Source organism: Lithobates pipiens, unplaced genomic scaffold, assembly GCF_037356315.1.
Source record: "Lithobates pipiens isolate NorthernLeopardFrog02 unplaced genomic scaffold, aLitPip1_a1.2 Scaffold_18, whole genome shotgun sequence".
Taxonomy (NCBI): domain Eukaryota; kingdom Metazoa; phylum Chordata; class Amphibia; order Anura; family Ranidae; genus Lithobates; species Lithobates pipiens.
The window spans coordinates 340,024,669-340,096,757 of NW_027507758.1; the positions used below are offsets into that span (position 1 = coordinate 340,024,669).

General features: G+C 45.7%; 2 long non-coding RNA genes across 3 annotated transcripts; one reads left to right on the forward strand and one right to left on the reverse strand.

Moving 5' to 3' along the window:
• Window positions 1-6,536: 6,536 nt before the first annotated feature.
• Window positions 6,537-46,463, reverse strand: LOC143990160 (uncharacterized). Of its 2 annotated transcripts, none has more exons than XR_013277184.1 (3): window positions 46,280-46,463; window positions 42,847-42,909; window positions 6,537-7,069 (listed from the first exon to the last, which is right to left on the reverse strand). It is a non-coding gene; the product is annotated as an uncharacterized LOC143990160 (long non-coding RNA). The 2 variants fall into 2 exon arrangements; XR_013277185.1 differs by lacking the exon at window positions 46,280-46,463 and adding an exon at window positions 45,715-45,945.
• A 20,718-nt stretch (window positions 46,464-67,181) lies between these two features.
• Window positions 67,182-70,826, forward strand: LOC143990161 (uncharacterized). Its single transcript, XR_013277186.1, has 5 exons — window positions 67,182-67,397; window positions 69,469-69,599; window positions 69,706-69,823; window positions 69,988-70,083; window positions 70,372-70,826. It is a non-coding gene; the product is annotated as an uncharacterized LOC143990161 (long non-coding RNA).
• The last annotated feature ends 1,263 nt before the right edge of the window (window positions 70,827-72,089 follow it).

Here is a 72,089-nt window from a genome sequence, read left to right on the forward strand (position 1 = left end):
TAAGAAAACAAAGAAAATTGTTTTCTTCTTCCAGAAAAACTATACTGGAGCCCCTCACATATGTGAGACCCCGTGTTGAATCCCACTAGTCCAGTTGCAGAATACAAGATCAGTCAGAGCGGCAGGCAAATATCGTGGTCAAACAGTCCAAGGTCAGTTCCAGATCAGGCAGAGATATGTATAGAATCGTTAGGCAGAAGCATGGTCGAATAACAGTCCAGGGTCAGTTCCAGATCAGGCAGCGGTATGTACAGAATCGGCAGGCATAAGAGTGGTCAAATAACAAGCCAGGGTCAGTTACAGAGCAGGCAATGGCATAAGGGGTGTGAAGGTGTATGAAGGCAGGAACTGAGGATTATGTTTACCATACTTCACTCAAAATTTATTGAAGTATGGTAACGCCGAAAACAGTCGCCTATGCAGAGACCTGGTTGGGAAGGACATTGTGCACAATAATAAGATGTGTCTCTTCTGACTCCTGCTCTGGTACACACCTTACATCTTTTTTGACGTCTTTGGCCTGTTGGTTTGGGAGGAATTTTATCGGGAAAGTGGCGCTCGGAGAGTCGACTAATAACATCTGATCGGATATTTTCTGGTGGGCCATTTGGGAAAATAAGGGCAGTGAAAACTTCCTCCTGGTAGCCAAAGAAACGTTTGGGGTTTTGGGTGGAGTTGCGGTAAATTACATAGGAATTGTAAATGGCCAATTGAAAAAAATAAATTGCTACTTTTTTGTACCAATGGTATGTCCGTCTTGTGACAAGATATGGTTCAATAATTTGGTCGTTGAAGTCGACTCCCCCCCATGAACAAATTGTATTCGTAAATGCATTTTGGTTTCTTTACGGGGCCATTCCTTCTGGGGATTTCCACTAAGGTATCATTGTGGATAGAAGACAACATATACACATCCCTTCTGTCCCTCCACTTCACTGCCAGAACCTCCTTGTTTCTCAGACTTGCAGTTTCTCCTTTTCGCAGCTTCTTATTCACAAGACTTTGAGGAAAGCCCTTCCGATTCCTTTTTACGGTGCCACATGCTGGCGTCTTCTTCCGGTGAAGGTTGTGGAACAGGGGAAGAGATGTGTAGAAGTTATCTACATACAGGTGGTAGCCTTTATCCAATAGGGGGTATATGAGGTCCCAAACAACTTTTCCGCTGGATCCCAAGTAGTCCGGACAATTAGGGGGCTGCAGCTGGGTGTCCTTCCCTTCGTACACTATGAATGAATATGTGTACCCTGTGGCTCGGTCGCATAATTTGTAGATCTTCACCCCATAGCGGGCCCTTTTGCTGGGCATAAATTGCTTCATTTTAAGCCTGCCGCTAAATTTAATAAGGGACTCATCCACACATATGTGTTGGTCCGAGGTAAACAATTTGGGGAATGTTACTGAAAAATAATTAAGTATTGGTCGAATTTTGTAAAGCCTGTCGTAATTTGGATCATTTCGTGGAAGGCACTGGGAATTGTCGCTGAAATGTAAGAACCTCAGGATCATCTGATACCTGGTTCTGGGCATTACCACGGAGAAGAGCGGTGAGTGGTGGAGGGGGTGGGTTGACCAATAGGTACGCAATTGATTTTTTTTTGTTAAGTCCCATGTTAAATGTGAGGCCTAAAAAAACCTTGAACTCCTCCACCGTTGGGTCTCTCCATTCGTAGGGACGGGCATAATAAGAGGTCGGATTTTGCAAAATAAATTGTTGTGCATACAGGTTGCACTGGGCCACAATTGACGACAACATACCCTCCGTAAAAATTTAATTAAAAAAATCTATTGGGGTAAAATTCTCCGTGTCCACCTGGACTCCTGGCTGGGCAGTGAAAGGGGGAACATTGGCCTCTCCTGAATTAGGAGGAAGCCACAAGGGGTTCTGAAGGGCATAGGGAAGGCCGGCATGGCTCCTAACCCTTTGGGGCTGAGATGACACCCCACTGGTACTTGGCCTTTCTTGCCGGGGCACTGCGGTGCTGGTGGACGGCACTGCCTCACTATAACGCCTTCGTTTGATGGGCCGGATATCTTCCTCCTCGGATTCAGTCAGTGTTTCACTGCTGAGGACTGGCTCATAATTTATGTTGGCTTCAGAATCCGAATCTGAAAAGGAATCTGAAGAGGAGAGCTCCCCGTTGCTCTCGTCGGCCGTGGAAAGAATTTGGTACGCCTCCTCGGCGGAAAAGACTCGTTTAGCCATGGTTGCTGGTTAAGCCTGCACTGATGGGCACTGATGAGGTGGCACAGATGTGCACTGATGAGGTGGCACAGATGTGTACTGTTGAAGCAGCACAGAGGTGGCACAGATGGGCACTGATGAGTCTGCACAGATGTGCACTGATGAGTCGGCACAGATGTGCACTGATGAGTCGGCACAGATGTGCACTGATTATACAGATGGGCGCTTTTAAGGTGGCACAGATGGGCGCTTTTGAGGTGGCACAGATGGGCGCTTTTGAGGCGGCACAGATGGGCGCTTTTGAGGTGGCACAGATGGGCGCTGTTGAGGCGGCACAAATGGGCACTGATGGGTCGGCACAGATGTGCACTGATGTGCAGATTTATTGCACAGATGTGCACTGATAAGGCGGCAGATGGGCACTGCTGAGGCGGCACAGATGGGCACTGCTGAGTCGGCACAGATGGGCACTGGCGGTGCACAGATGGGCACTGGCGGTGCACAGATGGTGCACAGGTGGGCACAGGTGGGGTAGAGATGGGCACTGGCAGGGTAGATATGGGCACAGATGGCACAAAACACTTTTTTTTTCTCCACTCACGGTATCCCTCTCCTCACACGGTATCGCTGTGTGAGGAGACAGATTCGGCAATGGGTGATGATCTCATTTGTTTACATTTGAGATCACCCATTGGAGGCGGCGATCGCGCTGTAAATGGCCGCTGTGATTGGCCGTTTACAGCGATCTGTGATTGGCTGTGTCCAGGGGACACGGCCAACACAGATTTTCCCCAATGCGCGCTCCCGGGAGCGCACGGGGAGCCCTTAAAGGGGACGACGTCAATAGACGTAGTCCCAGAATTCGAGATCCGCGCTGTAGCCGTCATTTGACTATAGCGCGGATCTCAAGTGGTTAAATTGCTTTCAGAGAGCTGAACTTGGCCTTTAACCACTTGCTGATCGCGCTATAGCCGAAAGACAGCTACAATGCTGTCGTTCAGTCCCCCCCCCCTGCGGCGTGCATCTTTCGGATACAGCTGATCACTGATCAGGGTAAAGGGCCAACTGCAGCGACCATTTATAATTAGCTGTGTCCAATCAAATGTAAACATACTTCCTTGCACTGTCACAGCGTGAGGAGAGACGGTAACTAGCCAGTGTGAAAGGGGATATCTACACTGATAATCAGCCCCAACAGTACCCATGAGTGCCTTCACGTCAGTGTTGCCTATAAGTACAGCCATATCAGTGCATTGAGCCTCATCAGCGACCATCCGTGAAGAAGAAAAATTACCTTTTATAATGGCAACTAAGAAAAAATGTTTTGGTCTTCTTTCATTTGTTTAGCAAAATAATAATAATAATAATAAAAAAAAAAACCTGTGGTGATTAAATACCACCTAAAGAAAGCTCTTTGTGTGTGAAAAAAAGATAAAAATTTCATATGGGTACAGTGTTGACCACGCAATTGTCATTCAAAGTGTAACAGTACAGAAAGCTGAAAATTGGCCTGGGCAGGAAGGGGGGGAGTGCCCAGTAGGCAAGTGATTAAACGCCTGTTGGGAATATATAGTAGCTGCACTTTCCATTTGCTTGTTGATTTACACCATTGAGGATTACAAATGACTTCTGCTATAAAGTATCGGGGGTCCAGCTGTTCTGCTGAACACACTGAGTATTAACTACAAAAATGACATTGTTTCTACAAGGTCTGGGGTTGTCTACGGAGTCAGCTTGCAATATAATAAAGATATGTGCCAATGTTAGTACAGGCTATTCACATGTATACATTGAAAGACTTTACAGTTGCTCTACAGAATAAATAAATGTGAGGCAGCGTTCATATCTATATAAGTGGTTCACATGGAAAAGGACCCAGGATTGCTTACGTAGTTATTGAATTTTGCACTTATATTGCTTATAAAGTACATTGTAAAATGTAAACAATATATTGGTCTTATAGTAACTGATTTGGGTGTCTAAATCCTTCAGACATAATGGACTTATTATACAAAGTACATAGCATTGTCACCATATAAGCTAAAAGTGCCTGCACAAGGACCTTTATGGCAGGAACACCAGCTGGTATTTTAATAAAAGCTGCATGTTTAAAATTATAAAAATTTGCTTTAGAAATTATTTTTAACAATTCACTCTAGGTAGATAAAAAAGACAAACGAATGCAGCTCTGTAATTATTAATACATCGTTAAAGTGGTACTAAACCAAAAAATGGCATACATTGCAGCTTAATAATTCTTAACTGTGCTTGCTGTGTTTTTTTTGTTTTTGTTTTTTTAGGTTTGTTTCCTTTATTTTTCACCTGGTGATTTGGCCAGTAACATACTTCCTGCCTTAGAGTGTCTGCACTCTGGATGGAGAAGAAACAGACATCCTTGGTCAGCAGCTCTGCCAATCTGGGGAAACAGTAGTGTTAGAAGAAATAACAGATAAAGCTAAAAAATTTTGAATAATGTACACTAGGGGTCTCAAAACTTTCTAAATAAACAGCCAGTTTATTGTCCTTCAGACTTTAGGGGGGGGGGGGGGGGGGAGGCAGGCTGTGGCCATTGGGAGTAGAAAAGGTCCAAACAGTGGGAAAAAAAATAATTCCCCATTAATGGTGTCCATGAGAGGAATTGTGCCCTATCATTTGTGTCATTGGGAAAAAATTATACCCCATCATTAATGTCATTCAGCCCAATTGTTGGTATCATTGGGAGGAATTGTGGCCCATTGTTGGTATCATTGGAATGAATTGTGACCCATCATTGGTGTCATTTGGACCAATTGTTGGTGTCATTGGGAGGAATTGTGCCCCATTGTTGACGTCATTGGGAGGAATTGTGTCTTGTCAGTGGGGGTGAAATCATGCCCCATTGTTGGTATCACTGGATGAAACAGTACCAGAAAGCAAAAGCTGCACTAAAAGCCAATAGGTTCATGTGCTGACAAAAAAGAAAGTTATTGGAAGAAAAAGCAGAGACATAGATGAGCTCATTACTTCACTACTGTGCAGTAGCACAGACTAAGGACATCTAGCAGCAGAAAAAAGTACAGTGAGGAAATCTGTGGAAAAACGCTGATTATTGCAGCAAAAGCTTTTTTGTTTTATATTTAAAGCTTTTAGCTGTCATATCTGTGCACTAATATTTTTTTTACTAAATAAATTAGGATTATATTGTGCTTGCATGCATTAAAATAATTCACTAAAATAATCTAATTTAATCTAACTAATAATCATTTTTGGTGAAAAAAAATAAACATGCCTGCAGCTGGCAGCAAACCTGAAAAGTAGCACTGCAGTAGCTTGTAATAATGCACTTATTCAAATAAGAGACAAGCTCTAGCTCTCAGCCAATATGGCCCATGAAGTGAGAATGTGTAGCTCTGTTTAGATTTCTCGCACTCTACCAATGTGCCAGGATGCCCGTACTCCAGCGCATGTACAGTGGTGACTTCATCCCACACCAATCAAGATGGCTGAAGACTGGCACCCGGAAGAAGCCTGGGAGAAGGTGTCAGCAATGGACCTCATGGGCGTCAAACCATTGGAGAATAGGTAAGTATCAATGTCTTTAGTTCCTCTTTAAGGATCATTCTGACATGTGTGAAAGACCTATGACTTGAAAGCAGGTAAAACCCTAGTGGAGAGGGGGTTCAGATTTGCCCACCCCCCACTATAAAAAGCAGCCATTTGTCAGTGTATGCTGGAGCAGTAAAGGGATAGCTGACAATCTGTACAGGTAGCGTTATGCCGTGTACATACGACCAGACTTTGACAGTAAAGTTCAGACGGAACGAATCCGCCAGCCAATTCCATCGTGTGTGGGCTTCATCGGACCTTTGCTGTCTAAAAATCAGACTTTACAAATGGAACATGTTTTAAATCTCTCCGCCGGAACTCCACCAGAACCAGTTCCTATGGAGAAATCCACTCGTCTGTATGCTGTTCCAATGGACCAAAAACGATGCATGCTCTGAAGCAAGTACAAGACGGAAGCGCTCGGTCTGGTAAAATTAGAGTTCGTATTGGAGCTAGCACATTCCTCACGCTGCAAATTCTGTGATCGTTTAATGCAGCGCATTATTGTCTTTATAATCCTAGAAGAACTAAGTTGTTTTGTTGCTCATATTCACACAGAGTTCTCACAGACAGATTTCTGTATTTATCCTGATCTCATGAATGATATTGTATTTTTTAAAAGCCCGATCTCCATAATAATGTTTTCAAATATTATTTTGGATTTCATCAAGATCTTTTTTTATGATTATTTAAAAAATATTTTCTAGTGATCTCCATATTTATAAATTTTTTGTGTGTGTCAAGTTACCACAATAACATTAGTAATGTTTTATTTTTTTGTGTGTCACGTTACCACAATAACATTATTAATGTTTTATTTTTTTGTGTGTCCAGGAGTCCCAGAGATTAAGACCAGCAGCACCAGCCTGCGTCTTCAGTCAGACGAGTGAAGCCAGGTCATAACTTTCTTCTCTTCGCTGCAGCCTTCCTTTCAGGCTGTGGCTCTGGTGGTGGACTCGTGGCAGGAGGAGGAGGAGGGGCTTGCTAATATTTGGCTTTTGGCAGTTAACTCGCCCCTCGGCCCTTTGTGAGGGGCATCAGAAATAATTCCTTCACAGAGGAGGCGTTGGCCCTTCTCCAATTCGAGCAACCTGTTGGCTATATAGCAGCCATAGGCCTCTTCAGCTTCGGAGGGGGCTCCTTAGGACATTTGTAGCTTCTCTAATGAGGCGCAGTAATGCCTCCTCTGTCATCGTCCCCTTCCTGGGCCTTTTTGTATGAAGGCAGAGGGGAGGTACCTGTGATTGGATGAGGCTCCTCTTGCCTGCCACTTTCCAGAACTTCCTCACGGCTGAGTTCATCCTGTGTATAAAAAAGGGACATCGTTTTAGGTTCATCAATCACACACAATTTTCAGCTCATGACTTGCAAATTCAATGTTAATCAGGGCTCAAGTCCTGCAGGAACGCATGGGAATGGAGTTTATGTGGAAATATGTGAAGGTTTGGAATAGCAGCAAGAGTGTGTTGGAGCCCTGCAGAGTTTGCAGCCCACCAAGCTAACATACATCTCCTAAGCAGGAACACATCACTATCTACCCAAGCATTCTGTCCAGATAATGTGCAGTTAATTTATGACCGTTTAACCCTGTGTTATCCAAACTCTGTTCAATGAAAAGTGTAAACTTACCACATAAACACTATATACAAAATAACATTCCCCAATCAAGATCAGAACATGATGTTCACAATTGCATGGAAGCACAATTGAATGAATGCTGATTATTCAGAGAATTAACGTATTTATGTTTATTGAGGATTGTTTTTTTTTTGTATGTACTAACAGTTAAGTTTCATACACACAATACGAAAATTGGATGAAAAATACCACTTTTGAAGCGTTCGTGCATATGAGCGTATCATTTTTATTTATTTTTTGGTGGGGGAGTGGATCTTGGGTGGAAGTTCCCACACTTTTTTCCCCAAGACTTGACCCCTGATGGTAATACATATAAAAGAGTATCATTCTGACCCCAGCATTTTTTCTAGCTAGTGACAAACATTTTTGGCCACTACTGTCAATTGATATGTATACATCATTTTTTGTATAAAATCATTAATAGTTAATAAATTATAACATCATTAATATTAGGACACTAAATATGTCTAAAAATAATACACCTAGCTCAAGCTGGGCCCATCGGTTTCTTCCTGAATGGAAGGCCCAGGTTGTTCCTCATCAGCCTCTGCTGGGGTGGAGGGAAGGGTCGAAAGCGATTCGTCTGGTCATCAAGAAAATGCAGTTTTTTGAAGTACCACAGATTGGGTACATATACAGTACAGACCAAAAGTTTGGACACACCTTCTCATTCAAAGAGTTTTCTTTATTTTCATGAATATGAAAATTGTAGATTCACACTGAAGGCATCAGAACTATGAATTAACACATGTGGAATTATATACTGAACAAAAAAGTGTGAAACAACTGAAAATATGTCTTATATTCTAGGTTCTTCAAAGTAGCCACCTTTTGCTTTGATTACTGCTCCGAATACTCTTGGCATTCTGTTGATGATCTTCAATCAATGGCTTTCCAACAGTCTTGAAGGAGTTCCCAGAGATTCTTAGCACCTGTTGGCCCTTTTACCTTTACTCTGCGGTCCAGCTCACCCCAAACCATCTCGATTGGATTCAGGTCCGGTGACTGTGGAGGCCAGGTCATCTGGCGCAGCACCCCATCACTCTGCTTCTTGGTTAAATAGCCCTTACACAGCCTGGAGGTGTGTTTGGGGTCATTGTTCTGTTGAAAAATAAATGATGGTCCAACTAAACACAAACCGGATGGAATAGCATGCCACTGCAAGATGCTGTGGTAGCCATGCTGGTTCAGTATGCCTTCAATTTTGAATAAATCCCCAACAGTGTCACCAGCAAAGCACCCCCACACCATCACACCTCCTCCTCCATGCTTCACGGTAGGAACCAGGCATGCAGAGTCCATCCGTTCACCTCTTCTAAGTCGCACAAAGACACGGTGGTTGGAACCAAAGATCTCAAACTTGGACTCATCAGACCAAAGCACAGATTTCCACTGGTCTAATGTCCATTCCTTGTGTTCTTCAGCCCAAACAAGTCTCTTTTGCTTGTTTCCTGTCCTCAGCGGTGGTTTCCTAGCAGCTATTTTACCATGAAGGCCTGATTCACACAGTCTCCTCTTAACAGTTGTTCTAGAGATGTGTCTGCTGCTAGAACTCTGTGTGGTATTGACCTGTTCTCTAATCTGAGCTGCTGTTAACCTGCGATTTCTGAGGCTGGTGACTCGGATGAACTTATCGTCCGCAGCAGAGGTGACTCTTGGTCTTCCTTTCCTGGGGCAGTCCTCATGTGAGCCAGTTTCTTTGTAGTGCTTGATGGTTTTTGCCACTGCACTTGGGGACACTTTCAAAGTTTTCCCAATTGTTCGGACTGACTGACCTTCATTTCATAAAATAATGATGGCCACTCGTTTTTCTTTACTTGGCTGCTTTTTTCTTGCCATAATACAAATTCTAACAGTCTATTCAGTAGGACTATCAGCTGTGTACTGTATCCACCTCCTGCACAACGCAACTGATGGTCCCAACCCCATTTATAAGGCTTGAAATCCCACTTATTATACCTGACAGGGCACACCTATGAAGTGAAAACCATTTCAGGCGACTACCTCTTGAAGCTCATCAACAGAATGCCAATTCATAGTTTTGATGCCTTCAGTGTGAATCTACAATTTTCATAGTCATAAAAATAAAGAAAACTCTTTGAATGAGAAGGTGTGTCCAAACTTTTGGTCTGTAATGTACATCATCTGCTGATTCTCCTGATCTGAGGGAAACCACAATCTTTTTGTGCTCCTTTCTGTACATATTCCTCAAGATCCCAATTTTACGTTCCAAAATCTCCAAGGTTGCTTCTAGAATCCAAGTCTGAATAAATGCCAGAAGACTCCCAAGCATTGCCTTCCTTACTTGTTTGTTGTAATATGCACTGAGCTTGACCTCCCACAGATTCCTCATCTCCCTGTACTTGTCAATAAATTGTGACATGAATTCAGGGTCCTTAAACTTCTTATTATTCATTTTTTCTGTAAGACAATACACAAGACAAAAACGCTAATGTTAGCCCAAACTCTCATAATCTTATCCCAATATAGGCCTCAATCTATAAGCAGTATAGGCCACTGATGATCGAAAATTTGTATAAAAACTACCTTCGTTACGGTCACTCACAACTTCCGTTCCCATTTCCTCCGTGCACATAAGGCGTTTTAGCTTTATATACACTGCGAATGCGTGAAACTCTGCCTGCGTTTCCCGCCCCTGGCGTTCTTTTCACAAATATTCCCTGCCCCTTCTCTCTACGGTGCTCAGTAGGAGCAACATGGCGGAGACGCAGCTGGTTAATTCTTCCAGTAACGAGGAAAGCCCGGAGCCCGAAACATCCAGATCTGGGAAGAAGAGATTTAATGGTGTACATCTTGCGAATGAACAATTATGATGGGAACCATGGACTGTACACCCTGCCGAATTTGCGCATGGCCAAAATGATGTCCAAAGTTGTGAAGACCCTGCAGCAGAATTTTGGGGTACGACGCTCCCAGGGCCAGACTTACCATTGGGCTTGACTGGGCTCAAGCCAATGGGCCCCGCGGGCCCTGCCTGTTTACGTTTTAAACACTAGGCATCTGTGCTATAGCCGAAAGACGGCTGCAGTACAGACTCCAAATGCCGGGATGACGTCCTGTTCACTTTCCCAATGTGCGCCGCTGAAGGCGCGCATCGGGGAAGTTCTGTGTTGGCCGTGTCCCTTGGACATGGCCAATCACAGCGGCCATTTAGCACTCGATCGCAGTGTCCAATGGGAGATGATCTCATATGTAAACACATAAGATCATCTCTCATTTCCGGCTCTCCCTCCTCACACGCGGTCTCTGCAAACGGCTGCAGTGTCAAGGTAAAAAAAAAAAGAGTTAAAGTGCTCCAAGTGCCACCTGTCCCCAGTGCCACGTATAAGTGCCATCTGTCATCAGTGCCACGTGTCATCAGTGCAACCTATTAGTGTCACGTATTGGTGCCATCTGTCATCAGTGCCATGTATTAGTGTGATCAGTGTCACATATTAGTGCCACATATTCATGCCAACTGTCAGTGTCACATGTCATCAGTGCCATGTATTAGTGCCATCTGTCATCAGTGCCACGTGTCATTGTCCTGGTACTCCAGTGCCTTCAAAAGTGCAATAGGTAGTCAACAAGTTAGATGTGTAATTTATGCTCCAAGAACGCCTGATGGTGCTCCCTGCATGTTGTGCCTCTCTTACTGGCTAGGCTGTGAAAAAGTCCCACACATGTGGTATCGTAATACTCAGGAGGAGCAGCAGAATGTATTTTGGGGTGTCATTTGTGGTATACACATCATCTGAGAGCAATAACCTATTACAATGACAATTTTGTGAAAAAAAAAAAAAAATCTTAATTTTCAGATTAATTTACCATTTTTAATAGAATTCAGAAATTAACAAATTATGTAATTTTGTTTAGTTGTTTGTTCAGAATTGTGATCTCTATTTTTATTCTCAGTTTATCCTGAATTGTGTAGCTCTAAAACATAACTCGTGTATGTATAATTTTGTTCTATTTAGAGTAATGTATAGAAGGTAGGGTGGTGGGGGCCCCTGGGCTTGAGTCACTTTCGGGCCCTGCCCTGGACCCTCCAAAGACCAATTGAGGAAACACTGGTCCGACCTTAAACTGAGGGAGCCGAATCAGTACAGAAGAAAGAAAGTGCTTCAAAAAATTAAGTACTTGTTGCGCGTTCTTATTCTGATTATTAACTTGCATGCTGCTCCATGTGCTTTTCTTTACTGCTGTACAGTTTTAAATGGCTACTTTCATGTTCGTGGACACAGTAACCATTCATAGGAAACATTGTTTGAAAAATTATACGGTGTATTTAGTTGATACAGGGTTTAAACAACATTTTGGTCTTGGTAATTTGTCTTATTAACCACCTCAATACAGGGTACTTGCACCCTGGGCTTTTTATTTTTTGTGCTATAAATAAAAAGACTGTAAATTTTGTGAAAAAAAATGCTTTTTTCTTTATTTCTGTCATAAAATTTTGCTAATTAGTAATTTTTCTTCATACATTTTGGCCAAAATGTATACTGCTACATATCTTTGGTACAAATAGCCCAGATTAGTGTATATTATTTGGTCTTTATGAACGTTATAGAGTCTACAAACTATGGTGCCAATCACTGAAAATTGATCACATCTGATCAGGCCTTCAGTACATCAGGTGTATCTCATTTCTTGAGACACTAACAAGTCAGGAAAATACAAATACCCCCTTTTCAGAAAGTAGACATTCCAAGGTATTAAGTAGCATGGTGAGTTTTTTTTTCAAGTTGTAATTTTTTCCCACAATCCTTTGCAAAATGAAGATTATTTTTTTAAATTTTTTTACAAAATTGGCAAATTATCAGGTTATTTCTCACACACAGCATATGCATACAACAAATTACACCCCAAAATACATTCTGCTACTCTTCCCGAGTATGGCGATACCACATGTGTGAGACTTTTACAAAGCCTGGCCACAGACAAAGGCCCAACATTGAAGTGGCACTTTCAGGCGTTCTAGGAGCATAAATGACACATCTCATTTCTCAACCACCTATTACATTTTGAAGGCCATGGAGCACCAAAACAATGCTTTCTAAAATGTGGTCATTTTGTGGGCAATTCCAAACACCCCAACGTATAATCTATGAGGCATAATGAGTCTTGAATGGTTCATTTTTTTTCCAGACGTTTTTGGAAAACTTGGAACAAAAATGAAAACACATTTATTTTTTTATTTTTTTTTACACAAAGTTGTACATTTATAAGATATTTCCACATAGCATGTATATAGTAAAAAATGACACCCCAAAACACAGTCTGCTACTCTTCCCGAGTATGGCGATACCACATGTGCGAGACTTTTACACAGGCTGGCCACATACAGAGGACCAAAATTGAAGTAGTACCTTCAGGCATTCTAGGAGCATAAATTACACATCTCATTTCATTCCTACCCATCACACTTTTGAAGGTCCTTGAGCACCAGCCCAGTGGAATTACCCACTTTCCATTTTGGAAAACAAACACCCCAACGTATATTCTATGAGGCATGGGCTGCAGACAGGTACTCGGGTACTCTGATGGGCTGGTGACAGGTACTCTGTTACTCTGATGGGCTGGTGACAGCTACTGGGGTACTCTCTCTGATGGCCTTTTGACAGGTACTCGGGTACTCTGATGGGCTACAGATAGGTATTTGGGTACTCTGATGGGCTGGTGACTGGTATTCGGGGGGGTACTATGAAGGTCGGTGACAGGTACTCGGTACTGATATGGACTGTGACAGGTACTCGGATACTCTGATGGACTGTGACAGGTACTTTGATGGGTGGTGACAGGTCCTCTTTATTGGGGGGGGGGGGGGGAGAATCAGTGTGTGTTGGTGTACACTGTAGGCAGTAATGAGATGTTACCGAAATCTCCTTCTCACACACGATCAGTGTGTGAGGAGGAGAACCCGGTAACATCTCATTACCGCATTTAGTGATCAGCTGTCACAGCCAATCACGTGGTAAACAGCCACCAGTCAATGGCTGTTTACCACCGTCAGTGACGAGCGGTGCTCCTAGGAGCACACCACCAACATGCACGCGCATTATTGTCCCGCCGTCATATGACGATGGGCGGTAGGCTAGTGGTTGAAAGAAGTTTAGGACATTGTTGTCTAGATGTCTTTGAAACTAGAATGAATAGCAAACTTCATTCAGTGGAATGTAAGGAGAGGACACTTGGCAGCTGTTTACACATCTGGACTCAGGAGCACTAGTGTGGGACACCAAAGAACAATTTTTAGGGTAACCCACACAGGGGCTCCAGGGGCTACTTGGGGTGTCTCCATCTGTGAAACTTGGACCAAAAAAGCAAGTATTGCAGTTTGTTTAAAAGGGAATTTTAATCATGAATCATGTCTTCAACTTGGATCTCTTCCCAAACAGACAATTGTACACCACTTCTAAGCAATGTTTCATATTCCTATTTCTGGACTCAAATATCTGTGTGCTAAGTATACCCTTTGTTTAATTCTCATAGGGGAGAAAAGACTCAGACAGCAGGATCCCTGAGACCCCCAACCTCGCCGGCCTGAATGGGAAGTTACATGTATTTTTCATCAATTTTAGGTGATGTGCTGGTTTTGGAAGGGGAAGCGGCGGAACCATTTCCAAGTGCCAGCCCCCCCCCCGAGGTTGTGGAGGAAGGAGAGGTGGAGGAAGTGGGCGAGATGGGCACCCCACCAGGTGAGTGTCTGACACCCCAGCTTCAGATAATCTATGTATGCCTGCATATTTCTAAATACATGTTTTTTCATCAATTTTAGGTGATGTGCTGGTTGTGGAAGGGGAACCATTTACCAGCGACCGCGCCCAAAGACCGATTGGCCAGTTCATGGCCTGGAATGGGGAGATTGATGCCACGCGCAATAGCCTGGACAGCATGCGCAATTGGCTGGACAATATGCAGCAGGAAATGAAGAATATGATCGATTTTTTTTTGGGAGAATCAAATCCCTTTTTCCCTAAAACAAAATTGATCATGTTCTTCATTTCCTTTTTAGATGACTAGATTCTGTTTTTAAAATATTAACATTTTAAAAGCCAAATTTTGAAGATGCACACGGTGTGTCAACATGTGCCATCTGCCATCAGGGGATCTCAATGTACGTGTTTTGTGGGTGCAACCCCTTCCTCATAACACTAGTAGGCAAGAGGAAGGGATTGTACCCACAAAATACATCCATTGATCCCCCATGATGGGAGATAGCACATGTTGACATTACTCGTTTGGAATCCCAATTTGTGTACATCTTAAAAATTTGGCTTTTACAGGGATGAAATCCCCCCATCTGATGAAGGCAATATCGACACATTTTTGACACTATAATGTCTAATATTGCCTTCAGTTTTTCAATGTTGAACTTTGTAAGTTCCAGAGTTATGTACATGTTATGTTTGAAAAATGCCTGTCTATAAAAAATGTTAAAAAATATATATATTTTACAAACGCACATGTGAATGTGCACAGATTAAAAAGTTTGCTAATCAACAATGTGTGGCTTCTTCTTTCAATGCTCAATACCAGTTTTGTAAGTTATTTGGTGTTTACAGTGACAATGGGGCTTATTTACTAAAGGTAATTACACTTGGCACTATAAGTGCACTAGGAGAACCTAGGAGACAGAAGAAAAGAAAGCAATAAATACATTTCTAGATTTTATCTGATTTTTATTTATTTTTTTATTCATAAAAATTAGACATTGTCTGGCATTGTACATATTTATCCCGAACTTCACGGGCGCTTAGGGGGGCCAAACCAGTACGACCAGTATCCAGTCCCGTCAGAGGATTATCTGGAAGAACTCCGGCCTCAGGCCTAACTGATGCAAGATAATTTCTTGAATTTTTTCTTAACAAATTGTGCAGGATGCAGCATGCTAGGATGATTTGAAGTTAATATTCCGCCAGATGTATGGCTGTCAGAAACAGGCAGAACCGGCTGGCCATTATCCCAAAGGCATTCTCCACAACTCTTCTTGCTCTGGCCAGCTGGTAGTTAAAAACCCTCCTCTCCGGAGTGAGGGTCCTTTTGGGGGAATGGCCTCATCAGGTGCTCGTCCAGACCGAAGGCTTCATCCGCATTGAAGACAACGTCCTTCCAGGTTATCCTCATCAGGTGGCAATCCCAAGCCACCACTCTGGAGACGCTGGTAGAACTACGTCTGTGCGAAGCCTCCTCCATCTGACATCCGGCCATTCTTCCCTATGTCCACATACAGAAATTCATATTGTGCTGACACCACCGCCATTAACACGATATTATGAAACCCCTTATAGTTAAAATAGTATGACCCCGAATGGGGTGGTTAGGCTAACGCACTACAATGGAGTTGACAAAATACATTGCTAAGAGACTAGACAAGGTGGATATGAGCCCAGCATGCTGGGGAGGTTAGTGAAGGCAAATATGCATGAAGGACAAAAAAGGAGCCTTAAAAGATTACAGCATGCATGAGGACAAAGGGAACATTCACAGCATATTGCAATCATGGTAATTAGGGATTGAGGAAAGAAATACAATACAATACATTATCAAACATTAAATACAATAAAATGTGATGTTAAAGGATAACTCTTATCTTAATATAGTCCTTCTGCAGGGCCTGAATGATGGTAGAACAGGTCTCTGGGATAATGATCCCCAGAGCCTGGGGGGAGATTCCTGTCAAGAACTTGAGGTCCTGAAGGCTTCTCCCAGTCAACAAGTACCGCAACGAGGTGACTAGCCTCTGCTCCGGCGTTATGGCTTGCCTCATGCATGTAATCTACCTGCTGATATAAGGGGCCAGCAAAGCCAACAAACGGTGAAAAATGGGGTCCGTGATCCTGAGAAAGTTCCTGAAATTGTCGAAGCAAAAGCATGAGAGAATTGGTCTCGCTGGGGCAACCAATTCTTCATCCATTAACTCCTTCCCACCCTGTTCATAGACCGGGCTTGGGTTTAAAAATGAACTACAACACCAAGCCCCAGCAAAGCATGAATTCTACGACGAGTACGTACATGCAACATGGCTTCAAAGCGGTCGGCTGGTCAGAACGAACTTAGCAGAACACAATGAAGAACAGCAAGGCCTGTGAAGACACACTGAATAAACCAAGTCAAGCGGATACAAACCTCACAAGCACAAACTGAACAACAGTTAAACGATGTGAAAAACACGAGTCTGAAAAGCGTGAATCGTCCCTCACCAAACTTCTACTAACATGAGGTAAACACGGAATTAGCAGAAGGGGCCCAAAGGGTGGCGCACGAGCCACTGAACTTCCATTGGACCTGGTGTACGTCACCGCATACTAAACAGTCGGACTTTGGTGTGATCATGTGTAGCCATGTCCGTTTTGGCGAAACTCCATCGGAACTCTGAAGGACTTTTCAACAGAGTTCCGGTGGAGTTTCGCCAAAACGGACATGTGTGTCCGCGGCATTAGTTACTATACAGTAATAAATTACTGTGGATGCATTGTGGTGGGTTACATATTCTTACGTTATTCCCACCTCTCCTGTCTGTGTTATACCAAAACTAAAGGTTTGTATAAATGTTCTTTCATTTAGAAAAAAAAAGTGTTTTTTTTACAATCCTTAAAAGTATATCTGTAATCAATATGCTTTTAAGGATTGTGATAAAACATTTTTTTTAAAATAAAAGAACACATTTATGCAAGTCTTTAGAACATAGTATTGGTATATTGTCTATTTGTAAAGGATGGTGGCAGCCCCCAACACAACTGAGTTTGTTTTTAGTGATGGGCCAACCACCCCCCCCCCCCCCGTCCCCCCACCGGGTTCGGTTAACACTGGAACAGAGAAAAAGTTCTGACCCAAGCCACAAACTATATTGAAGTCTATTGGACCCAAAGTCCCCATTTTGAATGCTTATATGCAAGTTATTGCCCATAAAAAGGGTATGGGGGTCCGGATACTGCCCTGGGGGACAGTTATGAATGCAAAATTTAAAAAAGTTAACATTTTTAAAGGAGCAGTGATTTTAATGATGTTTAAGGTGAAATAATAAAAATGAAAAATTCCTTTAAATATAGTGCTTTCTGAGGGTCCTCTTATGCTGCTTACACACGACCCGGCTTTTCGACGGACTACGTCCGACGGACTTTCAGCGGAGGTCCGACGGACTTTCCGAACGAGCTGACCTGCGTACACAGGAATGGACTTTCCAGCAGACTAGGTCTAACGGACTTCCTGACAGACTTGCCCATCCGTTTATTTTGAACGTGACTCCAGGTACAACATAATTATAAAAGGAAGTCAAATCCCGCAGCTTTCATCGGTGAGATTGACACCTTGCGATCCCTGTCTGGTATGGATTTTAAGGGGAACCCCCTACGGCAAAAAAAAAATGGTGCGGGGGCCCAAATCCATACCAGACCCTTATCCGAGCACACAGCCCGGCCGGTCAGGAAAGGGGGTGGGGACAAGCGAGCGCCCCCCCCCCCGAACTATACCAGGCCGCATGACCTCAACATGGGAGGTGGGAGCTTTGGGGAAGGAGGGCGCCCTGTGCCCCCCCCCCACCCCAAAGCACATTGTCCCCATGTTGATCAAGACAAGGGCCTCTTCCCGACGGCCGTTGGGGCCCCCAGATCCCCACCCTATGTGAATGAGTATGGGGTACATTGTACCCCTACCCATTCACCTGGGGGAAAAAGTGTCAATAGAAAATAAAAACACACTACACAGCTTTTTAAAGTAGTTTATTAAGCAGCTCCAGGGGTCTGCTTCCGAGTTCGGGGGATTTCTTCCGACTGCTCCACGCTTTCCGGTTCTTCCCCCGGGCTCCTCCGCTATCTTCTGCTAGTGGTGGCCCGGCTTTCTCCTTCGTCGTTGCCTTCTTCCTTCTTCTGTTCTTCCGATGTTGACACAAGGCTCTCTCCCTCTGTAATGCCGTGGACATGGTGCATGGCTACTTATATAGGCATAAGGGGCGGGGTGACATGTACAAGCTGTACACTCACTACTTTACGTTGTAGCAAAGTGTAATTTCTTCAGTCTTGTCACATGAAAAGATAGAATAAAATATTTACAAAAATGTTAGGGGTGTGATACGGTGTACACACACACACACACACTATATATATATATATATATATATATATATATATATATATATATATATATATATATATATATATATATATATATAATCTATCTATATATCTATATCATGTACATGAAATAAATGGAATATATATATATATATATATATATATAGCAGATAAAGGAGATCGCTTGAGAGATGCAGTAACGTTGGAAACAATATGTATACTAATATATTTTCCATAAATATCGGTAGCTAGAGCAAGCGGATAGATTGAGAGGATATCTATATAGATAGAAGGATATTTTTTTGTGGAATCATGTTGTATGATAGAGACCGCACTATGGACAAGGGGTGTCTGGTATGGGGCAGTTTGAGCTCTACAACAGATGATAACGGGTTGGTTATATCAGAGGATGGTGGCAATTTCGATACACTCGTTGATTCCCCCTGGGGAGAGTGCGTCGAGAGTGTAGATCCAGAAGGTTTCGCGGGAGCATAATTTTTTAAACCTTTCCGCTGGAGGGAGATGGTTGGGGATCTGCTCGATAACCCAGACCTTGAGACCTGATGTGGACCCCTTATGACAGAGGGCGAAGTGTCTGGGCACACTATGGGGGTCTGTGCCTCCTTCTATTAGTCTACGATGCTCACCGAAACGTTGTCTGAGAGTCCTAATGGTTCTCCCTACATATATGAGACCACAGGGACAACTCAGACCATATATTACGAAATCGGATGAGCAGTTGTAAAATTCTTTTAGTTCATAGGTTTTGCCTTTGGTGGTAAATTCTTTTTGTCCGTGTTTGACAAATTTGCATGTTTTGCAAAGTGCTTTGTGGCATTGATACATCCCAGTTAGAGGTATAAGTTGGAGGGTTTTGGGAAAAATGGATTGAGTTTTTAATTTGCTGGGTGCGATTTTGTTCCTCAAGTTTGGGGCCCTGCGGTAAGTGACAGATGGTCGGGCTGGGAGTTCAGTTTTTAGGTGGGGGTCCTGCTGTAGGATATTCCAGTGTTTTTTTAAAATTCTTTCATGCTTACTTTTTGCCTACTAAATGTGAGTGCAAAATTTTATGTTTTTTACACTGAAAAATAAAACCTTTTAAAAAAATCTGCACCCAGAGGCGCCCCTTTCTCTCCTTTTTCTCCTTTATCTACAGCAATCCAGGAGCTCAAGTTTCAGCTCTTTTAAGGTGGCAGCCCTGCATGCGGATCCATCCCCCCCCTCCCCATCCCTTTTCCCCTCCCCCTCTCCATGAACTAAAGAACATTTATTCCCTCCTTTTTTTGGTCTGGACAAAGTAGTGCATTCCCTGCACTCACCATATGTAACCTTATAGACTCCTTTTTTTCAAGTGGGAACCTAATATCTTTGATTTGCGCCAAATACTTGTCTTATGTATATATATATAGCACCCTGCACTATTTCTTTCATTTCATTATGCAATCCTCTTTTTTTTTTTTTTTTTTAAAGGCAGGCAGACCTAAAGTAAAAGGCACAGATTCTGCATGCAGATGTAGTAGAGGCTGAACAGGTTCTTCAGGTTAAATCAGTGCCCGATGTATCTGCCTTTTCTATTACAGATTGTCTGTGCTATATGCAGGAGGGCAGTGGAGTGGCGGATAATGTGAATTGCTCAATCTAGACTGCTTCTGCTCAGACTTGCTACATTTTAATGGAGTGTATTGGTTTGGAATTCCGGTATTCTACAATGTTTTTTTTATTGAATGATATATTGGGGTGGCTGGTGCTCAATATTTTGGGGGAGCGGCAAATAAGCCTACCTCCCTCACTTGCACAACCAATATACACCCCCCGCATGCAGTAAATGGACGAGAAGGTGGCGATCGGATAGTGGGTCGTGATCAGAGGTGGTGTGGGCTCCTGGAAGCTGCTTCTGGCCCCCTCACTCGCACTAGCAACCCCCCCCCGCTCAGGTTGAACAGGAAGGTGGCCATCCATGTCCTTAACTTAAGAAGTGTGCTGGATCCGGGGTAGGGCTCCTGGAAGCTGACCCTCCACCCTTACACCCGCTGCAGCTCGCCAAGAGCCGGGCCATTGCTTCTCCTCCCAGCCGAACAGGAAGTGGGCCAGAGACTCAACTGGCCAGGAGTCCAGAGACTCCCTGGCTAATCGGGTCTCAGGACATTAGAAAATATTAATTTGCATTAATACATTAATTAATGTCCCACAACTGGGTGTGTTTAGGGCACAGTGCTCTGGGTCCTGAGCCCACCCTTTTTTTTAAGCCAATTAGAGCCTCGGCTCTAATCACGTGCTTCAAAAAAGAAAAAACATTGAAATCCATGCATTCAGCGTCCTGCATGTAGCTTAGGGTCCGGGCGCATGGATTAGAGGGGCGGCACCCCTGTACTGTATACATATTTAACACCAGTGATTTAGAAAAAAAATGTGCCAAGACAAACTGCATTTCAAAATAGAAAGGTAATTTACACTTTAATTTGAAGCTTTGCCATTCGGTCAGCTGAGATCAATAGCAAGCTGCTGGGAGACTTCCCTGGACTTCAGCATGAGTCAAAGCTGTATGCGCATTTGCTAACCTGATTTAGCATTTTAGCAGATCAAAGACATCATATGCTTTTCAGCTTCCTGGCACTTGCAAAAGATAGCCAAGATGCACAGAATACAGCTGCATGCAATTTTCACACAGGAAAGTAAAAGTCCAGTGTAAAGGAGAAAGTCTATCTGTGGGGGAAGAAGATAGCTAAAGTTGATTGCATAAGATTAAAAAACATGTAGATGTTTCATGTTCACTATTTTGTAGACTTGGTAAATACAAATAATGAATGACTGGGGCAAACAAAGGATAGACACATAGCTACTGTGAAACAAGCAGGAGGCTTAGTTATATTCTGAGGCTGCTTCGCTGCAATCAGCTTCTAACTTCAGCTTCCTCAATTAAGCTTTGACAAAAAAAAACTTGGAAGCTGATTGGTTTCTATGCAGAGCTGCACCAGATTTGCAATCTCCAGTTTTAGAAAATCAACAATGGTGTCTTGAATCTGTGCACAGCACAGTGAAATACCAAATCTATTAAGGAATTCTAAGGCACATCATATTATGATAATTTAAACTTTTTTAGCAAATAAAAAACTGAAAAGTGGTGCGTGAAAAATTATTTGGCCCCTTTACTTTCAGTGCAGCAAACTCACTCCAGAAGTTCAGCGAGGATCTCTGAAGGATCCAATGTTGTCCTAAATGACTGATGGTGATAAATAGAATCCACCTGTGTGTAATCAAGTCTCTGTATAAATGCACCTGCTCTGTGATAGTCTCAGGGTTCTGTTGAAAGCGCAGAGAGTATCATGAAGACCAAGGAACACACCAGGCAGGTCCGTAATACTATTGTGGAGAAGCTTAAAGCCGGATTTGGATATAAAAAGATTTCCCAAGCTTTAAACATCCCAAGGAGCACTGTGCAAGTGATCATTTTGAAATGGAAGGAGTATCAGACCACTGCAAATCTACCATGACCTGGCCGTCCCTCTAAACTTTCAGCTCAGACAAGGAGAAGACTGATCAGAGATGCAGCCAAGAGGCCCATGATCACTCTGGATGAACTGCAGAGAACTACAGCTGAGGTGGGAGAGTCTGTCCATAGGACAACAATCAGACGTACACTGCACAAATCTGGCCTTTATGGAAGAGTGGCAAGAAGAAAGCCATTTCTCAAAGATATCCATAAAAAGTCTTGTCTAAAGTTTGTCACAAGCCACCTGGGAGACACACCAAACATGTGAAAGAAGGTGCTCTGGTCAGATGAAACCAAAATTGAACTTTTTGCCCACAATGCAAAACGATACGTTTGGCGTAAAGGCAACACAGCTCATCACCCTCAACACACCATCCCCACTGTCAAACATGGTGGTGGCAGCATCATGGTTTGGGCCTGCTTTTCTTCAGCAGGGACAGGGAAGATGGTTAAAATTGAGGGGAAGATGGATGCAGCCAAATACAGGACCATTCTGGATGAAAACCTGTTGGAGTCTGCAAAAGACCTGAAACTGGGACGGAGATTTATCTTCCAACAAGACAATGATCCCAAACATACAGCAAAATCTACAAAGGAATGGTTCACAAATAAACGTATCCAGGTGTTAGAATGGCCAAGTCAAAGTCCAGACCTGAATCCAAACGAAAATCTGTGAAAAGAGCTGAAAACTGCTGTTCAAACGCTCTCCATCCAACCTCACTGAGCTTGAGCTGTTTTGCAAGGAAAAATGGGCAAGAATTTCAATCTCTCGATGTGCAAAACTGATAGAGACATACCCCAAGCGACTTGCAGCTGTAATCGCAATCAAATACAAACTATAGGATTGAAACATACAGTATATGCTTTGTTACAAAAAAAATTACGTTACCCAACGCCCCTGTTCACACCAAAACACAGTGTGGGGAACTGGCATTCCGTGTGCGTTTCCTGCACCATGTTCAAAACGCACTGCATTTGCCTGCACCGGATTGAATGCTACCATGCCATCCAGTTGCAGTGCATTTCCAAAAGTGGTGTGGTGTGATTTGAGCTCATTCAAAATAAGTAGGCTCAAACTGCACCGCATTGAACCGCATGTGATTCACATGAGACCGCACAGTGCATTCATTTGCAATTCTCTTTCAATGTCTTCTTAAAGTTTAAGTAAAAATGGGATTTTTGTACTCACCTTAAAATCCTTTACTTTGCAGTTCATTGACAGACACAGGTCCTTTAATTCTTGACCTTAGGGATGTCCCCAAGCAGTGTCCAAAAAAACGAGGGGTGGAAACAGCAAAACATAACTTCACTCACAACAAAAGGAACACCTCAACAGAGGAGTTACCATCTTAAACGCCATTAAAAACTGCGGCCAACTTATGCATCAAAAGATGCGTTCACAACAAACTTGTAACTGAAAGAAAGTGTAACTTGTGTAAAGAAAGTGAAGGAAAATGTAACTTGCAACTTTACACAGCCACCTGTAAAACCTTGCAGCCAAAGCAAGGATCCGAAGATGCGCTTACGAATTTAGTGAAAGTGTGAACGGACGACCAAGTCGCCAGCTTACACACCCGAGAGACAGACGCTTGATGTCGGAAAGCCCAGGAGGTTCCAATTGCCCCTGGTGGAATGAGCCATGACAGGAAAATGGGGCGCCCGCCCCTCTAAGGCATAGGCCTGAACCACGATCTGTCAGATCCACCAAGAAATGGTGGTCGACGAGACCGCCAGACCTTTTTTCGGACCAGCCACCGAGACAAACAGAGTCTGACTTCCGGAAGGGAGCCGTAGCAGACAGATACACCCATAGAGCCCGGACCATGTCCAGCTTAGGACATAGGTATGGTAACACAATGTTCTCATTTAGATGAAATGCCAAAACCACCTTTGGAAGTAAAGAGGGCTGCGGACGTAGCACCGCCTTATTGTGGATGACCAAGTAGGGAGACTTGCATGACAAGGTCGTCAACTCAGAAACACTCCTGGCAGATGTAATTACCACTAGAAAGAATACTTTGAGAAAGAGTTAACAAGGTAATCTCCCTAATGTTTTCAAACGGCGGCTTCTGAAGCACCGATAGAACCAGATTCAGATCCCATGGAGGTAGTGGTCGAACCGGAGGGACCATGTGTCGAACCCCTTGCACAAAAGTACTTACCAATGAGTGAATCGCCAAGGGACGTTGGAAAAAGACAGTCAAGGCTGATATCTGCCCCTTGATGGTGCTTAAGGCAAATTTCTGATCCACTCCTCGCTGCAAAAACAGCAGGAACCTGGAAACTAAATATGTGCGCGGACGCCACCCATCTCCTCACACATGGAGATGTAAGCCATCCACGTACGATGGTAAATATTCAGAGAAGACGACTTCCGTGCCCTCAGCATTGTGGAAATTACAGAGTCCGACAGACCTCAGCCCCTTAGTATCTTGTTTTCAACAGCCATGCCATTAAAACCAGCGAAAAAGAGTCGGGCAGGGGCAAACCTTCATGCGGTAACATTTTTGCTTGCAAACTTGTTTGGCTTGCGAAACCAGGGATGCTTTTGTCCTTCAGCAGGCACCTTGTCGGACTGGGAACACTTACCTGCCAACCCGGGCCGGCGAAAAAGCCACTTCCGAGCTGAAAAAGAGGGCCCTTGCCTACGGCGTGGCTCCTTACACTTCCTGGTCTGTGGGAGCAACGTTGAGAACAACGGTGAGAGACCCCTTAGTCGACCTCCCACGGAATGCCCAGCTGCTCCATCCTGCCACGGTAGGGAGAGCCGTACTTACCCCTCCTGTTGGGATTGCTGGACACTTTCCACCATAGACCCATCACCCAAGTACGGGGTGGCTGTTGGCCATGGCACACTGACACGGACAGCAGTAGCCCGGGCATATGTTTGCCCCGGAGCATTTAGCTCACTGGCCCCCCCCGGAGCAGAAGGGGCATGTCGTGGCCGACCCAGCATGTAGCTAGGGTCTGCTCACGCTCGATGGCCAGGCTGGGGAGACTACAAGGATCTATATTATCCAGCCTGTCACCCAGCCCGGATGTTGATTGTAGATCGCAGGATCAAAATTGCAGAAAAATATGAAAAAATTCCCAGAATCAATGGTCCTCTTAGGGAGCCAGGCCCTTCTCCTACATTAGGCAGAAATAAAACTGAGCTGCAGAAAGCAGGATGAGGGGTTATAGCCAGAGGGACGGCCCCCTGGGTGATGCTGTGCAGTCTTGCTGTTTTTACATGTTCTGCCTAGTCCTCTCCTGAAGTTGGCGATATAACCCTAAGGTCAAGATTTAAAGGAGCTGTGTCTGCAACGAACGAAAGAGAAAATAGAATTTTTGTACTCGCCATAAAATCCTTTTCTCTGAAGTTCATTGACGGCGGACACAGCTCCAGTCGCCAGGGAGCGTCTGCAACCAGGCGTACTAGGTCGGCACACCAGGGACGCCGAGGCCAATCTGGGGCAATCATGATCACTGGAATCCCCTCGGCCTCCACTCTGCGGAGCAGACGTGGTAACAGTTTTAGCAGAGGAAAGGCATAGATCAGTCGGTACTGACCCCATGGAGCCACCAGCACGTCTGACACATCTGCCCAAGGATCTCTGGTCCTGGATACAAATCTCATCATTGAGACGGGAGGCCAGGAGATCCACATCTGGTGTGTCCCACCGCACAGCAGCCTGAACACCTCCGGATCCAATGGCCATTCTCCTGGGTCCAGCATCTGACAACTTACATAGTCCGCCTGCCAGTTTTCTACTCCCGGGATGTAAATGGTCAACCAGGCTGGTACATGTCGCTCTGCCCACTGTAGGATGTGAGCGACCTCCCGTGCTGCAGCCGAGCTTCTTGTTCCTCCTTTATGGTTGACATATGCCACGTTGTGATCACTGTCCAATGCAGAGGTAGGAACTACTTCCAGGACCGGACTGCCGAGGACCTCAGCCACCAGAGCAGGGAGTCCTTGACTGACTGGCTCACCTGAATCTGCCGATCCAGGGATAATGAAGATTTGTCCCATTTTGTCAATATCTCCTTCGGCAAGACTCCGGTGTGAAACTGGGCATATGGTACCGCCTCGAAGGAGGCCACCATGAGGCCCAGGACTCGGATGCAGAAGTGCAGCTGCGTCCACCTGCGGTTCATCAATAGCTTTACCGTGGCTCAGAGCCTGCAGTTTGTCTGAAGGGAGAAAAACTCTCGCTTCCACGGAGTCCAGCAGTAAGCCTAGATACTCCAAGCGTTGAGTTGGTATAAGCACTGTCTTTTTGAGGTTTAATAGCCACCCAAATTCCTGCAGGGTTTGCATGGTGATCGCTACATCCTCCTTTAATTCTGAGGCGGAAGCTGCTCTCAGGAGGAGATCGTCTAGGTAACCTATGATTGCGATTGGTAAAGACTCGGGGTGCTGATGCCAAGCCAAAAGGGAGAGCCACAAACTGGTAGTGGGCTTCCCCTACTGCAAATCGCAGAAACTTCTGATACCTGAAGCATATGGGTATGTGCAGGTATGCATCCTGGATGTCTAAAGACACCAGGGAGTCCCCTTGAAGGAGTGCAGCGACAACTGAACGAACTGATTCCATTCTGAACCTCTGTACTTTTACAAAGCAATTGAGGGCTTTCAGGTCCAAGATTGGACATACCCCTTCCTTTTTGGGGACTACAAACAGATTGGAGTAGAACCTCTGAAACCTTTCCGATTCCGGAACAGGCACCATCACCCCGCGGCTTAGCGGGTCCCTTACTGCCCCCAATAGGGCCTCCCGGCGAGCTGAGAGTAAGGGTATGCTGGAAGGAAGAATATGGTGGCCAAGAGAGAAACTATCTTGTAGCCAGAGGAAATCCGTTTGCAGATCCATTGGTCGGGCAGCCGAGAGGCCCACCGGGCTGCAAACTCCCGAAGGCGACCCCCCCCACCCGAGAGACGGGTGGGGCAAACCTTCATGCGGTAGCAATTTTGCTCGCAGGCTTGTTAGGCTTGTGGGTCCAGGGACGCTTTTGTCCCTCAGAGGTCGAAGCCTCTTTTGAGCGGAAAATTAAGGCCCTTGCCTGGGGCATGGCTCCTTAATCTTCCTGGCCTGTGGGAGCAAGGTACTCTTCCCACCTGTGACATTCTTAATAATGTCATCCAATGAGGCTCCAAAGAGCCGCTCACCAAGGAAGGGTAGATCCATCAAGGCTTTTTTAGATGCCTGGTCCGCATACCAGCATTTTAGCCAAATCAGGCGCCGCAGCACCACTGCTGACACTGAAGCCCTGTAGAGCAAAGGAACCGTATCAAGGACTGCGTCACAAACGTACTTAAGGCCGTGCACCAACTGGTCTGCTAGTTCCATGCAGATAGGAATAGCTTGCTGCTTCTCCAATTCGCGGTGCAAAAGTTTTGCCCATTCAGTAAGTGTCTGCGACACAAGTGCTGTGGCCAGTACTGGTTGTATTGCTGACCCAACCATAAACAAGGAACGGGCTACTGCCTCGGCCTTCCTGTCGGTAGGGTCCTTGAATGCAGGAGTCCCCTCTACCGAGATCGTGGTTACTTTGTTTAACCTGAATAGTGCGGGGTCCACGGCCGGAGGAACTGACCATTTTTTAAGGCGGCTCTCCTCAAAAGGGGTAGCGCACCGCCATTCTTTTAGGGACCGAGAAGGTCCGTTGCGGGCGTCCCCATTCCTTGTATATGAACTTATCGAAATAAGTCAGGTACGGAAACACCTTAGGGAAACGGGCTGGCTTACGGGACCCAAAAGGGACCGCTACTTCAGCAGAGGAACCTGCTGTATCTTGAATTTTCAGGGTATCACGTACAGCTGTGATAAGTGCTGCAACTAGCGCTTTGTCTTGCGTGGACCCAGACGGGGACTCATCCTCACTGTCCAATCGGTCCTCGTCAGCTTCATCTGAAAAAACAGAGCAGGGGCCGCCAGTCTCATCGGGGCTCAAGTCTGCGTCAGAGCTCTCCCCGGACGGGGGGGCAGGGGCCACTTTGTACCACCTTTGCGCTCGCACACCGCCTCCACCCTGGCAACAAACGTTTCAAGGACCGCCGACAAAGCATCCAAAGGCACTGCACTGTTTGCAGACGAGCCGGTTGCAATTGCAGGTTGCAATTTCTTCTGGGGAAGAAACACCAGTTTCTGAAGCCATGCTGCCACCCTTGGGGACTTAGGGCAGGTGCACAATCCCACCCTCCTAGCTGCTGCAGACTGAGGGGCCCCCACCGCAGGACTCACCACTCCAACCGAGTGCTGCACCGTTCAGTTACAGATGTCCTGAGAAAAAAAAAACGCGCCGTTCTGAGCAGCAGGGACCAGCGCTGAGGATAAAAAAAAAGTGCTGGGCTACAACAAAATGGCCGCCCTGTATAAGGGACATAATCACAAAGGAAATGGCCGCTGAGCTACAGAAAAATGGCCCCTGACCATGCTTTCCACTGAGGCACACAAAAAATGTCCGACAAACAACTATAACAGAAATAATGGCGGCAGAACAGCGCTATGGCGATCAGCACATGCAGACCTCTAGACACCCAGGGACACAGACACCCAGCGCAGCTCCCAATTTAAGGTCAGAGCCTCCTGGAGGACCGCTGGCTCAGGTACACACACCGCTCAGCAGCCGGTCATGCAGCATCCCCCACGGGGGGGGGGGGGGAATAGGGACAGGGAGAGAAGAGAGGGAGGAGAGGAACCCCCTAATCGACCTCCCAGGAAATGCCCAGCTGCTCACCACCAAGGCAGGAAGAGCTGTACTTGCCATTCGGACAAGCTGGGGACATCCCATCACAGACCCACTCCCGAGCAGTACGGGATGGCTGCTGGCCATGACACTGTGACAAGGACATTGGTAGTCCGGTCATGTGTGTGCCCCGAAGTGTTGCGCTCACTGGCCACCCCTGGAGCCTGAGGGGCATGTCGTGACCAACCCAGCGCGTAGCTAGGGTTTGCACACGCTTGATGGCATGGTTGGGGAGACTAAAAGGATCTAGATTATCCAGCCTGTCACCCAGCCAACTGTTGATGGCAGATCACAGGATCTTAAAATCCCAAAAGGCAAACATTCAGCAAAAAATCCCAGGACCGATGGTCCCGCAGGGAGCATAGGTCCTTCTCCTTCACTAAGCAGAAATAAAACTGAGCTGCAGGAAGCAGGCTGAGGGGTTATTACCAGAGGGACCACCCCCTGGGCGGAACTGTAAAGTTCTGTTTTTTCACATGTATTACATGTTCTGCCTAGTCCTCTCCTGAAGGTGGCATAAAAAAACCCTACGGTCAAGATTACTGGAGCTGTGTCCGTCAATGAATGAAAGAGAGAAATGTTTTAAAAAGATCAGCACAAGGGACGCTACTTACATTTAATGTGAAGTGTCCCTTGTGCTGGCTTTTTGCACAGTCAGGGCACAGAGCACTGTCAGAGCCATGATTGGAGCAAGTCATAGACCCACCTCACACTATAAAATGTTCCTTCCCAGAGGAGCTATTTACCTTGTGATATTGGAGTGGAGATAGATAGAACAGGGCTCTGTTCATTGCTACTAGCAAATTAGTGTGCTATTGTGAGTGTACAGTGTATATAGTGATAGTGCAGCGACAGTGTAGTGTGTCCCTGCAGATTTACTACAGTATTTAAAAGTGTGGCAGTGCAGTATTACTGCAGTATATTGTAACGTGTCAGTGGAGTGTGTATGTGTAGTGCAGTGTTTTACAGTGCTGTATACCCCCCCCCCTTTTTTTTTGGTTGCTATTTTTTGTGCCGTGCCTGCCACCCTTTTTGAAATTGTGAGCCACATTTTTTTTTCTACGGCGCTGTTGTTCAGCCCTTTTTAATTTTTATTTTTTTATAGTTGTGACATTTCTGTCAGCGGCACCCCTCAAGTTAAAGGGCACAAAATATCACTTTCCATTGATTAAAGTGCATCCAATTGCACATTCCCCCATTTCTATTACATTTCGGTAATAAGCCCCCCCATCATATCTGGGAGGCCAGCAAAGGTGGTGGTGGTTCGTCCTCAAGCAGGGCACCATTTTCTCTGTTTAGTGATGTTGATCGTGCTATCCAGCCACAGCATGCAGAGAACATACTATACTAACATATTAGGTGGGTGGTCATGAAAGTTGGCTGGTCAATGTATATACCTCATCTCGACGTTGAGACAGTTTGAAATATGAAAATGATCTACTAGAGATTACATACTAGTAATTTTAGTTGTGATTGCAATACTAAAAAAGGGAAAAAAAAGGCCCATGCTCTCCTAGTCCAAAGATCTTACAGTCTTACACCTAAAGTAGAAACACTGTAGAAACAATAAAAAAAATACTACAGACTAAAGCTTTTGTCTGCTGTCTTTAAGATGGCATAAAACAAGACAGCTTGTGAACTGCAAATGCATTCCAAATACACCCTGCACAGAGCAGCATAAACTGCCTTAACAGCTGACAAATCTATTTTTAGAGCTTGGTAATGATAGAACATAACAAAAGCCATACACCGCTTTGTGCTGCCATCAGAAATTACACCAAATCTGTGGATGACTAGCCGTAGACAGTAAACCCGTTTTGTTAAGTAGGCAATTACTGAACCAACCAAGGAATGAAGCTGCCATATAAAACAATGGATCTCTGTTGCCAAACCATACGCAGCTGTGCACATGAGCACCCAAGTGAACACATAGGGCCCATTCAAACTTGTCCACTCTGGGCATTAATGTGCATTATGTCATGTGTTAAAGTGGTAGTAAACCCACTTTTTCATCTTTTACCTACAGGTAAGCCTGTAATAAGGCTTACCTGTAGGTACTGTAAATAAAACTTGTGAATAAAGCTAAACTTGCATGGTTTAGGACAGTGATGGCGAACCTTGCCATCCCAGATGTTTTGGAACTACATTTCCCATGATGCTCAATTACACTGCATGAGCATAATGGGAAATGTAGTTCCAAAACATCTGGAGTGCCAAGGTTCACCATCACTGTTTTAGGACATATTCAGGGTGCATGCAGCCGGTGACATCACTGGCACATGTGCTCTGAAGGTCTAGCATACCAATTAGATACCTTTATCCAGGCATGCAGGAAGTGTAGGAGCAGCAAATGTGCACTTGGTTCCCCAACCCCTGAACCATACCAGCTAATTTAAAATATTTATTTGTCGGTACAGTGCCTTGGAAAAAGTATTCACACCCCTTGACATTTTCCACATTATGTCATGTTACAACCAAAAGTATAAAATGTATATTATTGGGATGTGATAAACTAACACAAAGTGGCACATAATTGTGAAGTGGAAGGAAAATGATAAATGGTTTTCAAAATCTAGTGGAACCAATTGCCTTCAGAAGTCACCAAATTAATAGAGTCCACCGGTGTGTAATTTAATCTTAGTATAAATACAGCTGTTCTGTGAATCTCTCAGAGGTGTGGTAGAGAACCTTAGTGAACAAACAGCATCATGAAGGCCAAGGAAAACACCAGACCGGTCAGGGATAAAGTTATGGAGAAGTTTAAAACAGGGTTAGGTTATAAAAGAATATCCCAAGCTTTGAACATCTCATGGAGCACTGTTAATCTATCATCTAAAAAATTAGAGTTACGCTTACCGGTAACGTCTTTTCCAGTAGTCTTTCAGGACAGCCACTATGAGAGATAGTCTCCTCTTCCTCTGGAAACACTGCGCCAGCCCATAAATTCTTACTTCCCGTATCGGACCTCAGTTTATATTGAGATTACCTCCGGCCAGCTGGGGGGACACAAGAACACATTAATAACACATTGTCAAATACTATTATCCTGCTGCGTTCTGGTCTTTTGTAAGACTCCCCCCAATTTTCGGGTGGGTAACTAGGGCTGTCCTGAAAGACTACTGGAAAAGACGTTACCGGTAAGCGTAACTCTAATTTTCCCTAATCGTCTTTCAGGACAGCCACTATGAAAGGATAAACGAGCACTTACCAGTTAGGGTGGGACTACAGCTTGCAAAACCTTTCGCCCAAAGGCCTACTCACCTGCCGACACCAGATCCACTCTGTAGTGTTTTACGAAAGTGGAGTAGCTGGACCATGTTGCTGCCCTGCAAATCTGTTCTGGCGTTGCTCTCGCTCTCTTTCTGCCTGGGAGGCTGCCATTGCTCTTGTAGAGTGTGCTTTAATACCCACTGGGATTTCTTTCCCTGCAACTGAATAAGCCTGCTCGATGGCTACTCTGAGCCTTCTAGCAATAGTGCGTCGGGACGCCGAACATCCTTTTCTGTCCCCGGAAAACAAAACAAATAAGGAGTCTGACCTTCTGAATGTCTTGGTCAGTTCTAAATAGTGTAGGATACATCTCCTAACATCCAAATAATGAAATTTTAGTTCTTTCTCGCCTGAGGGATTGAGACAAAATGAGAGTAAAACAGTTTCCTGGCTTCTATGAAAGCCGGATGCCACTTTTGGCAAAAAGGCCGGATCGGTCTTTAAAACTATCCGGTCCGGGAAAATAACGCAAAGGGGAGCCCTGACTGGGCCTCCATCTCACTGACCCTCCTGCCAGTTGTCACTGCTACCTGAAAAACTGTCTTCAAAGTAAGTTCTCTTAGTAAACACTCTTCTAAAGGCTCAAAAGGGGGGTCTGTTAAGCTTTGTAAAACTAAGGATAAATCCCATCTGGGAAAGGGCAGACCCTGGATCGGTCTCTGTCTAGTCAGGGACCTAAAGAATCTGACTACCCATGGGTTGGCAGCCAGATGCTCTTCTAAATAAACACTGAGGGCTGACACTTGACCCCTGAGGGTACTAATGGATAAGCCTTTATCTGCCCCACACTGTAAAAATTCCAAAACTGCAGAGGAGCTCCGTACTGGGAAAGAGCTTTCTACGCACCATTTATTGAAACGTAACCAGACCTTTTCATAGATCTGGCGAGTTTCCTTTTTCCTACTGTCTAGGAGGGTAGAAATTAGCCTCTCTGAAAACCCCTTAGCTTTTAATATACCCTCCTCGGTAGCCAGGCTGCTAACTTCCACTGGCGTACTCGTGGACAGAGGACTGGCCCCTGAGAGAGGAGATCATCCCGAGGGGGCAAGAATAAAAGAGGTTCTACAGCCAACTGTTTCAGTATTGAGAACCATGCTCTCTTGGGCCAATGCGGTGCCACCAGAATCAGAGGTGTGCTTTCCATTTGAAACTTTCTCAGAACTGCTGGCAACAACGCTGGAGGTGGGAAGGCATAGCAAGTTCTGAAGTGCCAATTCTGGTTCAAAGCGTCCACACCTAAAGCTCCCTCTCCCTTTCTCAGGGAGAAAAAAACAGGGTGTTTTTGCATTGCTTTTGGATGTGAAAAGGTCCACCTCCGGAGGTCCCCATCTCTTTATTATGAGATTGAAGATCTCCTGATTGAGAACCCAGTCACCCTCCCTCAGCCTCTTTCGGCTGAGAAAGTCTGCTACCACGTTTTTCTCTCCTCTCAGGAAAACTGCTGAGAGTGAAAGGGTGTAGGTCTCGGCCCAGCTCAGGATCTCTGCTGCTAAATACAACAGGGCTCCACTTCTCGTGCCACCCTGCTTGTTTAAATAGGCCACTGCGGAGGAGTTGTCCGACCGCACCTGAATGTGGTGGCCAAGGAGCTCTTTTTTGAAAAACCTGAGGGATAGTCCCACTGCCCTTAGTTCTTTCCAGTTGGACGACCGAGACAGCTCGTCGTCTTCCCAAGTGCCCTGGGCTAGAAGGGAACCCAAAATGTGCCCCCCAACTTCTGCCACTTGCATCTGTGGTAACTAGCCGAGAAACCGGGATGAGCCACAGACGTCCTTGCGACAGGTTCGTCACTTTCCTCCACCACCAGAAGGATCTCTTTACTTGGTGTGGAACATGTACTAGGGGTGTCTAGAGCCTCCTGACTGTGGTCCCACACCCCTAGGACGAAGGTCTGTAGGGGACAAAAAATGTAGTCCTGCCCACTGCACTGCTGGGAGGGTAGATGTAAGAAGACCCAATACTGACATCAGAAACCTTATGGAAAACAGCTGGTTGCTCTGAAGAGAGGCCACCGCGCTCTGTCCAGCTTTTGTACCTTCTCTCTCGGCAGAAAAACTCTGTTGCGAGGGGATCAGGCTGGACTTTTCCAAGTTTAGTAGCCACCCCAGGTCTGTAAGGTTTTGGTTAGGTCGAGATCCTTGACTAACTGTATTGGGGATGCTGCAAATAAGAGCAGGTCGTCCAGGTAGGCTATTATAGATATCCCTTGGACCCGAAGAAAGGCCATGGCTTCTGCCAGGACCTTGATAAAAATGCGGGGTGAAGAGGATAGTCCGAATGGCAGGGCCTGAAACTGAAGGTGTACTGTTTCTCCCCTAGATCTTTGGGAAGGCATAGAAACTTCTGCGAGGCCTCCGCTATAGGGATGTGCAAATACTTGTCCCTTAGGTCCAGAGATACCATGAAACAGTTGCGGGGTAGAAGAGCCCTTACTGAAAAGATTGACTCCATGAGGAAACTTTTGTATGCCACTGACCTGTTCAGGGGCTTTAAGTTCAGAATGAATCTGAATTTCCCGGAAGGTTTTTTCACTATGAAGGCATGAGAATAAAAACCCCTTCCCTCTTCTGCTTTTGGGACTCTGAGAATAACGTCCTGATTCTCTAATTCCCTCAATGCTTCCAGCAAGGCCTCGGCCTTTGCCATGCACCTGGGTAGATGCATGGCAAGGAATCTTTGGGGGCAGTCTTGAGAATTCCAAGAAGTACCCCCTTCTTATTACACCTAAAATAAATTGATTGGGGGATATTGTCTCCCACTGTGGGAGAAAGGCCCCCAGTCTTCCTCCCACTGTAACTGGAACATCACTGGGTTTTACGGGGCTGGTCAGGAGAGCGAAAAAATCGCCCCTCCTCTGCCCCTGCCTTTTTTGGGGCCAGGTTTTCTTTTTTCCCTCTGATTTAGGGGTTTCCCTGCGCCCTTGTGGACGAAACCCCTTTTTTGTTTGTACGGGGGTTTTCCGCTTAAGAGGAAAGGATTTTTTTCTGTCCACTGTATGGTCTAGAACAGTCTCTAGCCCTGGGCCAAAAAGGAGGTCCCTGTCAAAGGTATCCCACACAGTTTTACCTTGGAGGAACTAGCCCCTGGCCACATTTTTAGCCAGAGGGCCCTTCTGGCCGAATTGGCTAGAGCCGCCATTCTGCCCAACATGTGGACAGACTCAGCAGAGGCATCTGCTATGTAAGCGATACCTCGAGCGAGCGCGCCCCCCCTCCCGAGCCGTACCAGGCCGCGTGCCCTCAACATGGGGGGTGCCTTGGGGAAGGGGGGGCCGCGCGGCCCCCCCACCCCAAAGCACCTTGTCCCCATGTTGATGAGGACAAGGGCCTCTTCCCGACAACCCTGGCCGTTGGTTGTCGGGGTCTGCGGGCGGGGGGCTTATCGGAATCCGGGAGCCCCCTTTAATAAGGGGGCCCCCGGATACCGGCCCCCCCACCCTATGTGAATGAGTATGGGGTACAATGTACCCCTACCCATTCACCTGTAAAATAAAAGTACCCAAAAAAAAAACACAACACACGAGATAAAATATTTTATTGCACAGCTCCGGCGGTCTTCCGTCTTCGGGGGTCTTCTCGCCGGACTCCTCCGCTATCTTCTTGTAGCTCTTTTGCTAGCGGAGGAGTCCGGCTTTCTTCCTCCCCGCCGCCGGCCTCTTCTCCCGCCTTCGGGGGTCTTGTCCCCCTCTTCGGTTCTTCTGCCGGGCCACCGCGCCTTCTTATAGCTCTTTTACAGGCGGTGGCCCGGTCTTCTGTCGCCGCCGCCTTCCGTTCTTCTGCCGGGCCACCGCGCCTTCTTATAGCTCTTTTAGAGGCGGTGGCCCGGTCTTCTGTCGCCGCTGTCGCCTTCTGGTCACCTTCCGTTCTTCTTCTTGTTCTTCTTCTCCAGGAGATGTTGACACGTCGCTCTCTCCGGCTGGAATGCCAGAGCCGCGCTGTGCGGCCACTTATATAGTGACAATGGGGCGGTGTCACATGGTATATGTCACATGGGTTGGTCACATGGGTTGATGTCACATGGGGACTATGACATCGTAAGGGGGCGGGGTCACCATGTGACCAACCCATGTGACATATACCATGTGACACCGCCCCATTGTCACTATATAAGTGGCCGCACAGCGCAGCTCTGGCATTCCGGCCGGAGAGAGCGACGTGTCAACATCTCCTGGAGAAGAAGAAGAACAAGAAGAAGAACGGAAGGCGGCCGGAAGGCGACCGGAAGGCGACAGCGGCGACAGAAGACCGGGCCACCACCTCTAAAAGAGCTATAAGAAGGCGCGGTGGCCCGGCAGAAGAACGGAAGGCGGCGGCGACAGAAGACCGGGCCACCGCCTGTAAAAGAGCTATAAGAAGGCGCGGTGGCCCGGCAGAAGAACCGAAGAGGGGGACAAGACCCCCGAAGTCGGGAGAAGAGGCCGGCGGCGGGGAGGAAGAAAGCCGGACTCCTCCGCTAGCAAAAGAGCTACACGAAGATAGCGGAGGAGTCCGGCGAGAAGACCCCCGAAGACGGAAGACCCCCGGAGCTGTGCAATAAAATATTTTATCTCGTGTGTTGTGTTTTTTTTTTGGGTACTTTTATTTTACAGGTGAATGGGTAGGGGTACATTGTACCCCATACTCATTCACATAGGGTGGGGGGCCGGTATCCGGGGGCCCCCTTATTAAAGGGGGCTCCCGGATTCCGATAAGCCCCCCGCCCGCAGACCCCGACAACCAACGGCCAGGGTTGTCGGGAAGAGGCCCTTGTCCTCATCAACATGGGGACAAGGTGCTTTGGGGTGGGGGGGCCGCGCGGCCCCCCCTTCCCCAAGGCACCCCCCATGTTGAGGGCACGCGGCCTGGTACGGCTCGGGAGGGGGGGCGCGCTCGCTCGCCCCCCTTTCCTGGCCGGCCGGGTAGCGTGCTCGGACAAGGGTCTGTTGTGGACTTTGGGGGGACCCCCACGCCGATTTTTTTCGGCGTTGGGGTTCCCCTTTAAGTCCATACCAGGCGGCGGGGCCCGCGACGTCTCCTTCGCGGGCCCCGCCTACCTGGAGACGCGCTCGAAATGAGCAGACTTTCCTCCGAGCGGGAACAGTTTGCTCATTTCGAAAGTGGCCTACACACGGGCGGACTGTCCGCTCAAACCAAGTTTCAGCGGACAGTTTTTCGGAATTTCCGAAAAACTTTGTTCGTCAAACTGTCCGCTGAAACTGTCCGCTGAAGCCCCACACACGAGCGGACTGTCCGCTGAAACACTGTTCAGCGGACAAAGTTGAGCGAACAGTCCGCCCGTGTGTACGCGGCCTAACTGTCATTTCAGGCTTTAAATTGCCGATAGCTGAGTCCCATGTTTTTAGAGCAGAGAGTCAATCCTTTTGTCCATGACATCTGCCAAAGCCCCCATGTCTTCTAACGCCAAATCCGTGTGTCTGGAGACCTGGGAGAAGGTGGCATCTAATTTGGGATTTTTATTCCAAATGCAGGCCGGTTCCTCTTAAAATGTGAATCTTCTTTTAAGGGATCTAGAAAAGAAGGGCTTTCTCTCAGGATCCTGCCACTCCCTTTTAACTGTTTCCATCAGTACCTCGTGCACTGGAAACACCCTTCTCTTTGGTTCCCCTAAACCCGAGTACATTTGGTCATGAAGGGTTAGGGGTTTCTTATCCGCCTGGATACCGAGGGTTGTATAAATTGCTTTTAAGAGGTCCTCTACCTCATCAAGGGATCATTTATATCTGGAGGCTTTCCTGGACCCATCCTGGTCCTCCCCCTCTGAACCCTCTTGGGAATCCTAAGAGGAACTGTCTGGAAGTCCCCTTCCTGTCCCTGAAGGGCCTGCAACCTCTGTCCCCCCTGTTGTAGCAGGTTGACCTGGAGCAGAACTCTGTGCTAGAGGTGGGGTTGTATCCTGGGGAGCTGGACCCGTGGGAAGCTGAAACGTTTCAAACAGGGATCTAAAAGAAGAGAAGGTGGACGAGAGCTCTTTGACTGAAGCTGCTAGTCTTGACTACGGATGAGCTTCGTGTTCGAGTCGAACATACGTTCGACTCGAACATCGGCTGTTCGCCCGTTCGGCGAATTCCGAACGTTATGGGCCGTTCGCGCCACATTCGTGTGGCGCTCACGGCCCACAATGCACTGCGTCATCGCAGTGCATTGCTGGCTCATGATTGGCCAAGCATGCACTGTGACCCCGCATGCTTGGCCAATCACAGCGCCAGCAGCGAGGAGAGCCATGATTGGCCACAGGCCTTAATATCCGTACAAGACCCAAAGGGGCTGGTAATGGGCAGGGGGGGCTACCCATGCCATTTTTCTCAATGATTTTCAACCATATTGCAGGAACCAGATATAACATTAAAACCGCAAGCAGTTTTAAATGGTGTTATTTCCGTTTAATGTCATTTTGTGCAGGGACTGTTCTAAACACGGGAAACACGTGGCACTTCACAGGCATACTACAGACACCCCCCAGGCACCATATTTAAAGGAATATTTCACTTTTTTTTTTCACTTTAATCGTCATTAAAATCAGTGCTCCCGCCAAAACGGCCATTTTTAAAAACATTTTAGGCATTGACCCATGTCCCCTGGGGCAGGAGCCAGGTCCCCAAACCCTTTTTAGGACAGTATCTTGCATATTAGCCGTTAAAATTAGCACTTTTAATTTCGAACGTTCGAGTCCCATAAACTTCAATGGGGTTCTAAAGTTCGTTCGAATTTGGGGTCCGTTCGAAAGTTCTGGTGCGAACCGAACCGGGGGGTGTTCGGCTCATCCCTAGTCCTGACTCCTGTTCAGGTTCCCTTTCCTTAACAAGGGAATCTATACAGTCTCTGCACAACACTTTTGTCCAAGATTCCCCCAAAATGTCCCTACAGGAGGCACATTTCTTTTTAGAGCTAAAAAAACTAAGTAAAAAGGAAAAAACAGAAAGAAAAAAAAAGTCAATACAAAGCTCAGGATACAACCCTGGGAGTGCACTAGACCCCTCTTTAAATGCAGGGATCTGAGCCTCCCCTCCTCCCCGGCCACCCAGAGGGTCTGCCCCCCCCCCCCCCATTGATAGAACCATACATTGGGGGGGGGGGGAATCCTAGATAGAGAGTACCCCTTCCCAGAGTGCGCTTACCTTAGGAATTCTGGAGGTAGTGTGTTGGTTGAGCATCAGCTTCCGACATGACTGCAGGTGGCTGCTTACTACCAAGTCTCACGCTGCCTGTGCGCATTCCCGACTCATCTCCAGCTTGTGCCCGGCCCTCCTATCGGCTCCACGAACCGGAAGTCGATCGTATACGAGGTCAAGCCTTCGTTTCCGCCGGATACGACGTTGCCTGTCATTCAGCCTGCTCGGTTCAAAGAAAAAAAGGCGGTCTGTACCCTTGTACATGGAAATCCAAATGGCTTGCCAGCTGCATCCCCGTAGACGCAATAGGAGTCCCCCACGACCTGAAGCCGCGCTCGACTAGGAAGGGGTGGCAATACCTGGTGAGGTAAGTAAGCCGAACGTTAATCCGAATGGCTTGAACCCAGTTTTCTCCTTACGAAGCCCCTGCTTCTTTCAACCGGGTTCTTGATGGAAAAAAATGGCCACAGCCTCCCTGACCGGCCTGGTCCCTGCACAGTGTCTCCCCGCCAGAGGAAACACTAATAACTGAGGTCCGGCAGGGGAAGTAAGAATTTATGGGCTGGCGCATGTGTTTCCAGAAGAAGAGGAGGAGACTATCTCTCATAGTGGCTGTCCTGAAAGACGATTAGGGAAATGTAAAGCGTATGGCACAATTGCAAACTTACCAAGCCATGGCCGTCCACCTAAACAGGCCAGGCAAGGAGAACATTAATCAGAGAAGCAGCCAAGAGGCCCATGGTAACTCTGGAGGAGCTGCAGAGATCCACAGCTCAGATGGGAGAATCTGTCCACAGGACAACTATTAGTCGTTCACTCCACAAATCTGGTCTTTATGGAAGAGTGGCAAGAAGAAAGCCATAAGAAGTCCTGTTTGCAGTTTGTGAGAAGCCACGCGGCGGATACAGCAAACACGTGGAAGAAGGTGCTCTGGTCAGATGAGACCAAAATTGAGCTTTTTGGCCTAAAAGCAAAACGCTATGCGCAGCGTAAAACTAACACTGCACATCACCCAGAACACACTATCCCCATCATGAAACATGGTGGTGGCAGCATCATCATGTTGTGGGGATGCTTTTCTTCAGCACGGACAGGGAAGCTGGTCAGAGTTGATGGGAAGATTGATGGAGCCAAATACAGGGCAATCTTAGAAGAAAACCTGTTATAGTCTGCGGTGGAGTTTCATCTTGCAGCAGCACAACCACCCTAAATATACATCCAGAGCTACAATGGAATGGTTTAGATCAAAACATATTCATGTGTTAGAATGGCCCAGTTAAAGTCCAGACCTACATCCAATTAAGAATCTGTGGCAAGACTTTAAAATTGCTGTTCACAAACACTCTCCATCCAATCTGACAGAGCTTAAGCTATTTTGAAAATAATGGGCAAAAAATGTCACTCTAGATGTGTAAAGCTGGTAGAGACATACCCAAAAGCACTTGAAGCTGTAATTGCAGTGAAACATGGTTCTACAAAGGATTGACTCGCCACACTTTTCACATATTTATGTGTAAAACAATTTGAAAACCATTTATCATTTTCCTTCCACTTTACAATTATGTGCCACTTTGTGTTGGTCTAGCACATAAAATCCCAATAAAATACATTTACGTTTTTGGTTGTAACATGACAAAATGTGGAAGGGGTATGAATACTTTTTCAAGGCACTGTACAAGGTTTTTTAATTGGATAAAGTGGGAAAGCGTAAAAGCACTGCCAAAATGTATTTCTATTTAGAGAAATTTCCTCTTACTTTCTGTTTTGGGAATAATGTTTTACCAGAAAGGAAGTAAGGGAAAATTGTCTAGAAGACAACAATAAAAAGCAGACAGGGGATCCAGCACTCCTCTACTTAATTTAAAAATAAAACATTTTACTTCTGACTGTGTTGCTACTGGAGAATTTTCTTTGCTTTCTGTCAGGTAAAAAGTTGTCCCCAGGACAGGAACTAAGAGAACCTCTCTGAGCCCTGGTCAAAAGTAAAACCCTAAGTGCCGGTTCACACAGGGGCGACTCAGATCCGACTTCAAGTTGCCCCAAGTCACCTCAGGTCGCACAACATGTAGAAATCAATGTAAGTGAATGAGAGCCGTCTTAATGCACGCTACTGAAGTCGCTCCGACTTCAGAAAAGGTTCCTGTACTACTTCAATCCGACTTGTAGGCGACTGGTACCCACTGATTTCAATGGAGGTCGCCTCCAAGTCGGATCTCTGTCTATACAGAGGCGACTCTCAGAGAATTATCAGCTCTCAAAAGGAGTTCCCCCTGAGAGCTCATTCTCTGATTGGCCACGGCAAGTCGCCTGGCCTGGAGTAGTGTTGTAAGTCACGTCCAAGTCACGTCAAGTCACGTCAAGTCACGTCAGGTCACGTCAGGTCACGTCAGGTCACGTCAGGTCACGTCAGGTCACGTCGTGTTGCCCCTGTGTGAACCGAGCCTAAGAGGGATGCTAATCCTTTCCTAAGTAACGCAAAACAAAAACATTTTGGTTATAGATACAATAGACATAGCCCCAGTTATTATATATACATAAATAAAACCAAAAGCAGATTATATATACACTCAGCAAAAATGCTGCATCAACAAGGCAGACCAAAAACTCAAACGCAATGCCCCTGGTGCTCACTACCACACTCCACATTGCTTCACCGCCTCTGAGAATGCCCAACTATCAATACTTACTGGGACTCTGTGCTGGCCTTCATCTCTAAAATCAATAAAACTCGGATATCAAAAAAAAATCATCTACTGTACCTGTTCAGATACGAACCACCCTCATCCACATCACCAGTGGGACCACTCAACATTTCACAATGGACCCCTATGTCTCCCTGTTGCCCGCAGGACTATTATGTCTCATTGAATTAAATCAACACCACCCAATTTACCGGCAGTGAAAAAAGCTATATGGTCGCTCTTGTACCTCTACTTCACGCTTTTTCGCAAGATGGCGTAAATACATGGAGATCACATTCACCCAAAAGGACCTACGGGAACTTATGAAACCATTTTGCTTTACGGACTGGTATCTTAAACGAGATCTTACCAACTCCCTAGGTAATCTATAACTGTTCAACTTGTCTGACCCCTCTTCTTTTCTACCACCCTAGAACCACAACTTTATGAAGCTCTTTGGAGACTGTGACTCATTCCTATCCAAAACAAGTAGCCTCATCTTCTATTATTGTTGTAGCTAATCCAGTCTCTGAGATCACTATTTGAATACATCAAACGTTGTTTCCACTCCTGAAGGTGTTTCGTTCTGAAATACTTTTTTGTATTATTGTTGTACAGGTAAATATGATTCTCCTGCCATCTTCCCCTTTCCCTATACCTCCCCCATGCCCTCCCTTCTCTGCTCATGATCAAACTTCAATTGTTTATTTGATTATACATGCTTCAACGCTAATGAGCTCTATACCTTTGTAATATACAAAATCCAATAAATATAAAAAAAAAAGGGGGGGATGGTAGCTGGAAGATGTACACATGATCCCAACCACAGAAGCTGTATAGACATACAACACTGATGAGACACCATTAGGGCCATTCCTATTTTAGGAGAAAACAAATGGCTTTAAAAATTCAACTCAATTCTTCTGAAATTATTAGGTTACCATCACCCAGCCACCAACCTAAAGTCTAAAATACAGCCAGAGGGGGGCTGTTCATAGTGTGATGCTTTGCATCATGTCCGTGGCACATTTAACCAACATTTAAAAAAAAAAAAAGGCAGCAGTTCAATTATTTCAGCCACTGCCTACCTTGATTTTGGGACTTGCTTGATTTAATCACTACCCCATTCATTTTCTTGCCATATGCAATTCCTATTGAAATCAATGAAAAAAGCATTAAAACACGAAAACGCACTGATAAGCAATAAAAAGTGCATGTAAAAAAAGTGTGAATAGGTTTAGAAGAGGCTGAAATTGGAGCGCATGCATGCAGCAGTGTAGGGGGAATACTTGATCTTCCCACTGTACTGGCCAAAACCGATGATACTGGCAGCACCTGGGCACCCTGCCTGCTGATATCAGCATCCACCACATCTCTGGCATTTGCAAAAAGAAAACCAAAAAAACGCCACAGTGAAGCTCCTTGAGGCGTGAGTCTCAGAGGCTGCTGAAGACAATATTGCAGCTGCAGCTCCATTTCAGAGTGATACAGTGGATATAAAAAGTCTATACACTCTTGTTAAAATGTCAGGTTTCTGCAATGTAAAAAAATGACAAAGATAAATAAATTCAGAAATTTTTCCACCTTTTAGCCCAGGTTCACACCAGTACGATAACAATGTAATGACACCCACAGCGGTACGCCGAAAGCAGTGTGAACTGCCTGTGGGAGAGATGCGATGCGGGAAGAAGTGCTGTAATCACACTGGTTCCCGCATCTCATCAGTGTGAACCTAGGCTAAGCGAGAGAGGAGGGGCTCACCACGCTCAGGTGTCCTCCGGCGCCTACTGTCAGCAGTGGGGGGTGATCGGGTCCTCTTCCCTGTTAGGTATGAAGCTGAATGGGGGGAAGAGGGCCCTCACCCAGCTCCATACCATTGCAGGGCATAAGTGACATCAAAGCATCACTTCCGCCCATAGCTCTTAAAGGGACTTTTTTTTTTTTTTCAAATGACATTTGTTTTTAGGACAATCCTGTGAGCCACCAATTCCTAGATGCTAAAACAAATAAAATTACCTAAAGCTGTTAGTGTTACATACGTCACATATATTGTGCAAAGACAATTATAAATATATATACGCTGTGCTAAAGGGATTTATAAGAAGTGTAGGTGCCCCCCTTAGGTAACAAATGCTCACCTTGAAGCGTGCGACTTTGCGAGTAAGAAAAGTCAAAACACGCAGGTGAACCACCTCTGGGTTCTATAATAGTATTGGGCTCAGTGTCCAAATAAATCAATGATTACCGTGTTTAATCACAATGTCCCCCTGAAGTAGATGCATAATCCCTGCAGGGGAGGGGTCAGGATGGCACGGCAGGCATCTTGTGAGGAGGACACCCGTATCATCCCGATACCATCATTGGTATACACCAGTATAGGCTTACTATAGAGTGGTGCACTGACACACCTAATCTGTGTGAGTACCCCTGAAGACGATCTTTTTTGCTTTATTCAATAAATGGTTCAGATATATGCTGATATGATCTTATCGCCTACAGTAGTGATGGCAAACCTTGGCAACCCAGATGTTTTGGAACTACATTTGCCATGATGCTCATGCACTCTGCAGTGTAGTTGAGCATCATGGGAAATGTAGTTCAAAAACATCTGGGGTGCCAAGATTCGCCATCACTGACCTACAGCATTGTGATTTAGCACGGTCATTGATTTATTTGGACACTGAGCCCAATACTATTATAGAGGCAGTTCACATGCGTGTTTTGACTTAGCTTAATCGCAAAGTCGCACGCTTCAAAGGTGAGCATTTATTACCTAAGGGGGGCACCTGAGTGATGACCACATCTTTTGGATGACACAGACTTTTATCAATACTGGATTAGTGACACAATTGGTTGCTGCTTACATGCACATGAGCACTTTGTTATATGATCTTATAACCTACAGCATTGTGTTTCAGCACGGTCATCATTGACCTATTTGGACACTGTTTGAAAGCACAGAAGCACTTTGATATATTGATGTTTTTGTAATATTTTTTATTTTGTGGTTTGTAATGCACAGTTATGCACTAGGCACTTTAACTGTATTATCCATAGTATGATATGTATATATAATAATTTTATAAATCACTAATTTAATATTCATTTCATTTTAGGATCAATTATTTACTGTGCACTTCTTATACATACCTTTCAGCGCAGCGTGTGTGTGTATATATATATATATATATATATATATATATATATATATTTATGACATTTGTTTTTTATTGCATTTTAGTGCAAATATGAGATCTGAGGTTTTTTTGACCTCCAGATCTCATAATACAAAAAAATGGCAGGACCTCTTATATATAAGTCCCGCCGGGCTCGCATGCAGAAGCAAACGCATACATGAGTAGCATATGAAAATCGCCATGATCGTTAGAGTGAGAGCAAAAGTTTTAGCCCTAGGCCTCCTCTGTAACTCAAAACATGCAACCTGTAAAAATTTTTAAACATCACCTATGGAGATTTTTAAGGGCGAAAGTTTGTCGCCATTCCATGAGCGGGCACAATTTTGAAGCGTGACGTTTGGTATCATTTTACTTGGTGTAACATCATCTTTCACAATATAAAAAAAAAAAAAAAAAAATTATGGGCTAACTTTACTGTTTTCTCATTTTTAAATTCAAAAACGTGTATTTTTTCCAAAAAAAGTGTGCTTGTAAGACTGCTGCGCAAATACGGTGTGACAAAGTATTGCAACAACCACTATGTTATTCCCCAGGTTGATAGAAAAAAAAACAATATATAATGTTTGGGGGTTCTACGTTATTTTCTAGTAAAAAAAAATGATTTTAACTTGTAAACTGCAAATCTCAGAAAGAGGCTCAGTCCTTAAAGGGGTTGCAAACTCTCATGGTTTTTCACCTTAATGCATCTTATGCATTAAGGTGAAAAACCTTCTGTGGTGGTGCTGCAGCCCCCCAGATCCCCCCCCCCGCTTTACTTACCTGATTGCTGTCATCCTCCAGCTGGAAACGACATGGACACTCGATGCGGGGAGGAGCCAGGAGCACCACTGAGGGGCCCAGAAGAGGAGAATCAGGGCCACTCTGTGCAAAACTGCACAGTGGAGGAAAGTATGACATGTTTGTTATTTAAAAACAAAACAAAGCTTTACAATTCCTTTAAGTGGTTAACAATAAGATCACTCCGATGCTTTGGAAGCTCTCTGCAGACCATGGCTTTTTCTGTAGGATGCAACAAAGAAAATGTCAGGAAAGACCTACTATAACAGCTGAACGTATTTTGGAGGTTACTCAGAGGCACTTTAAATGATAGCAGGTGTATAATGACTCTTATTTAACATGCGTTTGAATTAGGGATGCACCGAAATTTCGGTCGCCGAAACATATCGGCCGAAAATGGCCCTTTCGGCAAAAAGCCGAAAGAGAATTTCCGCCGATACTGGTGCCGAAAATGGGGCGGGGCTTGCGGGGCTTGGCCCCGCCCCCCGGTGCCGCCCATCACGGGGGGTGTCCTATCTTTAGCTCTCCTGCTCCCCTCCCTCCTCACCTATGCTGCAGTCAGCCTGTGGGGTCTCGCTCTAAAGTCCCCCTCTCCACAGCGGTGGCTGCATATGTCTCCTCAGCCGATGTGTAAATCGGCTGTGCAGGAGCTGGGCACGATGTTCACTGTGAAAGTGAAACCAAAGCAGAGGCGTCTAGCAGTGTGTGCTGTGCTCTCTGCCTCCCCCTAGAGTGCAATACCCAGCATGGAGATTAATGAAGAGCTGCAGCTGCCAATTTAAAAAAAAGACTGTCTATATATGTTTGTATGCCTGTGTGTTGTGTGTGTTATATGTGTGTGTGTGTTATATGTGTGCGTGTGTGTGTATATGTGTATATATATATATATGTGTATATATATATGTATATGTGTGCATGTTTATATGTATGTGTGTTAAGTGTGCATGTTTATATGTATGTGTGTTAAGTGTGCATGTTTATATGTATGTGTGTTAAGTGTGCATGTTTATATGTATGTGTGTTAAGTGTGCATGTTTATATGTATGTGTGTTATGTGTGCATGTTTATATGTATGTGTGTTAAGTGTGTATGTGCGCATGTATGTGTTATATGTGTGTTGTATGTTTTGTGTGTGTGTGTGTGTGTGTGCGCGCGCTTTTATATGTGTATGTTTATATGCACTGGTGAGGCACAGGCAGGCTACATGGCGGGCACTGGTAGGCTGCTGGCACAGTGAGGCTGCATTGATCTCCTGTAGCATGTCCGCAATCTCTGACCAGCTCCTGTAGCATGCCTGCAGTCTCTGACCAGCTCCTGTAGCATGCCTGCAGTCTCTGACCAGCTCCTGTAGCATGCCTGCAGTCTCTGACCAGCTCCTGTAGCATGCCTGCAGTCTCTGACCAGCTCCTGTACCATGCCTGCAGTCTGACCAGCTCCTGTACCATGTCTGGAGTCTCTGACCATCTCCTGTACCATGTCTGCAGTCTCTGACCATCTCCTGTACCATGTCTGCAGTCTCTGACCATCTCCTGTACCATGTCTGCAGTCTCTGACCATCTCCTGTACCATGTCTGCAGTCTCTGACCATCTCCTGTACCATGCCTGCAGTCTCTGACCAGCTCCTGTACCATGCCTGCAGTCTCTGACCAGCTCCTGTACCATGCCTGCAGTCTCTGACCATCTCCTGTACCATGTCTGCAGTCTCTGACCATCTCCTGTACCATGTCTGCAGTCTCTGACCATCTCCTGTACCATGTCTGCAGTCTCTGACCATCTCCTGTACCATGCCTCCAGTCTCTGACCATCTCCTGTACCATGCCTGCAGTCTCTGACCATCTCCTGTACCATGCCTGCAGTCTCTGACCATCTCCTGTACCATGCCTGCAGTCTCTGACCAGCTCCTGTACCATGCCTGCAGTCTCTGACCAGCTCCTGTACCATGCCTGCAGTCTCTGACCATCTCCTGTACCATGTCTGCAGTCTCTGACCATCTCCTGTACCATGTCTGCAGTCTCTGACCAGCTCCTGTACCATGTCTGCAGTCTCTGACCAGCTCCTGTACCATGCCTGCAGTCTCTGACCGGCTCCTGTACCATGCCCGCAGTCTCTGACCATCTCCTGTAATATGTCCTCAGTCTCTGACCATCTGATGTATGAAAATATTTTTTAAAAACAGTCATTTTCGGTATCGGTGCTGTTTCGGTATCGGTTTCGGTTTTCGGCCTAGTGTATTTTTCATTTTCGGTATCGGTTTCGGCACCAAAAAACCCATTCGGTGCACCCCTAGTTTGAATGTGATTGCTTAATTATGAACACAGCTACATCCCCAGTTATAAGAGGGTGTGCACACTTATGCAACCACATTATTTTATTTTTACCCCCCCCCCAAAAAAAAGATTTCAGTTTGTTTTTTAATTGAGTTGTACAGTTTATAGGTCACATTAAAAGTGGAAAAAGTTCTGAAATTATTTATCTTTGTCTCATTTTTTTTACATCACAGAAACCTGACATTTTAACAGGGGTGTGTATACTTTTTTTTGTTTACAAACTTTTTATTGTATAATTATAAGTATATTAAAAGTTACATAGATGATATAGAAGTAACAATAATAAATGCAATAAAAAAATTACTTCCAAGAGTAAATAATATAATAGATATGTTTATACCAATATCATGTAAAATAGAAGATAAACAATAAAACAACAAATTTACCAAAGAACTAAATTATTTTGAATGTCTAAACCAAGGTGTCCATTTAGCATCAAAATAGGGATTGGAGTTATGTAATGTGTGAAAATATACATTCCATCAGTGTAATTTGGTCAACGCGTGTGTAGACTTTTTATATTTACTGTACATACCTGTAGTCTACTGGATCTTTTATGCTATACTAGCATATTTGTTTCAGCGGCTGAATTTTGCAATCACTTTTTTTTCTGGCATACTAAATACTTTTTTTTTTTTTTTTTTTTTTTTTTTTACTAAATACTTTTTAACTATGCAGCAACAATGTTTTTTTTTTTTTAAACATCTAGTAAGGCCTCATGCACACGAGACGCAGTTAAACGCGCGTTCAGATGCAGTTGGACAGTTTTTTCAACTGCCCCTGAACTCATTCAATGTTATCCTATGTGTCCATGCACACAGTCTCGTTTTTTTCCGTTTTTATGCAGTTGCGTTTAATCTCGTTTTTCCAGAAGCAAAAAAATGCGTTCAGAAGCAAAACGCGGCAAAACGCGGTAAAACGCGGCAAAACGCCGCTACCGCGTTTAGCCGCGTTTGCGTTTATATGCGTTTTTAAAGGTGACCTTTTTTTTTACATTAAAAATCTCAAAAATGATTGCAAAAGATGAAAAACCATTAGAAAAATATTTTAAACAATTGCAATTGCAAGTGGACAATCCACAACTTGTGGCAAGTGACATGGCAGGTGGCAAGTGACGTGGCAAGTGGACAATTCACAACTTGTGGCAAGTGACATGGCAGGTGGCAAGTGATGTGGCAAGTGGACAATCCACAACTTGTGGCAAGTGACGTGGCAGGTGAAGTGGCAAGTGACGTGGAAAGTGGACAATCCACAACTTGTGGCAGGTGACGTGGCAAGTGACCTGGCAGGTGACGCGGCAAGTGACCTGGCAGGTGACGTGGCAAGTGGAAAATCAACAACTTGTGGCAGGTGACTGGCATGTGACGTGGCAAGTGGACAATCCATAACTTGTGGCAGGTGACGTGGCAAGTGACGTGGCAAGTGGACAATCCACTTGTGGCAGGGGACGTGGCAAGTGACGTGGCAAGTGGACAATCCACTTGTGGCAGGGGATGTGGCAAGTGACGTGGCGAGTGGACAATCCACAACTTGTGTCAGGTGACGTGGCAAGTGGACAATCCACAACTTGTGGCAGGTGATGTGGCAAGTGATGTGGCAAGTGGACAATCCACTTGTGGCAGGTGACGTGGCAGGGGACGTGGCAAGGGACGTGGCAAGTGGACAATCCACAACTTGTGGCAGGTGACGTGGCAGGTGACGTGGAAAGTGATGTGGCAAGTGGACAATCCACAACTTGTGGCTGGTGACGTGGCAAGTGGACAATACACATCTTGTGGCAGGTGACGTGGCAGGTGACGTGGAAAGTGGTGTGGCAAGTGGACAATCCACAACTTGTGGCAGGTGATGTGGCTGGTGACGCGGCAAGTGGACAATCCACAACTTGTGGCAGGTGGCATGGCAGGTGACGTGGAAAGTGGACAATCCACATCTTGTGGCAAGTGACGTGGCAGGTGATGTGGCAAGTGACGTGGCAAGTGGACAATCCACAACTTGTGGCAGGTGACGTGGCAGGTGATGTGGCAAGTGATGTGGCAGGTGATGTGACAAGTGGACAATCCACATCTTGTGGCAAGTGACGTGGCAGCTGACGTGGCAAGTGATGTGGCAAGTGGACAATCCAAAACTTGTGGCAGGTGACGTGGTAAGTGACGTGGCAGGTGACGTGGCAAGTGACGTGGCAAGTGGACAATCCACATCTCGTGGCAAGTGACGTGGCAGGTGATGTGGCAAGTGAGGTGGCAAGTGGACAATCCACAACTTGTGGCAGGTGACGTGGCAGGTGATGTGGCAAGTGATGTGGCAGGTGATGTGACAAGTGGACAATCCACATCTTGTGGCAAGTGACATGGCAGCTGACGTGGCAAGTGACGTGGCAAGTGGACAATCCAAAACTTGTGGCAGGTGACGTGGCAAGTGATGTGGCAGGTGACGTGGCAAGTGACGTGGCAAGTGGACAATCCACATCTCGTGACAAGTGACGTGGCAGGTGATGTGGCAAGTGACGTGGCAAGTGGACAATCCACAACTTGTGGCAGGTGACGTGGCAGGTGATGTGGCAAGTGATGTGGCAGGTGATGTGACAAGTGGACAATCCACATCTTGTGGCAAGTGACGTGGTAGCTGACGTGGCAAGTGACGTGGCAAGTGGACAATCCAAAACTTGTGGCAAGTGACGTGGCAGGTGACGTGGCAAGTGACGTGGCAAGTGGACAATCCACATCTCGTGGCAAGTGACGTGGCAGGTGATGTGGCAAGTGACGTGGCAAGTGGACAATCCACAACTTGTGGCAGGTGACGTGGCAGGTGATGTGGCAAGTGATGTGGCAGGTGATGTGACAAGTGGACAATCCACATCTTGTGGCAAGTGACGTGGCAGCTGACGTGGCAAGTGACGTGGCAAGTGGACAATCCAAAACTTGTGGCAGGTGACGTGGCAAGTGACGTGGCAGGTGACGTGGCAAGTGACGTGGCAAGTGGACAATCCACATCTCGTGGCAAGTGACGTGGCAGGTGATGTGGCAAGTGACGTGGCAAGTGGACAATCCACAACTTGTGGCAGGTGACGTGGCAGGTGACGTGGCAAGTGATGTGGCAAGTGATGTGGCAGGTGATGTGGCAGGTGGACAATCCACATCTTGTGGCAAGTGACGTGGCAGCTGACGTGGCAGCTGACGTGGCAAGTGACGTGGCAAGTGACGTGGCAAGTGACGTGGCAAGTGACGTGGCAAGTGACGTGGCAAGTGACGTGGCAAGTGACGTGGCAAGTGACGTGGCAAGTGGACAATCCACAGCTTGTGGCAATTGACATGGCAGGTGGCAAGTGATGTGGCAAGTGGACAATCCACAACTTGTGACAGGTGACATGGCAGGTGATGTGGCAAGTGGACAATCCCCAACTTGTGGCAAGTGACGTGGCAAGTGGACAATCCAAAACTTGTGGCAGGTGACGTGGCAAGTCACGTGGCAAGTGGACAATCCACAACTTGTGGCAGGTGACGTGGCAGTTGGACAATCCACAACTTGTGGCAGATGACATGGCAAGTGACGTGGCAGGTGATGTGGCAAGTCACGTGGCAAGTGGACAATCCACAACTTGTGGCAGGTGCCGTGGCAAGTGACACGCTAAATACAAGTACACTGCAGCTCTCACAGCTGCTGCTTCTCACTCTGGTCTCACAAAATTGCTGAAATAGTTAATTTTTGAGCTGGGGAGGGTCTATGATGTTAGCTTAACTAAACGCTTCTAGACGCAAACGTGGTAAAACGTGGTAAAACGCCGCTAAATCGCGGTAAAAATCGCGGCAAAACGCGCGTTTCTAAACGCCGGTTTTAACATGTGTCCAGCAGCGTTTGCATCTGCGTCTCGTGTGCATGAAGCCTTACATGTCAGTCCACCAAAGTTTTCTTGTTAGGCCTGTTCCATACAGGAGGACTCCGTTGGAGCCCACCTTTTCAGCGGGTAATCTATCTGCTAATCCTTGCTGAGCAGGCAAATGGCTGATCGTGTCCACCCTGCTTATGCAGAGCAGACGCAGACACAGCCCGCTCTCGTCTATGGCCAAATGAAATGAGAGATCTAATTACGGGCTATTCAGGTGCCAATTATTATAGCAAAGTCTATACAATTACAGAATAAGTAGTTGAGAAACTGTGAACACCTAAACCAAAACTGTCTTGCATCGTCTCAAATATAAGGATATTTGGAGTAGAAACCTTATGCCCTGTACACACGATAGGATTTTCCTACGGAAAATGTGATAGGACCTTAGTGGAACACTGTACACAATTCCGACACACAAAGTTCCACGCACGCTCGAAATCAAGCAAAAGAGCAGCACTGGCTATTGAACATTTTTCTCGGCTCGTCGTACGTCACCACGTTCTTGACATTCGTAATTTCCGACCAACTTTGTGTGACTATGTGTATACAAGACAAGTTTGAGCCAACATCCGTCAGAAAAAAAACATGGGATTTTGTTGTCGGAATGTCCGATTTTGTGTACAGGGCATTAGACATAACAGATCACAAATGAGAATATGTCACTGCAGTCAGAGTACATTAAACCTGAGCAAATAAGGGCCACTGTTCAAAATCAAGTGGAAGCTACATCTAATGGAAGCAAGTAGTAGAATCTCTGCCACATGCCCCAAACATTTCAGATTTTTTTTTTCTTTTTCTCCTACCCACACGAGAACAGAAACAGTAACAAAACAATATTTGAGTAAAAATAAAGATAAAATAGCTAAATCAAGGCTTGAACTAGGATAGGGTCAAGGGGTTTTAGATATATAAAATAATAAAGTTTTTTCATTTAGTGTCAGCATGTTTAGGCAGGATACAAAAACCAAAACAAGCAATTGTTTCTTGGCCCGATTTTACAGCTATAAACAAAAAATAACGTACATGTGTGGTATTGCTGCCATCATCAGGGGTAGGAGAATTTTTTGGTTTAGGGATTTTTGTTTTCTGGTGATATATTAAAATAAACAGCTACTTTTTTTTCTATAAGGCCCCTTTCACACGGGACAGATCCGTGATGATCCGCCCTGTGAACATCTGCTTGCTCAGCAGGGATCGCTCCATTTATCCCCGCTGAGCCGGCGGATGACAGGGTGGTCCCTGCAGACTGTGCAGGGACCGCCCTGTCAGATCTTCACTCCCCTCTATGGGGGATCGGATGAACATGGACCGTCTGTCCGTGTTCATCCAATCCGCAGACGGATAGAAAAATAGGATTTTCCTCCATCTGCAGAATCGGACCATAGTGGAGACGTATGATATCGGGTGTCAGCGGATGTTCATCCTCTGACACCCGCTATCCCATAGGATGGATGAAATATGGACATATGGTCCGCATGTGTGAAAGGGGCCTAACTATTTGAGCACATTTACTCATTGTCTGCAGTTGCTGATAGAACAAATTTTTCCAACAAGCCTGTTCTACAGAAGTCAATTGTTAGACTTCTGTCAAGCAGAAGTGGAAACAGATGGATTGAAATTTGGCTGGTTACTGCAGAAACTTATTTAATCAATCTATGGCCAGCTTAAAGCGGAGTTCTGCCATTTTTTTATTTTTAAGTCAGCAGCTACAAAGACTGCAGCTGCTGACTTTTAAAATATGGACACTTACCTGTTCAGGGCACCCATGATGTCTGCACCCCACTGCGCATGCGCAACTCACTCCCACTGGTCCCTGCTGCCTCCTGGGACCCATGTGTCTCCCAGAAGACAGTGGAGGGATGGGAAATGGTGCAGGTATCTATGCCCAGAAATGGGAGCAAAATACCTATATTAGACAGGTATCTGCTCCCCCCTCCCCTCTGAAAGGTGCCAAATGTGACACCAGAGGGGGGGGGGGGTTCTGAAAAGCAGAAGTTCCATTTTTGTGTGGAACTCCGCTTTAAGTAGTTGCAATGATATGTACAGTTTACTAACATGTGCCAAAGTTGCAAAACTGGGTTCAGCGCTGGTTCACACCATGCCCGCACATGAATTCTGTGCGATTCACATGTGGTTCTATGTGGGGCAATTTCAGCCCATTCATTTTGAATGGGCTAAAATTTCACTACACCAAAGTAGCATGCACTACTTTTTAAAATGCACTGCTACTGAATTGCATGATGCGACCTGCATTTGGGGGTGTCATTAACTTTCTATTGACACCAGCTGCAGATCGCAAATGAAGTGCATCTTACATGCTGCATTCACGTTTGGGCATGGTGTGAACCGGCCCCTCAAGCATTAAAATGTATTTTACCTTTAATTGTAAAGGGGTTAATCCATTAGGCCCCATTCACACCTAAAGCTACAAAATGCTGGAGGGGAAAAAAAATATATTATTCTCTATGGAGATGGTTCACATTTCCACTCCAAAACGCCTGAAGCCAGAAGCTCCTAAACACCTGAACCTCAAACAAGTTCTGGGATTTTTTTTTAGGCAGATTTTGGCGTTTTTTTGCTTTTTACATTGGAGGCCTTTTGACCTGTAAAAAACGCAGCAAAAACTGCACATCTTTCTGCCTCAAAACGCTACGCTCAGGTGTGAATGGGGCCTTATTGTTAGGTAGGTGCCACAGCTTGTATCAACATATAAGCTATCAGCTGCTTAACCATACCTCATGTAAAAAAAACGTGTGCAGATAAATGTTTAATTCTAAAGACTCAGGTCTTCAGGCTGGCCATAGATGGATTGAAATGTGGCCAACTATGGCTGTTCCAGTTCAAAAGGAGTCGATTGAGCCCCCTCGAATGGAACTGCTGGTAATTTTTCACACAATCAGCACCTGCAGCCAGTCAGTGTATTCTGACAAAGAAAGATTCCTGCTGTCATAATACAATAGTGCAGAAGGGAGGATTCCCCTATCCACCTTCATTGTGTGAATGGGGGACCCTGTTCCTTTTTCTTTTTTAATTAGTCTGCTGGCTCAAAAACATAAACTACCCATGTGTGGCCAGCTTTAGCCTATAGGGTCTGGTTGTAGCTTTGAACTTGCTTTGAGCCCTGCCCTCTTGAGTGCAAGCCTTTAAAATATTCCTGCCAGCAGTTTTTTCAATGTACACATATATTATAAACTCAAACTATCAAACCCAGATAAACTCATGCAAAGAGCATTTTTGGAAGGTTGGCAAAAACGGCAGCCCGCATTTCTCATGTGACAGAAGAATGTTGAATTCTTTGATAAACAATAAGACACTGTTTGTTATTTGTACTTACCGTCCACTAAAGCCTAGTACACACTGCTAATTAAGTTTGTTCAACCCACCGTGCTGAAGGAAAAAAAAAACTGACAGCTCCGGTCAGAGCCGCTGTGCTAACAATCCAATGTTAACACAGCGATCTCCTTTGCTGTTCTATGGTGTTCTGACAGGGGGGCGACCGCTCTGTCAGAACACTCCGGTCACCGCTCTCAGCCAATGGCAGATCAGGAATTGGTTGGCAGACCTTTTTCGGTCATGCCCCTTCGACAGAAGCCAGCCGAACGGGAGTGTCTCTGGTCCAACTGCCACAATGGAGCTCTAGATGCTGGAACAAACAATTGCCAGATCTATATGATGTCTTATGGGGTGCATTGTGTAAGCTCTTTAGAGGCGGCCCACAACATAAATTAATAAATGTTTTAAGGATACATTTTCCAGCTAATAAATAACCAAATAACACAGTTTGCCTTGGTAAACCTACTTGCCTATGCCCTGCCAAATGCAATTTCTTGTCTTTGGAAAAAGGGAGAATATATGATGTCAAGCAGGATGTGTTTAAAACAATAAAAAAAAGTGTACAGTGCTAAGCTGGCAAGCTCAAACTGAAGCTATGATACTAGAAAAACCTGCTGGCCTTATACTTTGAAACAATCCTCCCAAAGCAATAAATATGTATAGATGCAGAAGACAACCCATTAAACTAATCATACACAACGAGGTTAGGCCGCCTGACTCTTCTTGTTCTAGAGTCTAGACTACTCTGCAGCAAACATTGGCCCTGTGAGAAAACTACGTTTCCAGGAGGTGGTTTATTACTCCCCCCCCCCCCCCCCCGTTTTTCTGCCCCCCCATTCATTAGTGCTTACCTTTTTTCTCACCCCTCACCTTTCTGATTTCTCTACCTCTATTTAGTCCCCCGTTTTTTTTTCCGGTCTACTCTAATAAAAAAAAACCTGGGTACCTGACCTTGAGCACATATTAGTAGTCCTTCCTCTGCTTGCATGTTGGGGACTAGTTATCTTTACATAGTATCTGATTTGCACTTTTGTATCTATAATGCACTTATCTATCTTGACTACTTGTTCGCTGTCCAAACTGTGATGTGACTTGATGGTTACCTTTTGTACCCTATATAAAGAATAAAAAAATAATAAAAAATTATATATATATATATATATATATATATATATATATATATATATATATATATATATATATATATTTCCAGGATGCTGTAAAGATCTTTAACATTAGAGCAAATGAATCCAACAACCACATACAAATAAACCTCCCTCTCCTGCTTCTTGGTCTGTAATTCAGAATGTACTGATACCAGACACAACTGGGCAAATATCATTTGCAGGTCTAAATGGCAAACTTTTGTTTCTCACATAACGGGTGTTTTTAACCACTTAACAACCGCCCCATAGCCGAATGACGGCTACAGGGAGGTTTCTTAACTCTGAGAGGCCATCATATGATGTCCTCCCAGAATTCCGCTCTTGCGCGCCCCCTGGGCGCGCACTCGAGGGCATCTATGACCGCCGGGTCCACAGAACCCTGTGCATCACGGATCACCCTCATCGCGGCCGTTTACCACGTGATCGCTCCTTCAAATGACGGAGTGATCACTTGTAAACAATGACGCCAGTTCCTCCTTCCCCTCTCTGTACCGATCGGTACAGCGGAGGGGGAAGAGATCGGTGTCAGCAGCACTGTCTCTGCACCAAATTTAACCCCTCAATTCCCTGCCAATACCCTGCCATAAATTGCCATACCCAGCCATACTCGGCGATACCCTGCAATACCCAGCCATAGACGTCCACCTCCCGCCACCCTCCGGTGCCTCTACCTACTCGCCAATACGATCAAAGCCAGAATCTTTTTTTTTTTATTTTTTTATTTTTTTTTTTTTTATTTCAGGCTTCCCAGCCTAGAGGTGAGATGTGGGGTCTTATTGACCCCACATCTCACTGTAAAGAGGACCTGTCATGCCATATTCCTATTACAAGGGATGTTTACATTCCTTGTAATAGGAATAAAAGTGATAAAAAAAATTATTTTTGGGGAAAAAAAATGTCAAAATAAAGTAAAATGAATAAAAAAAATAAAAATTTAAAGCGCCTCTGTCCCCATGTGCTCATATGCAAAAACAGTGTTCAAACCACACATGTGAGGTATCGCTGCAAACGTTAGAGTGAGAGCAATAATTGTCATGGTTATGCAGTGATCTTCCTGTGTTTGCTTACCTCCCCTCATGTCTTCAGACTAGAGGCCAGCCACTTCCACCTGGTGGTTTTTATAACCTCTCCTCTAGGCATGGCTCCACCCCAGGCCCTATCAGGGAGCCCTATATTAACCTGTGCACTGCAGGCCTTCAGGGCTGATCAACCATTGTGTATTCCTTTGTGTGTTAGTGTCCTGTTTCCTGCTGTGTGCTCTGCTACTGGTTTCCATTACTGACTTTGGCCTTGACTATCCTTGTTTGCCTGTGATCCTGACCTTTTGGCGTGTACCTGACTATTCTTGTCTGCTTGTGGCCCCGACCTTGGCTTTGTCCCTCACCATCCCTATCCTCCTGTTGCCTACTGTGGGTGTGAGCTGGGGGATCCTGGGGGTCGCGACCTGCAGCCAGTTGCAGCCAAGTCCATCCTCACCACTCGAGGCTCTGGTGAACACCTGCTGGCTCTTAGACTCCGCGCCCCAGGGAATCTTATGCTCTAACCCCAGTGGGATCTGTCCCCCGTCTGCAGCAGTCAGCCATAGGGTCCACAACCTTGTGGTGCACTCCTGATCCCTACGGTGTGCACCTCTCACCTTGCCTCGACCTGACAGTTTGATCAGCCATGGACCTGGCTGATGTGCCGCTTCCTGCAGATGATGCATTGCAGAGCTTAGTTCGACGACTTGAGGCCCAAGAATCGCATCAGACCCAGGTGATGCGATTCCTTCAGGATTTGGCATCCCATTTTGAACAGGTTCAGGCCTCATTTGGACCCCCAGTTCAACAACCGCTATCTGCTGCTGCACCTATCGCATCAGTCGCAGCCACACATTCATTACTACTACCAGCTCCGGTCTGTTTCTCTGGGGACTCCAAGGCTTGCAGGGGGTTCCTTAGCCAGTGCACTATTCATTTTTAACTTCAGCCCCAAAACTTCCTGTCCGATCAGGCAAAAGTCGCATATATAATATCCCTCCTGTCTGGCGAGGCGTTAGCTTGAGCCGCCCCTCTGTGGGAACTGAATGATCCAGTGGTTTCTAGCCTGTCTGATTTCTTGAAACTTTTTCGGAATATCTTCGCGGAACCGGGTCGTGTCTCCTCAGCGGCTATTGCTCTTTTACGTCTCCGTCAAGAGTCTGCGTCTGTGGGACAGTATGCTCTTCAGTTCCGTATCCTCACAGCTGAATTGATCTGGAATAATGAGGCCCTAGTTGCAACCTTTTTACATGGCCTCTCTGATAGAGTGAAGGATGAATTAGCAGGAAGATCCCTTCCTGCTGATCTGGACAGTGTTATCACCTTGTGTAACCAGATCGATATTCGCTTTCAGGAGAGGGCCCTGGAAAAAAGACGTCAGCACTCCCCGTTCTTTAGGCAGCCTGAGCCCCCAGTCCCTTCTCTTCGATCCGAGGAGCACCCCCTGCCTGCTGAGGAACCTATGCAGTTGGGCTGGACTAAATTATCTCCCGAAGAACGTGCTAGGCGCAGAACTCTGGGCCTATGCCTCTATTGTGGGGCCAAAGGTCATTTCCGTGACACTTGTTCTCTTCATCCGGAAAAACGCTCAGGGCTAATACATCTGGAAGGTGGAGTATTAGACCCTGAAATATCACTTTCACCTTCTCGTATTCTCCTTTCTGTGTTGCTTCATGTCGGTGGTTCCTCTCGTTCGGTCTCAGCACATCTGGATTCTGGAGCCGCTGCCAATTTCATGGACTGGGAAACTGCATCCTCCATGAGTCTTACCCTTTTGCCCCTTACAACACCATTGGTGGTCTTGGCGATTGATGGCACTGTTCTCCCAGGGGGCCCTATCCGCTTCCAGACTCTTCCTGTTAAGATGTTAGTAGGGACACTCCACCAGGAGTGGATATCCTTCCTTGTCTTACCTAAGGCTTCATCTCCTATCGTATTAGGTCTTCCTTGGTTGCGGCTCCATTCTCCGCACGTTGACTGGTCTGCTGGACAGATCCTGGCTTGGGGTTACTCCTGTTCCTCTTCCTGCCTACTCAAGGGTACCCCAAAGGAGAGACTTCCTGTTACTACCATCCCAGTATCTTCTGCTCTTTCCACTGTATATAGCGATTTCTGGGATGCGTCCTGCAAGAGTCGGACTGTTCCACTCTCTGGGTCGTGTGGTGCTCTGGATGAGGGGTCCACCTATGAACCTGAGTCGATCATTCACTCTAGTTCGCATAACCATTTACCTTTGTCTGTCCCTAATCTCCCTTGGACGCACAACCAGACTAACTTGTCTGCAAGTTCCACAGTTGCTATGCCCTGTGATGCGATTGAGATGGTCGCTACACCTGACAATACTATTCAGTCGGCCTCTGCACCAGTTATGCCAGTCCAGCCCATGCCCAATGAGCTTCCTGCTTCTTGTTTAGCACCTTCGGTGACCTGGCCTCACCCTACTGCTACTATGTCCATCCAAACCCATTTAAGAGGCTCAATCCATCCTTTGGATAGAATACCTTATTCGGCCAGGAGGGGTTTTCAATCTTTTTCTCAGGGTTCTCTGCATTCTGTTTGTGTTGCAGCTACCCAGCTTGACTCTTGTGACATGTCACTTTCTAACCAACATGACCTCAGGGATCCACTGACCTCTGCCCAGTCTGATGGTCCTGTTATGGATGCCCAGCTCATTCTTAAGGGTGTGGGGGTCCTTGCTCAGACTCCTGATCTTCTCATGCCCTTACCCATTCCTAAAAAGCCTTTAGTCCAAGTCCTCTCGTCCTCCCCCTACCTCTGTTTCGGTCTCTGAGGATAATCTAAAATACGAGGTTAGTCAAGTTTTGGATTCCCGGCTCCGTAAAGGCATTCTTCAATACCTCGTACTTTGGAAAGGGTTGGGTCCTGAGGAGAGGTCTTGGATCACTGCATCTGAGGTCTTTGCTCCCTGTCTGTTGAGGTTCCATCTGGAGTTTCCCTTTAAGCCTGGACCCAGGCGGGGGAGGGGGAGACCTCGTAAGAGGGAGGGTACTGTCATGGTTATGCAGTGATCTTCCTGTGTTTGCTTACCTCCCCTCATGTCTTCAGACTAGAGGCCAGCCACTTCCACCTGGTGGTTTTTATAACCTCTCCTCTAAGTATGGCTCCACCCCAGGCCCTATCAGGGAGCCCTATATTAACCTGTGCACTGCAGGCCTTCAGGGCTGATCAACCATTGTGTATTCCTTTGTGTGTTAGATTCCTGTTTCCTGCTGTGTGCTCTGCTACTGGTTTCCGTTACCGACTTTGGCGTGTCTTGACTATCCTTGTTTGCCTGTGATCCTGACCTTTTGGCGTGTACCCGACTATTCTTGTCAGCTTGTGGCCCCGACCTTGGCTTTGTCCCTCACCATCCCTATCCTCCTGTTGCCTACTGTGGGTGTGAGCTGCAGGACCCTGGGGGTCGTGACCTGGAGCCAGTTGCAGCCAAGTCCATCCTCACCACTTGAGGCTCTGGTGAACACCTGCTGGCTCTTAGACTCCTCCCCCCAGGGAATCTTACGCTCTAACCCCAGTGGGATCTGTCCCCCATCTGCAGCAGTCAGCCGTAGGGTCCACAACCTTGCGGTGCACTCCTGATCCCTACGGTGTGCACCTGTCACCTCGCCTCAAGGTGACCTGACAATAATTCTAGCCCCAGACCTCCTCTGTAACTTAAAACATGTAACCAGTAAAAAAAATTAAAGCGTTGCCTATGGGGATTTTTAAGTAGTGACGTTTGGCGCCATTCCACGAGCGTGTGCAATTTTGAAGAGTGATATGTTGGGTATCTATTTACTCAGCGTAACTTCATCTTTCACATTATGCAAAAATTGGGCTAACTTTACTGTTTTTTTTTTAAGCGCGTTAGACAAATTACTGCGCAAATACCGTGCCAGATAAACGACCACCATTGTATTCTCTAGGGTCTTTGCTAAAAAACATATATAATGTTTTGAGGTTCTATGTCATTTTCTAGCAAATAAATGATGATTTTTACATGTAGGAGAGAAATGTCAGAATTGTCCTGGGTGCTCCAGAACGCCTGATGGTGCTTCCTGCATGTTGGGCCTCTGTATGTGGCCACGCTGTGTAAAAGTCTCACATATGTGGTATCGCCATACTCAGGAGTAATAGCACAATGTGTTTTGGGGTGTAATTTGTGGTATGCATATGCTGTGTGTGTGAGAAATAAACTGATAATATGACAATTTTGTGAAAAAAAAGCTAAAAAAATCTTGATTTTGCAAAGAATTGTGGGAAAAAAATGACAACTTCAAAAAACTCATAATGCCTCTTACTAAATACCTTGGAATGTCTTCTTTCCTAAAAAGGGGTCATTTGGGGGGTATTTGTACTTTTCTGGCATGTTAGGGTCTCAAGAATTGAAATAGGCCGTCAGTACTTCAGGTGTGATCAATTTTCAGATATTGGCACCATAGCTTGTGGACTCTATAACTTTCACAAAGACCAAATAATATCCACCAATTTGTACTTATTTTTACCAAAGATATGTAGTAGTATAAATTTTGGCCAAAATGTATTAAGAAAAATTACTAATCTGCTAAATCTTATAACAGAAACAAAGAAAAATTCATTTTTTTTTACAGAATTTTTTTTCTTTTATAGCACAAAAAAATAAAAAAAAACTGTGGTGATTAAATAGCGCCAAAAGAAAGCTCTATTTGTGTGAAAAAAAAGGACAAAAATTTTCATATGGGTACAGTGTTGCATGACTGAGTAATTGTCATTCAAAATGTGAGAGCACCGAAAGCTGAAAATTGGTCTGGTTATTAAGGGTGTTTAAGTGCCCAGTGGTCAAGTGGTTAATCAGATACCCTCTGGAACATGTACTAACCTTCCCTGTTACTGTACTTCCTTTTACTTCACTTCCACCTAGTAATCCCATGTAAGAAGGAGAAAGTGACTCTTTCCTGCCTCCCACGATACAACACTGGGTGCCACAAGGGCCAATTGCCAGACCTGAATGCTGTCATATGGGGTAGATTATTAAAACAGTGTAAGTGCCCCAGAGCTGGCCAAGAACTTACACAATTATTTTAAGGGGCTTTGTTGGGGAAATTGTGGAGGGAGAAGGTGGTGAGTACAAGCAGCAAATGGTGCCTACTATCCAGGGATCCTATTACTTTCTCCATAATAGAAAAGGCAAACAGTAGCTGTGATTTAAAGCAATATTAAAGGATAAGCCCACAGTTCCAAAATAAACAATAAATGTACATCTTTTGCAGTTAAAAAAAAAAAAAAAGTACATTTATTTATTGATATAGGAGCCAGTAAAGCAGGCGTAGGCAACCAGTAGCCCTCCAGCTGCTGTTGAACTACATTCCCCATGAGGCATTGCAAGGCTGGCAGTTACAAAAAAAATTCTCCCAGAGGTATGATGGGACTCGTAGTTCTGCAACAGCTGGAGGGCCCCAGGTTGCCTACCCTACTGCTGTAAGGCATTGCACCTACAATCAGCAGATCATGGATGCAATCTAAGGCTACTGCTGACTGTCAGTGTAGCGGTCTGCTCATACCTCGTATAGGCAAGCAGTTACTACATGACAGGAAGCGTCAATGAACTACATATACTCATCAGCACCATAGTAGTTCATTGTGAACTACATACTGATAGCTGCAAAGGCTGTTGGTACTTGTAGTGCATTCATGCACAGAACTGTGCATGAATGAGGCAACAGTGCAGTTGGAGCCCCACACAGCTGTGTTCTTTTAAAATTGTGTCAGTGGGTGTGAGAAGATCCCTGGCCCTCTGTCACAATTAGAAGGGGGATCGGAGAGAAGCTGCAGGAGGAGAAATTTTTTTTTATATGTTCCACCTTAAAAATGGGTGAAACATATAATGTTCCCAAAGGTGAACTTATCCTTTAAAGCCAAAAGCAAACATTTATTATATTGCCACTTACTATTTCTTACATGTGATGGCTGCATTAGTTTTCTTTTTTTTAGGCTTCTCTTTCTTATTCTTACTTGGTGATACAGCCAGTAAGTCTGATGTTTTTCAACAGAACAAGCTCTCCTGCAAATGAATCAGAGTGTTGAGACAAGCTGTTTACCACTGACAGTGCTTACAATAATGAGTTTTTATGTAAAACTTTTATCCTTGAAGAAAAAAAAATGCTGTAACTGCTTGTGCAACTGCAGTGTGAGCTTGAGTTCAGCTTCAGTTTGTTAGTGTATCTAAATCTGCTAGTACAGCTAACACTCCCCTCCTCCCAGACTGACAATGCTGCTGTCCAAAAGGTGTCTGCTATGCTTCTTCATCCAGAGCACTCTAATACAGGAGGTGAGTTAGGCCTCATGCACACGAGACGCAGATGAAACCTCTGTTAAAAAAAAGCTGAAACGCGCGTTTAGAAACGCGCGTTTTGCCGCGTTTGCATGCCGCGTTTAGACGCGTTTATAAAGATAACATCATGTAGACCCTCCCCAAGCTCTCAAAGCATTTTTTTTAACTATTTCTGCTATTTTGATCAGAGTGAGCAGCAGCAGCATAGAGAGCAGTAGTACACTTGCATTTGCCGTGTCACTTGCCACGGCACCTGCCACAAGTTGTGGATTGTCCACTTGCCACGTCACTTGCCACAAGTTGGGGATTGTCCACTTGCCACATCACCTGCCACGTCACCTGCCACAAATTGTGGATTGTCCACTTGCCACGTCACTTGCCACATCACCTGCCACGTCACTTGCCACGAGATGTGAATTGTCCACTTTCCACGTCATCTGCCATGCCACCTGCCACAAGCTGTGGATTGTCCACTTGCCGCGTCACCAGTCACATCACCTGCCACAAGTTGTGGATTGTCCACTTGCCACGTCCCTTGCCACGTCCCCTGCCACGTCACCTGCCACAAGTGGATTGTCCACTTGCCACATCACTTGCCACATCACCTGCCACAAGTTGTGGATTGTTCACTTGCCACGTCACCTGCCACGTCACCTGCCACAAGTTGTGGATTGTCCACTTGCCACGTCACTTGCCACAAGCTGTGGATTGTCCACTTGCCACATCACTTGCCACGTCACCTGCCACGTCACTTGCCACGTCACCTGCCACAAGTTTTGGATTGTCCACTTGCCACGTCACTTGCCACGTCAGCTGCCACGTCACTTGTCACATCACCTGCTACGTCACCTGCCACAAGTTGTGGATTGTCCACTTGCCACGTCACTTGCCACATCACCTGCCACGTCACTTGCCACGAGATGTGGATTGTCCACTTGCCATGTCACTTGCCACGTCACCTGCCACGTCAGCTGCCACGTCACTTGCCACAAGATGTGGATTGTCCACTTGCCATGTCACTTGCCACGTCACCTGCCACGTCACTTGCCACGTCACCTGCCACGTCACTTGCTACAAGATGTGGATTGTCCACTTGTCACATCACCTGCCACATCACTTGCCACATCACCTGCCATGTCACCTGCCACAAGTTGTGGATTGTCCACTTGCCACGTCACCTGCCACGTCACTTGCCACAAGATGTGGATTGTCCACTTTCCACGTCACCTGCCATGCCATCTGCCACAAGTTGTGGATTGTCCACTTGCCACACCACTTTCCACGTCACCTGCCACGTCACCTGCCACAAGATGTGGATTGTCCACTTGCCACGTCACCAGCCACATCACCTGCCACAAGTTGTGGATTGTCCACTTGCCACGTCCCCTGCCACGTCACCTGCCACAAGTGGATTGTCCACTTGCCACATCACCTGCCACAAGTTGTGGATTGTCCACTTGCCACGTCACCTGACACAAGTTGTGGATTGTCCACTCGCCACGTCACTTGCCACATCCCCTGCCACAAGTGGATTGTCCACTTGCCACATCACTTGCCCCATCACCTGCCACAAGTTGTGGATTGTCCACTTGCCACGTCACCTGACACAAGTTGTGGATTGTCCACTCGCCACGTCACTTGCCACATCACCTGCCACAAGTGGATTGTCCACTTGCCACGTCACTTGCCACATCCCCTGCCACAAGTGGATTGTCCACTTGCCACGTCACTTGCCACGTCACCTGCCACAAGTTATGGATTGTCCACTTGCCACGTCACATGCCAGTCACCTGCCACAAGTTGTTGATTTTCCACTTGCCACGTCACCTGCCAAGTCACTTGCCGCGTCACCTGCCAGGTCACTTGCCACGTCACCTGCCACAAGTTGTCTATTGTCCACTTTCCACGTCACTTGCCACTTCTCCTGCCACGTCACTTGCCACAAGTTGTGGATTGTCCACTTGCCACATCACTTGCCACCTGCCATGTCACTTGCCACAAGTTGTGGATTGTCCACTTGCCACGTCACTTGCCACAAGTTGTGGATTGTCCACTTGCAATTGCAATTGTTTAAAATATTTTTCTAATGGTTTTTCATCATTTGCAATCATTTTTGAGATTTTTAATGTAAAAAAAAAGGTCACCTTTAAAAACGCATATAAACGCAAACGCGGCTAAACGCGGTAGCGGCGTTTTGCCGCGTTTTGCCGCGTTTTGCGTCTGAAACGCAGAAATTTTTGTTTCTGAACGCATTTTTTTGCTTCTGGAAAAACGAGATTAAACGCAACTGCATATAAACGGAAAAAAACGAGACTGTGTGCATGGACACATAGGATAACATTGAATGAGTTCAGGTGCAGTTGAAAAAACTGTCCAACTGCATCTGAACGCGCGTTTAACTGCGTCTCGTGTGCATGAGGCCTTACTGGTCAGATCACCAAGGAAAAACAGGGGGGAAGAAAACAAAAGTGGGCACCACATCAAAAGATTGATACGCTGTAATATATTACATTTTTGGTAATACTGCTTAAGGCTAACCAGATACAAAATTCTTGCGACTGTGAGGCCCAAGGCACAGGGTATGTCAAAGAAAATCCAGCATGGCCTATAAAACTTAACCCACAAAACATATATGAGGAGGACTATTGCATTTTTAATAGAAATTCCAATTGTCCACTGATGATGTGATTTTCAGTAGAATATGATAAAAATCAGCAGGCATGTAACAGAAGGTTTAATATAACAGACATCCCAAGTCTTCCATGAGTCGCTGGACTGTCCAACATTTGACTGCGGGCTCCCAGACCCCCACGAGCGCCGGGCGAACTCCCAGCTGGGGTTGCCACTCAGCCATAGACAGAAGACAGAGCAGCCCGACCAAATGGATTACACTCGCTCGGGCTGCTCTGTCTTCTGTCTGTGGCTGAGTGACAAGCAGACGCAGGACCTATCCTTGGCAGGTGCACGGGGTGCACCATGCCCAGGCACTGCGAGATGAGGCAGAGGGGAGGACAGCCTATATGACTGTCCCCAGCCTGCTTTGGCTGATGCACGGGGCTTCTTTCTGGGTGGGGTCTGGCCAATTCAGCAAGGAAGGAAGGGGGGTGGGAGAAGGCAGAGAGAAGACTGGGTGCCATGATATGCAGGCTGTAGCAATTTAAAAAAATAAAAATAATAATAAAATAAACTTTCCCCAGTCAAGTGGAGTCTTTCTCCACTTTCGGGTGCTGCCATGCAGTGATCTCCTGTGCGACAAGTACATGACAGTCCCGGTCTGCCTGGCTGATTGATATAGTAGAGGCCGGGACTGTCATGTACTCGTCGCACAGGAGATCACTGCACGAAAGTGGAGAAAGAGTCCGCTTGACTGAGAAAAGGGTTTTCTTTTCTTTTTTTAATTGCTACAGCCTGCAGATCACAGCACCCAGTCTTCTCTCTACATCCACCCACCCGCTTCCTTCTGGGGAATTCTCTTACTGGGATGGTTCACCGGCCCCAGCAGCCAAACCCTTGACCCCAGTAGCTTAGACCCTTGGCCCCAGCAGCCAGGACCCAGCCCCAAAAGCCAGGCACAAGGACCAGCACCCAGGAATCAGGACCAGCAGCCAGCCCCAGTACTCATTATTTAAGGTAAGTGAAGTCTTCTAGGGCTTGGCCTGGGCATCAAAGAGCCATTAACCCTTTCATGACTACGCCTATTTTTGGAATTTGGTGTTTACAAGTTAAAATCCATATTTTTTGCTAGAAAATTACTTGGAACCCCCAAACATTATATATATTTTTTTAGCAGAGACTCTAGAGAATAAAACGGCGATTGTTGCAATATTTTATGTCACACGGTATTTGCGCAGTGGTGTTTTAAACGCAACTTTTTGGGAAAAGGGACACTTTAATGAATAATAAAAAAAAAAAAAACAGTAAAATTAGCCCAATTTTTTTGCGTAATGTGAAAGATAATGTTACGCCGAGTAAATAGATACCAAACATGTCACACTTTATAATTGCGCGCACTTGTAGATTGACGACAAAGTACGGTACCTAAAAATCTCAATAGGCGACGCTTCAAAAAATTTTTACGGTTACCAGGTTAGCGTTACAGAGGAGTGCTAGAATTATTGCTCTTGCTCTGACGATCGCGGCGATACCTCACATGTGTGATTTGAACACCGTTTACATACGCGGGCGCGACTTCCGTATGCGTTTTCTTTGCTTTGCGAGCTCGCGGGGACGGCAGGCGCTTTAAAAAAAAAATGTATTTTTTTATTTATTTTAAAATGACTAAATTGTTTAAAAAAAAAAAAAATTGATCACTTTTATTGCTGTCACAAGGAATGTAAACATCCATTGTGACAGTAATAGGTGGTGACAGGTCCCCTTTATGGAGGGATCGGGGGTCTAAAAGACCCCCCACCCCTCCTTTACACTTCAATGTATTCAGATCGCCGAAAACGGCGATTCTGAATACCGGATTTTTTTTAAAACCGGCGCCATTGGCAGCCGAGTAAACGGGAAGTGACGTCATGACGTCGCTTCCGTGTTTACGATGAGGCTTACGTAATCGGCTTCGTTCCAGTTCCTCCGCAGCAGCCGGAGGCGTCGGATCGCGAATCGGTGCTCCCGATCGAGCGGGAGCACCGGTAACAGCGGCGAGAGGCGGGACGTCCCCTCCCGCTCCTCCGGCATAACAGCCGAGCGGCTTTTAGCCGCATCGGTTGTTATGCCTGGATAGCCAATCGCCTGCTGCAAAAAACGGTACCGGGATGATGCCTGCAGGTGCGGGCATCATCCCGGTATAACCCCCGGAAGCCGAGTACGCATATCTGCGTACGCTCGGTGGGAAAGGGTTAATATAATATTGCTTATTTTTATTGTTGTTCAGTGACTAATGTAGCCTCTCATGGGGCCTGGAGGGGACTCTATCAGAGACTCTCCAATGGTCACAGAGAGGGTTTCTGTTAGATAGACCCACCTCCAGTTTCCATTAGACTCTGTTGTAGTCTACAATGGGGCCTGGTGAGGGCTCTTTCTAACAGACTCTCAAATGTACACAGAGAGGACCTCTGTTAGAGAGACTCCCCTCTAGGATCCATTAGACCCCATTGTAGCCTCTGGTAGGGCTGTAACAGACTCTAATGGACACCAAGAGGGCCTCTGTTAGAGGGGCTGTATTCCATGGACACTGGTAAGGCTACATTCCATGGCCACTGATCAGGCTGCATTTAATTGACACTGGTAGCTGACCGTCCCGGTTATACCATCTATTTCCCTTTCCCACAATTGATTTCCTTCTCCCACTGTTTCCCTTTTTCCATTCTGTCATCTCATTGCTGAGATTGGCTGCGGTCATTGTGGGCCGTTCTGGCTATCAAAGCCGAACGCCACCCATGTGTGTCACGCTTCAGTGAAGCACTCTAGGCATTGTAGGCTTGGGATAGGGACTGGACGCATGCGCAGGGATCACATTACATCTGCTCCCATTCGGCAGTGACGTAATCACGCCGAATGGGTGGGGGGTATATTAGACAGTGGAATTGGCTGTCTATTGCCGTTTCCACAGAGGCTCTTTTTTGTCAGCTTGTTCACTACAAGGTTAGTATCCGTCATTATGACACTCTGCTTTACATTTTTTCTCTCTGCATACTTTAACAATCTCAATTGATTCATTTATTTATTTATTTTGCTTGTTTTTTTTACCTATAAGGTACTTTTTACGCATTGGATTTCTGCCCATTTTTCCAATTTGCCTATCAACAAGAGCGTTGCCTCTATTTAGGGGAAACATATGTTCTAAATTGCCCCTATCAGGCTTATCTGTGAAACTTTAAAGCTTGGGTAAGCACTTTATTTATTTTTCTCTTCCTCTGCAAATATTTTCCCCCAAAAAATTTTTACTCATGATTTTTACCATGTAGTAAACAAAATTTATTTACCTCCCCAGTTTGAATGCATCTGAATTATTGTTGAACTCAGGATCAACCATCCCTGGTCTCAACTTTATCACTGTTGTGTCATTCATCAGTGCCTCCGTACTTTACATGATCTTTTGTCTTTATTGGGTATGTATATTTGGAAGGCCCTGGTGGCTTCATGTTATGTTCTTATTATATCCCTTTTTTCGGGGTCCTGTTTCTTAGTTGTACACCAAATAAGGTACAACTTGGTATACTCTGTATATGAACAAATTATTTTTCCTCTTTTTTCAGTTTTATTTCTTTTTTAGACTGCCCCCTACAGTTGTACTAAGGTGGTTCTTCTTTTGGGGGTGCTCGTGGGCGTGGTCCATGCCGTGCTTATCCCTTTCGTACTGACTTTGGAGGTATGTATTCGGCCCTTCTCGGGGGAACGTATATTATCCATCTGGGATGGGGTTTGGAGGATATTTTGTGGTTTTCAGCATTGGTGGGATCCCTTTGATTTACACAGTACTTCCTGGAATCCATATTTTTGTATTTACCTTGTATCTTTTTATAGAGTTTGTCTTCTTACGTTGGTCTTACTCCATTTCCCCTGACAAAGCCGTTTTCACCGCGAAACATGTAGGGATCTATCACAATTTAGGCACCGCAATAATCCCCCTTCTTCCCAATTACCATCTTTTTTCGAGGATCCTAAGGTGTTCCGGTTCCGTCTCGAGTTTGGAGAGGCCCAGCAACTCTACATGCAACCAGGGGAGGACTCTTCAGTAAGAGGGCCATGCTGGCTGCTCGGTAAGAGCCTGGAAGCTGAGCTGCCATGGACATTAATTGAATCCACATTTCTTACGGTATCGCCGGACCGGCTGCAAGATTCTGGTACAGTAAGAAAATTTCCTACCTTTATCCTTCCGGTTACAACTAAGTTTTGAACCAAGTCTGTGTGAGAGACTTTGCAAAGCTAGAATTACTTGTTGGCTGCTAGATCCAATGTCAAAGATTTATCCAACAGCTAAAGAATCCAGTTTCGAGTGGCTATTCCCTGGATTATGTACAGAGAGAGACTTTTATTGAAGTCAGCAGTTCCAAGTACCTGAGCTAAACTTTACCCCGATACCCTCTATTCCCAACTTAGAGATTGAGTTTGTTCGACTGTTTTATGCAAAATAAAAATCCTAACAAGGAATTCAAGTGTCGGTCTCTACAGTTAGAGCCGGTTCACACCTGGGGCAACACGACTCGCTCGCTCGTCCCCACCCCCTTTCCTGACCGGCCAGGCTGCGTGCTCGGATAAGGGTCTGGTATGGATTTTGGGGGGACCCCCACGCTGTTTTTTTGGCGTAGGGGGGTTCCCCTTAAAATCCATACCAGACCTAAGGGCCTGGTATGCTCCTGGAGGGGGAACCCATGCCGTTTTTTTATTTTAAATTTGGCATGGAGTTCCCTCTCGAGAGCTGATTATTCTGCGAGAGGCGATATTGTCGCCTCAATATAGATGGAGATCCGACTTGGAGGCGACTTTCATTGAAATCAATGAGTACCAGTCGCCTAGAGGTCGGACAGAAGTAGTACAGGAACCTTTTCTGAAGTCGGAGCGACTTCAGTAGTGTGCATTAAGGCGGCTCTCATTCACTTACATTGTCTTTTACATGTAGCGCGACTTGAGGCGACCTGAAGTCGGATCCTGAGTTGCCCCTGTGTGAACGGGCTCTCACTGGGTCATTAACCCAGGGAACCCCTAGACAAGGACAACGTGCTTACGAGCTGGTGGAGGTAATCGGTAAACCCAGAAAAATTCAGCTGCTCCTTCGGGGGTAAGTGCTTAAGTGCTACACATGCAAAATCTAAAGATCTAAATACAGTCATTTTTGCCAAATGCAATACAATGACATGGGGGCACAATTTGTGTCTGTGGGGATCTATCTAAACAAAGGGTACTCCAGTTATGCAACACCTTGTGCAATGTTTGCCCCTATTGTCTGGTCTTTCTAAACAATTCTGCTTATGCGCATATCCAAAACTAAAAACTAGTTTGGAATTTCAAAAAAATCAGGACTGGTAAAACCTGACTGAAAACGTCTCAAAAGAAGGCAATTCTAAAAGGCTCTGGGCAGTGTATATGCGACAGGAATGAACAAAGGTATTTATCACTTTCTAAACAGTGCTGTGATAATAGGTGTTGTCAATTAGGTAAAAAAAAAGGTCACCTTTGTATATTTATAGCCCATGGCAAATAAGTCATCTGTGTCCAGAGACAAAAGAGGTGGTTGAACATGCAGACATGGTCTGATCACCTCTGTGCAAATGTGCCTGCCAGCATTTTTCTATAAATGAACTTGTATATGACCATGGAAAGGTTAGGAGTATACTGTAGCTGTAATGATAGATGCTGCTAGCTTCACAAATCGTT